Genomic DNA, 62,721 nt, shown 5'->3' with positions numbered 1-62,721 from the left:
TAGGCTCCAGCATTATTTTAATAAAATGTAGCAAATAAGGTCTTCAAATGGCTCTAGAATAAGATATGTGAAAGCTATAGAAGTTTAATTTTTTGTTTCTCTAATGACAAAGAGTGTACATGAGACACATTTTTTAAATCTTCATACATTTGTTATATATTGCTTAATGTGATGATCCACTAGTACTACATAATCAATCTGTAGTGATTGTTTGCTAACAGTGAAAAATCAAGGGCATCAGAAATGATAATTACGAATTCTAGCATTTCATAAATGCCAAAGATCATAACGACAACATTTGTGTGGTTTGCTTACTAAGGAATCCACGGAGAAATGCATTTGAGCACACATTTAGGTTTCAGTGTTCTCAATAGGGTAGTAGAATGAACTGCAGCTGTTTACATAATTGGGTGGAGTGTGAGCACCTGGCTCAGTGCTTTGCTGGTAAACCATTTCTAATGGAGATGGAGACCCTGGGTGAGAAACCCATCTCAAGAGCTTGTAGAAAATGACAGGAAAGTCTCGTTTGGTTTTCTTTGTTTTGTTTGTTGTTTTCTTTATTTTGAGTTAGATGTTAAGTCAATATGAATTAATTGCTTCGGTAACTGAAGCTAAGTAAAAACATTACGAAAAGAAATGTTTGTTTTGACATGCGTATCTATTTGGGTAAATTCTGGTAGTCTACTTAAAAAAAAAAATACACTTAAAAAAAATTATTTTACAAAAAATTCTTACTAGGTACAATTGTTTAAAAAGGACAGAGACCAAGAAGGTAAGTGTCAGCTTTCTCTAGAAGTTAAATATACACATTCTTTATGGCAATAGGTTAGTTTTATTTCTTATTTAGATATTCTGTTAAATGATGTTTTAAATTCCATTGCTGTGAATATTCATGCAGTAGATGAAATTATGCCAAAGTTTCAGTTTGTATCTTTGTGTGAATTTGTGTTGAAATTGCTGAAAATTTTCACTGCCTCAAGAATTTAGTAATACCATGTGATGAACAGAAAATGAGTGCTTTTTAAAGCTACTGTTTCTAGTTTGGGAGCAAACAGATAAAAAGAAAAACTATTTTGGTGCCAAAAGCTAAGTTATTTATCAATTACTGATTTTAAAAAGATACTTGCTTTAAAATACTTGTTACTTAATCAGGGAAATCTAAGTAAGCCTGGGACTGAGCAATTTGGTAGTTTATATTTGAAGTGGAACTTTTAAAAGATCACCATACAGCTTCAAGTTAAAGAAGTCTTAGAGTTGAGGAACAAAATTTGCATCAGGTGAACCAAAATGTGAAACAGCTGTTTTGTAGTTGCTTTCCAGAAGCAGCTATTGAATCAGTTCAAACAGTGCCATGGTGAGATGATGTCTTTGGTTTTACAGTTGATCTATTACATGCTTTTTTAAGCAATTAGAGCTTGATAATGCAATCATTTGTCAACCAATTGATTTTGAAAGCCTAGAAATACATGGATGAACTCTTTAACCTGTGGTTCATTTGACACCACTGATATCTAGATCAAATAAAAAAAATATGATTAGTATTGTGTAAGCTACATTATATGAACTCAATATCTTCATGTTCTGTGACTTGCAATTTAATTTTTAAAATATTTTTGATATTACTATAGGTAAACATATGGATAAAAAAAGTAACATGATTTTGTTTTGTATAGAATATGTAAGTTCATTACAATTAGAAACAATAACTGGAAAAAAAAAAATTTTGAACATGATTCTCTGGGGCCAGTTCTGTGCCCAGACATCAACAGAAACTTTATGAAGGGCATTAATGCATGCAGGCTTCTGCCCTATATTATCTTCACAGCTTTGAAAACCTTAATCACTGCAGCTGAAGTTCTTGTAAGACTAAGAGAAAGCTATGAGTATGCCAAAATAAACCAGTTTCTTTCCGTGCACATTTGCACACGTAACTTTCCGTGCTCAATACGAGCACGTGTACTTCAAATTATTTTCTTGCAAAATCGCGAGTGTATTTTCCTCCCATGCTTCCACGTAAGCACATCTAATATTCCGTGCACATTTGCACGTGTAAGTAAATTAACCCTCGCAGGATTGCGAGTGTATTATAAATTTACCCTTGCGGGGTCGCGAGTGTACACTTCCTGTACTCACTACAAGTACGTGTATCTCTTTAAAAATAATCCTGCACCGTATTTAGGCAAGTGTGTTCTTTCCGGGACTCAGGGCCGGCTCTAGCATTGTTTTGAGTGAAGCCATGTGCATGCACTCTGTGGACCGCCTGTTGTATTAGTTGCTGCCCCTTAATAATTTTCCTCAACTGATATCCGAACCTTTATTTAAGTCACTTTGGAGTGCTAAAACCCTGTTTCTCACCGGTTTAATAAAGGTTGGTTTTGGACTCTGTTGTCCCTTAAATTAACCTATAGGGTGCCTCCGTGACCCTTGCACTGCTCAAGGGTTCCCAAGCTTAAGTACCACATTAAAGAAAGACATTAAACACGTAACAAAGCAACACCAGGACAATGTCCAGGAGAAGGGACACCTCCAGTGCTGCTGCTTTCTCCCATATGGAGGCAAAAGTAGCAGCAGGTCCCAGCTCTGCTTGGGGCTGCATGTGGTGCTGAAAGAGACTGATAAGTACTCAGGCAATGCGTTTTTTGGACATAAATGGTGTTCCAGTTGTTTGTATGTGGCATTTGGAAGTAGTGTACATGTCTGGAGTAGGCACCGTTATGCAGAAACTCTGAGGGTGGTTATTAAACTCTGTTTACAAGGAAACTTGTTTCTGTCTTGTCCCTATACTGTTAGAATTGGACTTCTAAAATTGTTGGCTTGGATTTGAAAATGAGGGGAAACCTTGTAGAGCACTTGATAAATACTCTCTGAATTTTGTAGCTGTAACATCAACTTTCACATTTGAATCTTCTGTCTCTGGCTTTATTTCTTGGAGTACTGTTTTCACCAGCCTTGTAACCATCAAAATGAACACTGTGTGATTTGATCATGTTGTTGGTGATGTGGCATTTGTGAAAACTACTGAAAATAGTGATTTATTTATAGGACCTCCAATGACAAATAATTCAGGGGATTTGAAGGTTCATAAGCAGAAATAAGCTTTTCTTATGCTTTAACATAGTTCATACACTGATTGTGTGTAGCACTTTCAATTGCTTAAATATGTTTTTATTGTCATTCTCTAAGAACCATTAAAAACAGGAGACAAATATCTGTGAGTTGTAAACAAAAAAGTTCAAAGAACTGAACAGAACTGCTGAGAGATGCAGAGTCAATAAATATGATTTGCACTGTTGTCATCATTTAACATGTGTCAAATAACAGAATTATGCTGTCAGCCCCAGATGAGTACTGACTGTGTTGGAGCTTTCTGTGTCACAAATTATATTTAAATGAAAAATAAACATGCAAAAGAACCATTTTATGGGACTCATGTTCAGATCATAACTTTTTTTGGCCATGGTACAGACTGGAAGCTCACTAGCTTTGTCAGCAAAAGCTGAAAAATACCCTAGTTTTATCAGAATATTATGATAATTTTAGATGATAACATATTTTCTCTGTGTGGAAAATAATTGATTTTTAGTATAAGGCAGTTCAGGATTTGGATCACAAGTGGTAAGCAATGGTGTCTTCCCTGCAAAACAAATCTCTAAAATATCCGTTGAAAAATAGATCTAATTTCAGCCATCTGTGTACTTTTGATTACTAAATGCTATGCAAGTGTTACCAGAAAGGTTTTTAAATACGTGTTAAATCCTCTGAACAATTGAGGTAGTATCTAGTTCTAATGGCTGGTGAGTGGGAGGTCTGTCAGCAGGAGATGGCTGATGGCCATTGGGTGGAAATACTCAGCAAGGAATCTTGCCACACTGACCTCTGTGGCTCCTCCCTTTACCTGTTCATCACCATGGTCTTGAACTGCAGGTTGGCACCATGTGCCAGGAGCTATACATTTTCTGTCCTAGCTTGTCATTCTGATACACTGTAGATGTCCAAAAGAAACCAGTGACACAGATGAGGCAGCTGCAGTCAGGACGATCAGCCATTGCCTAGGGCAAGCACAGAGGGGAGAAAAACAGCATCTCAGGCAGCTAGGGAAAACAAGGTTTGAGCTGCATTGGTCTATCTGCTGGACATGACTTAAAAATAAACATATTCTAAAATCTGGAGCTATTGTGAAACCTTATTTTCTGTCAGTGAACCCAACTTTGATCTGGGTTGCCTTGAAATGAATTGCAAAGAAAAAAATTAATTATTCATCATACTCTTTTAAAAGCTTGGATAATAGAAGGCTTGTTAAAATGTGAAATAAAATTTCTTTTTGTGGAAAGCAGGAAAGGCGAAAGGTAGCAAGCTAAATGACTTGTCCTTTCTGATACTTTATAAATGTGGAATTTTCAGCTTCAAAAGTGAGTTCCTAGTACATCATATTATGTCTAGAACTATTTTGTGCTTCATTTTCACATATATTAATTTTTCAACCAACCTATTTTTCTATATAGAATTAATATTTAATATAGAGTTATCATAAATTGGTATATTATTTTGCTGTGGCTGTAAAGCCTTGTTGGAGACCTATTGAGTGAATAATGATGCAATGTTTGGTATTTTTCGTATTTATATGCTTGTTTTTTTAATTTTTTCCTCCCTCCTCCCCCACCCTGTTTTCCCCCCAGTACTGGAAAATTTATTGCAATATATATGTATGGGATGTTTCATCCAAAAGTATGAAAAAATAACAATTCATCCCACATTCTTCCCAAGATTAGAAGAAAATACAGGTGCAATTTGTATTTACTTGAAGTTACATATGGTTTGTGGGTGTGAATGTTCAACCAAGACACTTATGATGGGTTGATTTATAGTAGATGTTATAAGCAACTTGCAGTTGTGAAGTTCAGTTGTGGGAGATTTTTTTTTTCCTTCACATTTGACTGTGCTGTCTTGGCACCTGTTTTTATCTGGCCTCATGGAGAAATTTTCACCAGTGAGATGAGTGCGTATCTCTGTAAAGCATTTGCCTGTAAACATACTGCAGGCTATGTGAACTATGTCTTCTAGTTCTGTTATCTCCTGAATATAGCCCTGTAGAGAATAGTCCTTTATGTAGTAACAAAAGAAAACGTGTTACAGAGTTCATCAAATACATGGTGGATGCCCTCTAGCTAGATTGACATGGAACTAACACCTGATGGCAGACAAATTACAGAATAGTTGCTCCAAAATAAACTTTGTACTTTCAGAAGCTGGAGAGTCTGAAATTCTGATTGCATCAGTAACTTTGTGTGGCAGACAGGAAGATTCAGCCAGTGTAAAGAAATTCTACAGAGGAATTCTGTGAAAATTTTATATCTCAACAGACTCTAGGAATATATTACTTTTTTTTTTTTTTTTAAGGAATGCAATGATGTTATTAAAATATTATTATGTTACTTATATCTAGAAATCAAAAATCAAGGAAGCAGGACAGGAATGTTTGAAATTAAGTGTACTTTAAATTATTTTTAATCCTCTGTGCAAATACCTTCTGTAGAGTTCTCAATTTTTTTTATGTTTTCCTTTTTGGCATTAATGGTAAATAAATAGCCACTATGGAGAAGGGTCAGATGCCCAGGGAGAGACATCTGTAATTCAACATACTGAGCTGAGAAGCCTCTTAAGCCAGTAAATTGTAAATAAGGAGTTTAAGTCTCCTCAGAGAGTTACCATCCTGGGTCTTTTCCAAGAGTTAGGTACCCATCCTTTCTCCTAGCACAGAGAAAAAGATAGAATTACAATGCTGTTCTCCCTTTTCCTTAAAATCCAAGTAGTTGTACATTCTGAGGTTTTTTGAAACTCTGTTCCTTTTTCTTGCAGGGATTTAAATCTCAATTCCCACTCCTCAGGGAAAACAAATAATAAATGACCAAACTGTAGGCCATTATGGATAGGGGCTATGTTATACATTTTTGCTGAAATTATTCCCTTCTCCATTATACTGTTAAATATTCATCATGCCAGCAAGGAAAGAAAAAGTGTGAGGAGAGTGACTCCTGTGACAGCATTTTGATGTTTTTAATGAGCTAAAGACATAGGCAAGGTGTGAGGACAGAGGTAAGGTCTTTTGTTGGACCAGTTTGCATAACTGAGGATATATATATAAAATTGCACTTTCATGAACCCTAAGTTGCAGATTTATTTCTATTTTTTTCTCTTTATTTTGTCATCACATAGATAATATGTTATCAGATGGCAATTTTCATCTATGAACCAGAAAATTCTAAGGCCAAGCATTTTTTTCCACTTCTTGAAGACAAGGTGTTGATGGGTAAGTTTGAAAATCACAACTACAGTATTTATTGTAGAGGCATTCTTGCCTTTCACAGATGAACACCTATTGTACCAATAGGAACCTGAATCTGTGTTTAAAAGAAAACAGTAAGTGAGAAAATACTTCTATTACATCTGGATTTTCTACATCTTAAATAGGCTGCCTTGGTCTATAAAATGCCAGAGTAAACATCTAATCGTTAATGTTCAACTGCAAGTATTCATTTTGCAGTACATTAAAGGAGAGAAAAAAGAGTCAGAGATCTTACAAATTCAGAAAGAGTCTTCCAAACTCAGAGCATGTAGAATGGAAGAGGAACGTTCCAGAAAACTCTTGTAGCACTTGGGTGGGAAACTTCCAGCAGAGAACATGTAAAAATTAGTAAAGGAAATAAGTTTTTAAACTACCCCAGGTAGATTTACAATAAGACATCTGATGGTAGTCTGAGACGTTACTTCTTCAAGAGAATTTAATTGAACCAAAATGTATGCTGTCTTTGTCATGAAATGGGTATTAGGTTGAAGGATGTTAACCACAAGAAGTCCCTTGAATTCTGTAGTATCAGGAGGAAAGCATTACAAAGATGAACTTAATTCATCTTTGGATACTCCCTAGCCTGGTTTAAATGTACATTTTCTTCTCTTGCTTTGGCTTACATCACTTATTTGTGATCAAGACTTAGTCTTGTATCAGTTGGGATACACCAATACCTAGGGCAAGGGGTAGAGTGGGGGCGGGAATCTTCCATTCTCTTGCTGCTGTGAAGCTACAGGAAACAGGAGCAACGAAGAAGATTAAACAGTGGCTTAATTCATCTGAGCATTCTCCCATAAATGAGTGAGTTTCTGGTGACCAGCTGTGCTGGGTTTAGAGCTGTGTTGAGCCAATTCCAAGAGCAAAGTGGTCACAGCATGTTTCAGGATACAAACTGGCTTCATAGTTTCAACTCTGCAGTCTGCCACACAAGTATTACAAGGCTTTTTTCACTTGCTAGAAAAGATTGATCAGTATGTAATGAATTAATTGAATGTAGGTAAAACTAATTGCCCTGCTTGCTTCTTTTTAATATAAAATGCAATGCAGCAATGAATGACCTGACGCATTTTTATGGGAGAAAAAGCACAGAAACTTGCCTGGGGAGAGGGAAGATGATGAAGAAACAGGTGACAAAAGCAGTGATAGTGACACAAAGAGTACTAGCTGTTCAAATAGCAATGATGAAGAAAATGAAAAAGGTTCTGATCATGCCAAGGAAAATGAGTTTGAAGATTCTACAGTATTTCAGTTGATTGTTTTGATTCTCCATCAGACATGTTGAAGTATACTGATTAATCATATTTTTTCTTGCAAATTTTAGTAGTGTTTACGAACATTAATATAAGATCTTAGAATTTTTGTAGTCCTTCTAATATTTTCAGACATATACCTGCAAAAATTACCTTGTTCTGTAACTGGATGACACCTGCGAACTTGATGTAGACAGAAATAATTGATGAAGTATTTTCCCACTGGAGCAGCAAGTCACACGGAAACTGTGATATAGATTGTCAACTGAGCAAAACATAATAATTCAGGACTATTAGTCTTGTGGTATTCCTTTGCACCACTTGAACAGCAGAAAATTAATCTTCCAGCATGATTATGTGAAACTCCCTATTCTGCAAAATAATGATGTAGTTTTGATTGACAGAAATACTGCCTTAAAACAAACAAACAAAAACCACCTACTTGCTGAAAATGGTTGTGATTTTTATAGTCTTGACATTAATGAAATAGCTGTTAAGAGTATTTCAACCAAAAAACCTTACCTGAGGTCTCTGTAAAAATGTATAGCTTTAGCAAAAGTCTCTTGTCCAGATTTGGAGATAAACCACATAGCAATGTTGAATAAGTGCCAGTTACAAAAATGCTGAGAAAAAAATCTACATAACTGATAAGATTGTGGCTTGTACCAATTTGGTATTCATTTATTGTTATCATTTATAAAAGTCATGGACTGAGATGGCATGAATCGCAGTAGCAATGGCAGGTGTCACTGTGGTGTAAAATATTCATACTCAACTGGGGAAATTTGAATTCACACTCCTTGTGAGTTTGGATTGCATAAAGAGATTATAGGATTTGGAATCTTCAATAAATTCTCTGCAGCTATTCAGCTGTTTTCTGGCCACGGCTAGGCTGTAGAAAGAACAAAAGTCTAGTTTCTCGAAATGGATAGAAGATAAGTAAGCCAGCTGTTTTCCAGAGAGAAGTGGAGCACATCCTTTCTCACTTAAATTGAATGAAAATTATCAACTTCTTTGAGGCTGTGATTCCTGAATTACTAATATTAATTTTAGTGTCCACATCATTCAGCTTCTCTTGCTTTTTTTTTAACTTGGAGATTTTTCTAAGAGACAAGAACTTGCTCAAAACCTAAATGAATTCATATTCATGCTCTTAAAAGTGACAGGGAAAATCATAGACTTCCTATTTTATAAATATGATGATTTTTCTGGACTGGCATTAAAACTTTAAAATTATTCAGATATGCTCTTGAAAGTCAAATTCCCCTTTTAGTAGACTATCTCAAGAATAGATCATATACATAACTCGAGATGGTTTACATTTTGTGCTAATATCTTCTGCCATTTTAAATGGAGACATCTATGTGGGATGTCTGCCATATGTATTACCTCAAATCAGTTGGTGGCCACATGGTGACGGCTAAGTGAACTATGTTACAATGCTGAAAGAAATAGATAATAAGTGGTTTTAAAAGTTTTGATATAAATTGGCTGGCATGCCTGTAAAAAGGTATGTATCTAACTTGACAGATAGTGCAACCCTTTTGCTTTAAAATACTGAAAAAATACTTTGCTTAAGCTATGATACTGCAAGTAAGGCTTGTACCCAACTCCAACTGTATTTACAGTTTATTTTTTTTAAATAGTAACAATTTTATTGTACAAAACCTATAGTTGTATGGGGATAGAGAATTAAACTGAGTGTAATCACATTCAGTAAAGTAACTAATAAAAACCAAATATAGCTAGAACATTCTGTTCTGGGCTGGACAGAAGAAAAGATACAAAAAACATATTTTAATAAACACATGAGTACATTGAAGTTTAGTGTTGTTTTTCCCTACAGAAATTCTAAGGACTGATATTAATGTTTAAGACTACATATTAGCCATTTTGTGTTATAAATTTAAGGGTATATTTTCCTTTTACTTCAGTGTAAGAAAAAACTGTACCAATGATGTGTCTGAATGATATTGAATAAATGCTTTATGTGTTCTTTTTAATATGAAAAATAAATGCTCAAGTAGTGATGAGACTATTTATAAGTCTTGGGGAGATAATCAGTTAATATTCTCATGCTTATATAAATGTGAAATTTTTATACAAATATTAAATCTTCCATTGGTTTCTTATTGGCTTTATCTGCTGTGGTATCTTTGTATGGTGTTATTTTTCTTTCAGTAAATCCTGATGCAGATCTGTTCAGATAAATATGACAGGGAAGAAGCTTATCAAATGTTTGTGACTCTCAACAAGGCTTAGCTGTGCAATGTCTGTTTCTTTGTTTAACTCCACAGCCTAAAGGACATGAAACTCGAGCAGCACAAAGGACATGAAACCACAGATCTTTGAGATGAGATAATTTATTTTACTTGAAAAGATCTTCCTGTGTTGCAGAGGTGCCTTTGCAGCTCTCCAGTACTTCATCTTTTTACAAGGTACAATGTGTCTCAGTGGCATCTAAAGGTCATTCCTGGAGTCTCTGTCGTTACCAGCATATTCTTGTTTTTCATGTTTCTTATAGAGAATTGCTGCAAAGTGAAAGAGAAGGACAATGGTGGTGTTTTTTTCAAATTATTTTCAAAATGGGCATGTCATCTGCTTTCACAGTCCCATGCTTATTTAAAAAACAAAGTACATGTCACAGAACTCAGAAAGTGGCCCTCTGGCAATGTGGAGTGCTCAAAGTGCTGTAAAGTTTGAATGAGTGCTGTAGCTATTTTGTTATCTTCATATAGTGTCTATAAATGAGATTGGGAGAAGCTCACATACTGTTACTGGTGAATTGGACAGAAAAGCAGGAGTGAAGACAAAGGGACTAATATGGAGGGTCTCTGAAGGGCTCCAAAGTTTTACTGAAACTAATTCTATCTGGTTAATCAAAACTAGGAACCTGTAAAGAGGATCAGCCTAGTGACTCTGAAAATGATAGATATTATTCTGAGTAACTAAAACTGAATATGTAAAGCATAGTAAAGCGATTTTTACCTCTTCAACTGAAAGTGTTGAAGGCTTTTAATGATGCTTTTCAGGGCTTCTCAAGACTGTCTGGGAAGTGGACTTCTTCTAAAACTAGTTTGTCTTTACCTACCTTTTTAAGGAATTGAAGTATTTAATTAAATATCTTGGATCTTATCTTTTATGTCTAATGACAGAAGTTGTATTTATAACTGTAAAACATAAAACTAGTTTTCACCCTCTGCTGAATGTGGGTTTTTTAAACCCCATTACTAAACACTTGTTTCTTGATCTTTTGAGTGATTAAAACTGGTCGAATAGCTTCTTTGCATACTTTGCATCTTTTGCGGGGCTTTTTGGTTTAAAATTTGCACTTTCAAACTGGTTGTTTACCGACAAACATTTTAAAGTTGCAGGTCAATCTGTAATGCCTTTACTCGAACAAGAATTTCTTATACCTCTTGGCAGTTATCCTTCAGTAACCTGGATTCCATGCTGTATGGATCTTGAGGAAGAGCCTATTCACTTGGAAATAAATACAGTAATTTCTTTAACATGTTACCAAACAGTAACCAGAATGCAGTTATGCTGGTCTTTCTTACTGCAGACTGCAATCTGTTGCAGCTCTTTATGTAGCCTGCCTCTAGTAAGCATTAATGTAGCCTGCCTCTAGATGCATTAATCTCTGAAGGCGTTGAGGGCTGATTGACGCTAATACACAAGCCAAATTCCAGGTCTGACATTTCAGATACCAGAGGGGGAGATTCTAGACTCTTTTACAACCCAGAAGAGCTATGTGTTGGTCTTTTTGCAGTCTTTAGATCCCCAAAGCCTTTGTGTAGAATTTTCTCTGAAGGAAGAAGCCAGTGGAACTACATGTCTGACTTTAAACTTTTCTGTAAGGCACAAATAGCATGAACCTGGCTATCTGTCAAATCTTTCAGAATTGTTGTTAGCTCAGTTTAGCAGCAGCGTAGTTTAGTTTAGACTTCTGTTTAAAGAGATTATTAATCTTTGAAAAGATGACTGTTAGAAGAATGCTGAGGAGTGAAGTCCCAGGTTGGTGTTCTCTCATTGTAGTCAGAGAGGAATGCAGGTAGCCTTGTTACCTATCCTGTAGAGAACAGGCCTGTCAGAGACCATAGCACTATCCAGTGCTCTCTTGAATCCCTTTCCAGACATTTCCTTTAAACCCTGGCAAACATTAAGTGTCCCTTAAGATTATAAAGAGGGAGGTTATGCTTGATTCATTGTTCAGAGCAGTGCTGCTTTTTATCTGATGTGCATAAACTTCAAAAAACTTTTTCGTGGCTGAATATGACCTGTTAAAGATAGCATGACTACATTGTGTCTCTTTTTCTAGTGCTGAGTTGCTAACAACCCCCCAGATGACAGCAGCTTTGCATTTTCCTGTGGTCATCTTCTTCTGGTGCAGCTATCAAAATGCCAGCAAGACAAGTCAGGTGAATGTGGGCTTGCGGAGAATTTTTGAAGGGCCAAGGTAGAGAACAGGAATTTATTACGTAAGTAGATCTGAATATATGTCTGTAACATGAAAATTCTAATCTGACTTTTCTGCCTGGGAGCCAATGTCTTCAGTTTGAATCACCTCTTGATCAGTCTCTTCATCTGGGAGAAGTGTTTTTTCCTTAAAATTGCCCCTCTATGCTTTCATAATCTTCCATACTAATACTGAAAAGAAATGCAAGTGTAACAGCTGATGACTTCATTTAAAGCTCATGCACTCCTCCATTACATCAAAACAGGAATCTGTTTATTGTGAGAGTGCTAATGAAATCTGCTTAGGTTAGGGAATACGAACTAATCAGTCCACCAGAGATCAATCAGTTTTTTCTTACCTGCCCATCTGTATTCTCTGGTGGACAAACTTGGTGTCTGAGTTCTGAGAGTACAGTGTGCCAGCTGTCTATTTTTGTAGCTGTTCATATCATCCTGATTGTATTTGTGTGCTATGTTTGCACCTTGTTGCAAAATTTAGGTGTTGGTTGTCTGCTTAAACCACTTTAATTTCAATCAGGGCAAGTTTTTTATTTTGATTTCTGTAATATTGCAGCTAAAAACATACAAAAAGAGTGAAGGATTTCCAGTATGGTGCTGCAGAAGACCATCATTTCACTCTGATCAGTACTAGTGAAATAGTAGAACTTATCAAGGCAAAACCTGATTTACCCACCACAGAGAAAAGAGGGAAAGGAAAAAAAAATTTAAAAGCTGAGTTAAGCTCAGAGTTATAATGATCCCGAAAATTTCTGAGGCCTAGGAAAGCCTATACCTGAGACTAAGTTATTATTTGAAAAGTGTTTTCAAAAGTAGCAGAAAAGCCCATGTTTCTTGTTTTCTGAGGATTCTTTATGAAATATGCTTAATTTAAATAAATAATGTATTAAAAATTCCCAGAGTCCAGCTCTCCAAATTCATTCTGAGATTGGAGAGCCAAACTGCATTATCTCCTGCAGCAGCATTACTAAAATTACTGAATGTTCTCATTGTAAACTGATGCCCTCCTATGGGATAAAAAGATATAACTCAGTGAGACATAACAATTGTAACAACGTATCACAAGGGGAAAATCCAAGCATTAGCTGTCTTGGCTCTACAGGATTATTGGGGGAGGTAGGAAATAAAATTTATTTCAAACACAAGGTAAACAATTGCAATTCCCTAAAACTGAAAGAGACTAGATAGGTGCACTATCACTATTGTTATCATTTTTTGGTGCTAAAATCGCAGTTCTCCAACTTAAGTAGTTTTATTTGATCTGTCTAGATAAATAAGGTTTTGTGTTGGCTTTTATTGTGTTACAGTTTGGAAGTAAATGGGGTTCTTTGCTTACTTCCATGTTTACTTGGGGATATTGGGAGTTGGGATTTGCTGCTGCTGTTGTTTCAGGATGTGGGCTGTTCTTTGGGATATTTTTCAGATGAACCAGATAAAAATGGACAGCAACATGTGTCAGCATGGATCAGGAAGGGGACACCCTGAAACAAGAAGCCACAAAGTATGTAAAACAATGTGCTTTGGATTAAGTTTTTCTAAATGCCCTTCATCAAAGCAGTGCCAAATGTTCTAGCTGGCAGCTCATCTTGAGCTGTCTTTGAAATCTGAGTGGTGGACATGATCCTTAAATATGGGACAGTGGGGTACATCAGTGACTGATCATAAAACCCAAAGCAAACATAGTGCTTACCTTCATACATTTTTATCAAGAGCCATAAAACAGCAAAAGTTATCTGTAGAATAGGAGTATAAATCCATAGTCTTCACTAAATTTCCATTTGTAGAATTTTCTGGACAGGGCCAAATAATTAGAGTAAATGTTATTTTTTCTTGACACGTTCTTTTTTTTTCCCCAGCTATATAGTAGTTTATCTCTATATTTTTAGCACTGCAGATGATAGCCAGGAAAGTTCTGATATACTTAGTTTTGAACAGTTTTCCATTTTTTCTTTGTCAAGAGTTAAGGAAATTTGCCATTTAAATTATGCTGTTCTGTCAAAGATATAGGTAAATGAGACATAATTGTGTACCAGGAATGGTGGGACAAGAAACAGGTACCTGATACAATTAATATTTTGTAATAACATACTGGATTACAGATTATTATAACTGTGTGATTTAAAGGAAAAAAAAAAAGAAAAATAAGAAGAATCACAGGCTGCAAAGATAAAAATACAAAACCACAATTTCAGGAACATTACAGATGTACAGTATACATACTATTGTATACATTTTCAGGGAAAGAGTATGCCTGGGCCCAAACAACTAGAATATTCAAAAGCTGAACAAAATGCAAATTAAAAGGCAACAGAGAGATAACTCTCCTGGAGGTAAAAATGGCAATGATAATAATCACCAGAAGCCAAATTTACTTCCCCTCCTGCAGATAATTGCATGTATAACATGACTATAGTTCAGACTATGAAGCAACAAGAAAAAATATGGCACAGTGCCTTTCCCCTATTTGCTTTTCCATTTACTTGTAGTTACATTATGAACTTCTTACAGTGTAGGCAGAAGGTGCTCCTGTCTCTTAAAATGTTGTATGCAGCTCCTAGCACAATCTTTCTTTGCTCAACAGTCATTTTTATATGCCCACAGTTACAAATGCTGTATAACCATTGACTGGTCTTTGTTGCCAAAGATGTTTATTGTATCATTTTCGTTCCTGTGCCCACCTGGGGTACTCAAGATTCATATTTTAGCATGTCCAGTTAGTGGATGGAGGTGAACTTAAGATACCCCATGGTCTGTCTTCTTTAAGTGAGTTCTAACTGATGTGCTGGTTACAAGCTTCAGCTAAGGGAACTATACACCTGCATCCTGCTGCCTTGCTGATACTGTGGGTCAGTGTTTTTTCCTGCGTGTTTCACATTGGTAAACGTCTGGGTTCAAAGCAAAAGCCACATCTTATGGGGCTTCAGCCTGCGAAGAGATCCTCTAACCTGTGCTTACAGTGCACTCGAGCAATAGCCACAGAAAGTGGGCTGACCCACGGACAAAGAGAACAGCAAAGAGGCTGAGCAGAGAGCTCGGGCAGCACAGCTGGAGGGGAGGGCTTGGAACTCTCACTGAAACCGGTACCTCTCCGGGTGGCCCCGCCTGTGCACGTACAACTGGCAAGGCTGTTTCAAAGGTCTTGGTGTGGCGGATAGTGAATGAAGCCTCCAGAGCTGGAGTGGTTTGGGTTTAGGTCGGAGTTTTAAGGGTGTCTGTTGCAAACGAGTTATCAAGCGTGTCCTTGAGTGGTGCACAACCGCGCAGGGGGAGCGAGGCGGGGGGGACCCACGGAGCCGCAGGATTTTCTTCCTCCCGCTTCTCCTGTCGCTGCCAAGGCCAGGAGAAGGAGACCTCCGTCAGCAGAGGCTCCGAGCAGCCGCAACCGCTCCCAGGCGGGCTCTGTGCAAGCCGGGCTCTGTGCAAGCCGGGCTCTGTGCAAGCCGGGCTCTGTGCAAGCCGGGCTCTGTGCAAGCCGGGCTCTGTGCAAGCCGGCCTTGCGGAGGCTCTGGGCTGAGATACAGCGCCATCTGGAGGGCCGGGGGAGCGGTGCCGGGCTCGGTGGGGTCCGGCTTCGACATATTCCTGCCCGTCCAGGAGAGAGCGGGGTTGCACACCCGCCCGGGCTGGTGCGGGGCTGCTGCCCCTTCCTTCCCCCCCCGGGCCCTGCCGCTGACCTTGCCGGACAGCGTGCTCGCTGGGCCGCCGGGGCCGGGGCTGTGCGGAGCGGGAACTGTCCGCGGTGCTGAGCGGGGCCAGGGGCGTCGGAGTGCCGGAACGACTCTTATTTCCAGCGTGCCGCGGGAAGCCCGCTGGTCTTCATTTTCTGGCTCCTTCCCGTGCCGGGCCTCGGCTTCTCCGAGGGCATAAATATTTAGGTTAAAACATTTCTATTTACTCCAGACACAGGCATTTCTGGAAGGTCAAAAGGGAAAGAATGAGTGCACACTCAGTGTGTCTGTCAGGCACAGACCCAACCGGGTGGCACACTGCAGCGACTGATTGCTTAGATCTTTGCGTGATCTTTCGTTGACTCTTTGCACTTCAATCCTGTCACGATTTCATATGAATGTTTGTTTACGTTTAAAAATACAAATAGCTACAGTTATATTATTATTTCTCACGCTCTGCACTGGGCAAATATTTTGTCCGATTGGTTGAAAATACTTTTAAAAGGATAGCGGGAAATAGATGGGAAAAGGTCGTGTCAGCTAGGGCTGCTAATTCCTTTGGAGATCTGTTTAAAAGCTAGCTTTTGAGCTGTCGATGTTTTTGTTACGTGTCTGGTTCCTAGACAGTAGGCATGCCTGGCAAATCAATCGTCTTGGGTACTTAATGCTGTCAGTCGGCCGATCTCCTTTCCAAAATGGACTTGTAAGTTTTTGCTCTTCCCTTGAGTCCAAGGACATGTCCCTCCTATCGTTGTGCTGGCCGGCAGCCCCTGGCTCAATCGGTTTCCCCTCCTCCCGCCTCATTGCAGGTTCCTCCCAGGGCCTTTGTGAGAAGGGTTTGGTTTAGGCATCTGCGTAGCTACCACGACATGCCGAAATGTAACACCACGCTCACCACAGCAAAGTGTTTGCGATGTTTGGGGTGTGGGGTGAAGAAACACGGATGTGGGTTTATTGGTGGTACAAAAGAAAAAATCTTGTCTTAATATTTTTCGTTTTAGCAAAAGGATGTCTGATATGAACTCGTGATCTAACAGCAGTACTGAGGGCAAGTCACAGAAATCCAGGTGTTTCCCTGTGGCCGGGAAGACACAAAGCGCGGCGGTGCCTGTGCCTCTGCCACCCTCTGCCGGAGAGAGGGGTGGAGGGCGCTGCTGGTCCCAGCTGGTGGCGGGGACAGCGAACTGAGCCCGCCGGGCTCACCGAACCTCAGCACAGCGACCGGACGTGGTTTGGCTAAGCTACTTTTAACACGAACCCGGCTGGACCCACTCGTGGCCCGCAGCCTGCGTGGGGTAGTGCCGAGGTCGCAGGGACGGTGCGAGCGGGTGTTCGGCCCGGTCGGCTCTGCCCGCACGCTGCCGTGTGCGGTGCTCTGCCACGTGTTAGCGCAGCCGGCCACCTCGGGTCAGGCCAGCGTGATCTAGGGAAAGCCTCCAGCGTCGCCCGCACAAGGGACTCAACTAGCAAAGCAGAAACCCCTGTCTGTGTTGCCGGCCCCGCCGCTGCTGGGCAGCCCCAGCCGCCTCGGGAGCCAGCCCCGCCACCCCGGGGCGAAGCGCCCCGGCGGCGGCAACCGGGGCTGGGTGGGCCGGCCCTCCCCGCCCCAGCCGGCCGCCCCGGCGGTCCCCAGCCCCCGTGCGGAGCTGCGCGGAGGGGGTGGCGGCAGTCCTGTGACTCATGCCTGCGTCGAAGCAGATCAACCGGCGATTCACGCTTTTAAAAAAGCAAATCCGAGCACTTCTGGAAAAAAAGGTCATCTCGCATTAAATTCCGCGGCGCGATTGGTATTCCGACGTCGTTTCTGGCGGAGTTTATAAGCGGCAGGTCGCTCTCGGGCTGGAGTCGCCCTGCCTGCCTGGACTCCGGCAGCAAGAGTGGTCCACTCGCCCCATCGGTAAGTCTGCCCTAAACCGTATTTTATTTTTGAAACCTTTAGGAACCTCTTTCAGCATCTGAAGCTGCCTTTTTTTTTAATCCTAAAATCGATTTTGATCGCTGTCGTACCTATAGAGGGATAACGGGTATTTTGACACAGCCAGCGCCTTGGACATTGTGTTAACCTGTTACTTCACTTCCAGGCATTGTCTAGAGAATCTCTTCTGCTTTATGGTTGTTTTCTTTTCCCTCTTAAAAGCAGTGAAATACCTGTTTTCGAATGAAATCATTGATCCGTTGCTTTTACACGCGGGCGTAAATCCGCCCAGCAGTGCAAATGAATCGGTAGCTACCGATTTGAAAAAAGCCGCTAACAAAGAAAACGTTCGTTCGTTACCGTGACCTTCTTTTTCTTTACAAGTGAAATAAAATAAATCGCAGGTGACCGTGGGGACAAAGAGACAAGCAGGGCACTGACCCGGCAATTCTCGACCAGCAACCTTGTATCGGTTTTCGGAGCGCCGTGTCACCCAGGAAGGAGCTGAACATCTGGCAAGGAGCGATGGCTGGTCCAGCACCTTCCTTCCCCCAGACAGACATCCCTTCTCCTGCCATTTGTGCCGCTAAAGCGAGCGCAGGCACGAGAGAGTGCTGGAGCACGTACTGGTCCCGATTTGCTGAAACATGTGTGTGCAAATACACATGTATGTGGCGCCTGTCATTCGACCTGGGCAAAATGCACCTCTGTGATGGCGAGGGTTTGTCTTTCAGTCTTTCCTGAATGCGTAGCCTGGCGTGTGTTTGGGGATCGGATGATAACACACAGAAACGGGCTCTGTTTGGGATTGTAGGTCGGTTGGGCTGATAATTTCGAAGCCCGCTTTGCACGATGGTTTCCATTTAACGCGAACCACATAATTGCCCTGCTCAGCGGTCACCGATAGAATTGCGATAGACTTCATGCTCTGCTAAATCCATCATTCAGGCGCGGGGGGCAGCGCCTCGGCATCCAGCGAAGGGACGATTTCGCTCTTCAGCCTGTCGAGGCATTTTCCAGGCGCGCCGCTTGCGCCCAGCCCCGCGGCCCCGGCTCGGCCGGCCCCTGCCCGTCCTGTCGCCGCCCCGGGACCTGCGCGCCTCACGCCGGGCTGCAAACTGCCAGCCTCTTGACGGGACTCCCGTGCGGTTCTCCTGGAGACCAGACTACTAAAGCCGCCTTTTCTTCCTTCCAGCAAATTCCTTCCTGCCTACCACCAGAGGAATATCGGAAGAAACCCAGGCTCTGAGGACTGGGGCTTTACTAAAGGGATGGCTGCCTCCGCTCCCTCGTCCTCCAACGACGCTCCGGACCCCACCCCAACTAATTTACGACCCACAAGTAGGTTTTAATATTTTCCTCGTTGAAAGTATTTTGGAGGCTTTCTCCACCTAGGCTTGGAAAGATCAATTTCGAAACAAAACCATAAATCCGTGAAGCCCTGTTCGGCGCCGTTAAGCAAGGTGCGGAAAGTGCTCTACACAAAGAAACCATATTCTAGTGGGAGAGGGAGAGGTGGGTCTGTGGTGAATAAAACGCTGGGAGGAAAAGCCCACCTCAGCGGCCAGCGCTGCCTTTGTCTTACAGCCACATTTGAGTATTTAGACAATAAACTTAAAACCCCAGATGGCAAAAAAACCCCACGGGTTGTTGAAACGGGTGTAGAGAAAATGAATCGGTTAAAGGGCGAACTTATACCAGTGGCTTAAAGTGGGTGTTCCCCCCCGCTTACATTTTATAAATGCTAATGCTGCAGCTTCCTTTCAGCCTACGCTGAAGCCTGTAATCAAGGGAAATTTGGATGCTAATTGTAGCTTTTCAAAGCCTTGTATTCCTAATTGCTCGAAATTCGCCTTGAGTTATTGAGGTGTGAGTGGGAAGCTGAGGCTGCTGCAGGTGGATAGAGAATCAGTTTATAGCCCTGCCAGGCAATTCAGACTGTCGCCTACCGAAAATAAACAAAAAAGAGTCTCGATGCTATAAAGCACCAGAGACAAAGAGCGGGCAACAGTAAGAAATGAAAGGTTGTCAGGCACAGCAAAGTGGGGAATAGCTTTTATCCTGAAAGGGCTATGAGGCACGAGCATCGGAGTCATTATTGTCATTATTCTGCAACTGGAAGGAACAGGGGAGCGGGAAAAAGGTAGCACCGGGTCTTGTTCTAGGCAGGAGTGACAGACACTGCTGCCTTCGGCTGAGGTGTCACACGCAGAAATCGAATTAACTGGCAGCGCGGCTAAAATTGAGATAACCTCTGACAGCAGCAGCCCGCCCTGCCCGCCCGGGGCTCCCCGCCTGCAAACACAGGCAGCGTCCCCGCCGAGATAGCTCCTCCGCTCGGCTGGGAGCGCCGGGGCGCCTTCTCTGCTTCTCCTTCCCCGGGGCCGCGGACGAGGGGCCTCAGAGGCTCGGCTGTGCCCTGGGCAGAAGCCGACTCCCCCTCCATCTCAGTCTCGGCCTTTATTTCCCGCCGCCCCCAGGTTCAGTGGAGCCGACCGGGGCGTGGCAGAGCCGCGGCTCACCAGGACTGGGAAGGAGCCTGTCCCCTCCGTCGGTGCGGTCGCGCCTCCGGCTCTGCCCCTGCTTCGGAGTCTCTCGGAGATGTTTCCTCATGCGTGCAGGGTCAGAGGATGGAGGGCCGCTATGTAGGGGGCCGCGGCGGGGGCACAGGGGTGTTGCGGGGGTGGCCGGGCCGGGGGCGTCTCTAGTGCGACGGTCGGTGACTCGCCAGTCCGGCCGAGGCTTAGTCACGCAAGTCCGATCATCTAGTCAAATACTATTTTTCACCCAATTAATTCCTGATCTCTTATGTGACCCCATTTCATGCCACTTTATTTTAAGCTGCCACTTCCCTGGAGCCCCGCCAGTAAATTATTAGATGTTCGGGTCCCTGGTGCCTTTCCCCCTCCTCTCTACGGGCCAGCCTGTCACCTCGCTGTCACCTGAGCCTCAGCTGCCCCGCGCCCGGCACGCTGCGGCGCCACCCGCGGGGGGCTGTGCAGGAGACAGAGGGGGCGGCCGGGGAGATACGCCGCCCCAAGGGAACGACTCTGCCCTTTCTTCTAGCTTACGACTCGTGGTGCGGCGTGGCTCACGGGTGCACCAGGAAGATCGGGCTGAAGATATGCGGTAAGTCCCCCCGTTCCTCGCCGTACGACCCCAAACGCACCCACTCTTCGCGGCGCGCGTAACCTCCGCCGGGGCCCGGGGCAGTCCCGCGGCGGGTCCCACCACCTCCGGGGGCAGCGCCGACCGATCCCCTCGCTCCGGACAGCGGCCTTGGGCGCCCCCTGCCGGCCGTACGGCGTCTCCGCGCTCCGACTCGCCGCTGATACCGGCCGCGGTGCCCTCCCTTCGGTTTGCGTTGGCAGAGGCCTTGTCCGCCGCGGGAGGGACGGTTGCGGTCCATGCCGCCCCTCCTGACATAAACCGGGGTGTGCAGGCGCCGGCCGCCCCCCGTGCGGGGAGCGCAGCGCCCGCCGGGGAGGCTGGCGGCGAGGAACGAGCGGAGAGTTTGGCCATCTCTCGCTCTCTGAAATTTTTCAACCTTATCTGACTGGAAAATACGGATCTCCTGGGGGAAAAAGATTAACGAGAGTCTTATTAAAGAGCAATTCGTCAGCTTGCTGGGCTGGTAAGATAGCGCTGGCAGCCAGTCAGCGCGCAGGCACATGAAATGCAAGAAGGGAAACAAATGCACAATCAGATCACAACGTTATAGCAAGAGATTCATTTGCAGATAACAAGCTGTCTTCCTTCTCCAGGTTTCTCAATAGGGCCTTCGCTTTCGGAGACAAACAATCAAATCTTAATTTGCTGATGGCGAGAGTCGTTCTGCTTAGCCTGTGCCCCTTGTCAATTAAAATTATTTCCCATTTTCCCCAGCTACCTCTGTTTTTTTTTTTAGGGGATGGGAAATTATTTCGTGGGAGAAACGGGCCTTTTTTTCAAAACAATGATATATTTAAAATTCTTGCCCTACTTGCCTGGTTAAAGCTCATTAGCTAAGTATTTTGTTACCTGGAAGTTTGGACTGAAAAAGAATCAGGGTAAGAATGTTTAGCCCTGTGTCTATTAGAGGTTTCATTGGTACCCGCAGGCGACATTAACGAGTAGTCGCTTAGTTCTATAAATAGCTCCTGATCTGGATTTAATGGAGCGTTTCCCTACCAGCCCCTTCAGTGGCTGGAGAGATGGGCTTTTTCATCATCATTTTAATTTAGCCCGGCAAGCAGAACTGATAAAGTAACGCACCGTTAGGCTTGTTCCGTGTTGCTAGACTACCGGGGTTACAGAGGGACAGCGCTGCTTTTCTCAATGCGATCAAATGCACTGAGAATGCAATATCCCACCATTTTGGGTTTGAGAAGAGTATAGTAGAGGCTTTGTGAAGGGAGTTCAAAACAAGCAGAGCCGTTGTATTTTTGGCTCGGGTTTGGTGCTCGGATTTCCTTTTCTGGCTTTTTTTCTGTTTTACACGAAAAATATACCCCGAAAAGTGACAGTGATTCACAATAATCGGATTCGATCGCGACCACTGTTTTGGCTCGTATAAGCCCTCCCACTTGAATCTAACACCTTCACAAAGACAGAGGGGAAGGCTGCCTTTGTAAATATGTGAAGTATTAAGGTTGCCAAGAATCCTAATTAAACATGCTGAACAAGTTGACGTTTGGCTATTACAGATGATATCCGCTCCTCCTTACCCTTCATAAGACGTCATTCTGGACCCTAAATATCATGCAGTCACAAAACTATGTAGTAAAACAGGCGGCTCGGAATTGTTCTTTCCGTGTCTCCCACAGATATCGATTGATTTAGAATGAAAACTTTAAATAAGGGTGGAGCTCAGAGAGAAGGCAGATCTTGAACAATGAGTCGTTTCTTCCACCTGTGCAGTATATTATGTGTTTGACATTTTCAGTAATTAAGTATCGAATACGTATGTCATTTCTTCTCGAACAACTAACCGATTTAAGGATTAGTTTCTTTCCCCTCTGGTTGAAAGCCACCGCATGAAAAGAGCCCTGCCGCTGCCACACCCCCGTGCTCTTCGTCTCTATCCACATCCACAAAAAAAAAAAAAAAAAAAAAAGAAAAGAAAAAAAAATCTGTTTCATGAACTGTCACGGCGGGTGAAGTATGGGAAGATTTTCCCTTGTGTCTGGAGTGGCATGCTACACCTTTCACTCCCACCTCGGCACTTATATACGGCTGCTGGGAACGATCCTGCTAACATTTCCTTGGCACCAGTGGAAATACTCAACATGGTGAAACAGCTCAAGTGTGTCCCGGCCCCAGCCAGCTGATGATTCCCAGCCCAGCGAGCAACGCGGGAGACTGCGATTTCCACAGCAGACGTTTAAGTTAGAACTCAGCTGGTCTCCGGAGTCAGAGAGATTTATGTTGCCAAGTCACGCAGGCGGTGCTGAATCCTCCGGCCATGGAGGGAACCAGCATCTCCTGGAGCCGCCAGTGACGGGCACTGACCGACGGCACGGCGTGGGCTGGGACCCGGCCGGGATGTCTCTGCCTCGGAAGATGAGGTCCCTGCAGGGCGGCGAGGCCGAGGTACGTTCACACGACTGCCTTGTGCGTGGCCTGTTGTGAAATAACGATGGACTTGTAGTCACGTTGCGGACAAAGAGTCCTCTCCAGTCTGGTCTTATTCGGGTTTTAAAAACTCGGTCTTTTAAAGTGCATCAACGAAAACACCTGCCAGTGGAGCACCTGCGGGAAGGAGCTGCTGCTGGGAAAGGCTGCGCTCTCCGCTGCTACAGAAGAAGCAGCGCAGACGCTGTTTCATTCACCGCTACTTGCTGCATCTTTCCTACACCGACCTTACTTTTAAAGTAGGTACAGACGAAAGGTTTACTGTAATCATGCACTTTCCCCGGGCGTGGAAGCAGCCGTCGAAGCCAGGATGCTGCGCTTCCCGGCAGCCTGGAACGCAGGTCGGCGCTGAGGACTGTCCTGCTCCCTCCCGGGAGGAGAGCTCGAAGAGCTCTAAGAGCAAGAGGGTCCGGCTGCTCCAAAGCAGCGGGCTCCCCCGCGCACCGGATGCTCCAGGTCCGTGAGATGCTGTCATGACCTGGGCGAATTACACGTTGTGTACAGCCAGATGACCTGATGCCGGGCGGCAGCAAGTTCCTGCCGTTTTGGTTTTTTAATCTCCGCCCTCGAGCCGCCCGACGCGCGGCCGCGCAGCCCTGCGGGCACCTCGCTGACAGGCCCCGGGCGAAGCCGCTCCGAGCCCCAGCTGTTCCCCGCCGCCGTCTTCCAAACATAATAACGGGACCAGGGAACCCCCTCAGGGAAGAACCGTCGCGAACTCGTTTGGGCAAGGACTGAGCTTCGTGTCCCCGGTGTGCTCTCACTGCCGCCCTGGCTCGGCTCTGGTTAGGACAGACACTTCAGCGAAGCCTCGGCCTCTCTGAGCCCGATGCCAGCCGAACGGGAGGCAACTGCAGCCTTTCTTGGTTATTAATTCGCTGCCCCCTCTTTCCCACCGGAGCCTCCGAGGGACGTGTGTCTGCACGCGGAGAAGAGCGGCAGTTGTGCGGCGGGGAGCAAGGCTCCCGGCGAAGCGCTGCCGTTCTTACAGACGTTTCTTCTCACGTAACTCTTCCACTGAGCATCACCACCGAGAGCCTAGAAGAAAGACGAGTGGAAAAATAAAGCAAATCGAAGCCACAGGACCTGGGGAAAGAGGACCGCTGCGGGGTTCAGTCTAGACTGTCCCTACTTTGGTATCCGCTGCTGCACCTACTGAGCAGGCGAATAGCACCTAGCTGTTGGAGGAGCTGGTGATGGCTGCAAGGACAGTTAAAAGCAGGAAAAAAATCAGTTATCGATCCTGGACAGCTACTCTTGACTTGTGCACAAAGAGGATTTCCCTTAAGTAGGTTTTTTTTTTTTTCTTTCTCGTATAACTTGTATTCCTAAAAGCATCATAGAAAGAAAACAATGAGTAGAAGATCAGTATTAAAAGGCAAAACGTGAGGTGTTCGCTGAAAGTATGGGCTTGACAAACCTGCCTGCCAACAGCCCTCTTGGAGGCTCGTTTGGGTGTCCGACTGATGCAGAAGGGGCTGCAGGACAGGGACTGCAGCCCCCTGGTCCTGCTCATGCTGCGGGGGGCCCGGCAGGAGGAACCCGTCGCCCCGGTTCGCCGGCGGGGCTCCAGAGAGCGTGGAGGCGTGGACGGAAAGCTGAGGGCACTGAAGGGAAGCGACGTCGAGGGACGTGGGTGAGCAAGTTACAGCATTGGTGTTCCTCCCTGCAAAGTCCTCCTCTCTGGCGGATATCTCCAGCCGCGACGAGCCTTTGTTTCAATTGTTACTTGTTTTAAAAGGAAAGAAAGAAAGGAAAAAGGAGGCTGGCGCTGCCGTACCATCTCCTCGCTGCAGCCTGGGAGGTCAAAATCCGATGTTTTTGTTAATAACAACAAACCCAACACTTCGCTTGTTTTAGCGGGCGTGGATTTAATGGATAAAATCCTGGAAATTAATTGTTTCTCCAGCCTTGTTAAAGTAGATGGGTCTCATTACTCGCCACGGGCCCTGCGTGACGCCCACTGCCGTTAATTCTTGGGGGTAGGGGATTTATTAATGCCGTTGCAGGTAACAACAGCAGTTGTGAGCGGGTCCTGGGCGCCAGGGCAGCGTCTCTGGTGAGAGCGGTGTTCCTGGAGACCCCGGAGGTGATTAGTATTAGTAGCAAAGCATCTTTTCAGGTGGAAAATCCGCAACTCCTAGACACGTGCCGGTACGTACTGATAACAGGAAAGTGGGGTTGATGAGTGCTACCGGAGTCTTTAGAGCTCTGGTGCTCTCAGGACAGCTATTCCAGAATGTCTGCTTGTTCTCATGCCTTTTGTGCGTGAGAGCACCAGGAGGAGAACTAAAAGTGGCCCTGATTTTAATCATACATCATTGCCCCTGTCTGCTGGGTCCATAAACTTCGCCTGCAGGCTGAAATAGCATTGACTCATGCTGAACTCTCTTCCAGTGGCTGATTACTGAAGTGGAATCTGTCTGATCGACTTAATAAGAATTTACCACTGCACTAAATGACGAAAATTTAGTTTTTGCATGACTGGGTTTTTGCAGTTGATGGCATTTTGAGCTCTCCCTCCTGGAGGCAAATAATCCCCATAAATACTCTTGTTCCTGACCCCATTAGTCAGATCCAGAGCCAACACCACTTTGAACTGTTGTGTAGAGAGCTGCTTTAGATATTTCTAAACATGTTGGCAAGTGAGAAAACTCTGACCTGTGCACCTTGCAATAACAATGTAGGGTTCCTGCAAAGGACCAACAGCTTGGAAGACAAGGGCCGGATCGTCAGCTCCCTGAAGGAACGACAGTCCTCCAAGAACCTGCTGGCATGCGAGAACAGCGAGAAGGAATCCAGGTTCCGGCGCACCGAGACAGACTTCTCCAATTTGTATGCCAGAGGTAAATGCTCTTTATAGCTTCTGCTTGCTCCAGCTCGGGCACGTCCTTTACTAGTCTGACCTCGCCTCCCGTGGAAGTGCAGCCACATTCAGACCGTGCTTTTGCTTGGTTGTTTTTGAAGGCCGTTCTGTGTGTGTGTTTGCTGAGAACAGCAATGGCAATGTGTACAAGTTTCCCGAAATGCAATTTTACTTACTTAGGGTTGATCCTCTGCAGCTCAGCTCCAGCGGTACTTCGGGGATGACTCCAGATCCAGCCTCCGGGAGGAGAGCAATTTATTTTTTTATTTCCTCCTCAGTAAAACAGCAATGAAACGGTTCGTGGTTGTTGGTACAGGGCCATTGACAATGAGACTGGGAAGGGGAAATCAATCCCGTCACGGGATGGGGGCACGGAAGATTTGCAGAAAGGCAGGTGCGGGTTTGGGGTGCTCTTGGTCCCCGGGAGGTGAGTGCGCCCCACGGCGTTAGAGGTGGGTGCTCTTGGCCGGGGTGCCTCGGAGGTGCCGTCTCTGTTTCCGTGGGCGACCTGGGCTCGCCCTTCCTCACCGAGCGAGAGGGGCCGGCACCCCCGAGGGTAGCGGCGAGTAGCACTCGCCGGGGAGCAAAGGGAGCGAGCGGGGCGGCTCGGGGCTGGGCGCCTGCCCCGCCACAGCAAGGCTGCGCCGGGACCACGGCTTCTGGGTCCTGGGGGTTGCTGCAGGTGGCCGGGGCTGATTCATCTCCGCCTCTAGCTCCTAAAGCAGGCGCTGACGGCTGGTTTGCCCCACAGATTTGCTGCCCGCCAAGAATGGCGAGGAGCAGACCATGCAGTTCCTGCTGGAGGTCGTGGACATCCTTCTCAACTACGTGAAGAAAACGTTTGACAGATCTACTAAAGTGCTGGACTTCCACCACCCACACCAGCTCTTGGAGGGCATGGAGGGCTTTAACCTGGAGCTCTCAGACAACCCCGAGTCTCTGGAGCAGATCCTGGTGGACTGCCGGGACACGCTGAAATACGGAGTGAGGACAGGTAGGTACTCGCACACTACTTGAAGAGTCCCTCCTGGGGCTTTTTTTCTGGTCCACGGTGAGGTGAGCAGGCTTGAGCCCACAGAGGTAAGTCCACACCCTCGACTCTGCCTCCCAGGAGGCTCTGCTCCAGGGCTGTCTGTGGGCGCTGGAAATGTCTCTGCTCAGAGACTTCAGTTATTGATGCTTCATATGTCCCTGGCGGGCAGGTTCGATGCTGTTTGTGGAGCCCAGAAACAAGTTTTTAAGACGTAATCTCTTTCACTTGATGAAATGCGAGCTGTCTGTATCTCCAGGGAGCAATATCATTAGGTAAATGAGGGCATAAATGACACTGAATTTGCAGTTTTTCTTCTTTATGTTCACCAGACGTTTAATGAAAAAGAGACTGAAATCCTAGGAATCATCAATAAAGGAACCCTGTGGATTTCAGCCCATTACCCAGAAGCCCTGCCTGTCCAGGTCCTTCTGAATCGGATAGAAATGCCCGTTTATAATCACTTTTACTGGGTGAACCGTACTCAGGCTCTAGAGGAGACACTGTGCTCATTTGGACTGTTTGGCCTGAAGTGTTGTGCATCTGTATCAGCAGAAAGCTCGGCTGGAGATAAGCCCTTATTGCTGTCCGTACCCAAGCAGGTCAGGAACTAGAGCGATAAGGGAGCGTGCCTGCTCTCCCCAGTCCTGCACCAGCGCTGCAGAGTGCTGCCCGGCGAGCAGCCGGCTTCGGCTAGGCTCTTCATCCGACAGCCCCTGGCTGGGCAGCTGCGGGCAGTGGCTCCTGAAGGACGGGGCGCTGCTTTTTCCTCTGTTTAGTTGTGCAGCTGTGAAAACCCAGCGCAGCACATTCAAGGAACAAAATCTTGACAACAAATGTGGTGGCTAGCTTCCTGTCTTTTCCCATTTACCTGGTGGTTTGATTTATTCAAGAATACCAGAGGAATATTTTGATTTTGTGCCTTTATTCAAAGCGTATTTCAAGCCCAGACCCGTGAGTTGTTGAACAGGTGGTCAACAGCAAAGCAGGAGTCACTGTGGTGATGTGCTTACACTGTTATTCCGCTTTTGATTGCTCCGGGATTTCGAGCACCCTCTTCCGCTCACCCCAGCCTCCCTTGGAGCTTTTGCGGGACCGGCAGTACCTTTCCCCGAGAGCTGAGATACTGATCTCCGATCAGACACAAGCTCAGTTCAAAGCAGTACTTGGTGCAGCTTTAAAGAAGAGCTGCTCGGGCTGTGTGACGCTCCAGGACACCCACCCTGGCTTCCCGGGCTCCAAGGGCTCACGCTCTCACTCCAGGTGACTCTCCCTTTTAAGCCAGAGTGGCTGAATCTGCAGCTCAGCCTGAGGAGTCAAAGGCTTGCTAATAGCTTTAGGAGGCCAGTGAAATGTCTCTTAAATTAACTTCCCAAACTGCGTGGTATGACAAGGGAGAGAAATGCCCATTTGCAAAGCAAATAGCTAAGCCATGGTGATAGCTTTGGGCTACAGCCCTGAGCCGCTTCCCCTCCCTATTTCGCCGATTTCCGCGGCAGCCTCCTCTTCAGGGCGTGTGCGCATCACTCCAAAAAGGTTCCCGTTGACATTGCTCGGAGCAGAATTACATTTATTTCTTTATGTCATAAGATGCTGATGTTCCCTGTGTTGAGCTAAATGCGACATGACAGAGTCCCTCCGGGCGTCGAGCTCTGGCCCCCACTCTCGGGCTGGGCTGTCCCCAGCGTGTTCTCTGCGCGTCCTTTCCCAAGAGAGCAGAGATAAGGGCTAAATCATGACACCTTGACCTCAAAGTCCGTCATCGTTTGTTAGGAATTTAATCTCTTCATGCTGGAAAAGTAGATCCCCAATAGCGGGGCTTATTGCTTATAAACGTTGGGCTGAAACACAGGATTATGATCGACTTCGGTTTGATAGCAAAGCCTATGCTTGTGAGGTGAACCCCGGCTTTTAAACCATATGGGGAAAATGCCCGTGACGACGGGCTCTTGGGGGGCTCTCAGCCGCGAGGGGACGTTTCCCACCGAAACCCCGCAACACGACGCTCTGTGGCCGCGCAGGCTCCCCCGTACCCCTCCCTTCTGCCCGCAGCCTCCTGACCAGCGGGTGAGCCTTCCTTTCTTTCTCCATTCAAATACAAATGACCCCAGCACCTGCAAGTTGTTGCTGCCAAGTATCGCCCCTGCCCACGGCCCCCGACCTCCACGGTGCTGTCAAGGAGGGTGCGGGGGGAAGCGGTGGGAACCGCCTCGGGAGATGGGCCGCTCTGAGTCCTTGCACAGGCTCCGGAGGTGTTGCACAGGCTCAGCTGGCTCTGAGGTTCTCTTTTTTTAATATAAACTTTAATGATTCTGCAGAGGAGCTCTCTCCAAAGCTATTTTCCCAGTTTCTAACAAGACATTTGCGAATGTTGGTTGACGGTCTCCACATGAACTTGCTTTGAAAACTTGGCTGCAAGTGTGTTGTGAGTGTAAAACTGTGGTTTTGTCAGGATAGTTGAACAGTTTAAAACTGAAACCTGAAAGACACCGGTGGAGTTGTTTTAAGTTGCTCTCAATTCTCTTTCCAGGTCACCCTCGCTTTTTCAATCAGCTGTCTACAGGACTGGACATCATTGGCTTGGCTGGGGAGTGGCTGACGTCAACTGCTAACACAAACATGTAAGCAGTGTCTTGTCAGCATTTGTGACTGGTGCTCAGAGGAGCTACCATCTATCATGGTACACATGTGTTGTCATAGACGTGTATAATATTCTCCTTTAAAGACCAATTGCTGCATCTTCAATAACAGTGTCTCATATTTTTCCTAATGTGGCAGTAATACAACAAAAATAGTTACATAAAGCTGAACAGTTTTACATTTCTGTTTAATAGAAATGCAAATATCCCAGAGCACATGATAAATAAAACATGCTGATTCTAATATAATAGCATGAAATGATTTTTCTTCTCTTGGACCCATCTTCTTTATTTTTTCCAATTTTCTTTTTTAAGCTTTGTCTCTAGATTGAATAATTGTGCAGCTACCTATATATTAACAGAAAATACAAAATATATGTAAAACTTCATTGTCTTTTCTCCTATTGACTTCAGAGGTAGCAGGCTTGGGGTACTTCATGTGCTGGTAAAGAAGTGGGTTTTGAGTGATTTCAAAATGTTTGAAAATGTGACAATTAAAATTAATTTGATAATGAAGGAATTAGTCTAAGATTTATTAAAGTTGTGTGTAAATAAACAAATGGAAACATTAAAAAAGTAAAACTTTACATCTAGAACGTATTAATGAGGAAATTGTTCCTGATTTTTCTTGACCTCAAATTTAATGAAAACTAGATGTAAATGTGAGGTACTATGTTGAATTCTTGCAACAGAGTGTAATTAATGAAAAAAGCCCCACCAAACCAAAAAAACCTTCTAGCTAGTTTTTTATTTATATATTGATTTGTATTTGCTCAAAAATGTGAAGGTAGTCCAAATATATACATACATACATATATATATATACACACACACGCACACACACATACACATATATACAAATGTATACGTTTCAGTCCTGAATTGGGTGTGTTTTAACTCTAAAGTTACCTGTTTTGGGTAGTTTGTTGCTAATTGGCAGAACACAGAAAATGTATCTGTTGATTGGAAAATGAACAATATTTTCACTGGCTTATCCATGAGTAAATGGTTCATTAAGTATAGCTGATTACTAGCAGCTCTATGTAGATTATGACCTGTACCTGTTTTGTGACGTTAGCAATAAAGAAAAATACGTAAGACGCTCCAGCCAAAACCAGTCTGCTCTTCATAATCATCATCTTCTCAATTAGTTCTGTCTCTGCTAAAATGGTATGAGACTTTCAGATTTAAAAGCTGATTGGGAGGAAAACCCAGCAACATGCATTTTAATCATAAAACAAGTATTGAAAAGTGCTTTGAAGTGCCTTCATTTTTTTTTTTCCCACACCAAAATTAAAAGTGAAAAGAAACCTGATTACATTTCTAAAATAAAACTTTGCTTAAATATTATTTTTCTGTGACAAAAGGTATTTCAGAGAGTGTCAGTTTTGCAAGCACCTTTTCCTTTGACTTAGTTATCCTTTTGTAATCAGTGAAATTGCACAACTCTGACAGGACATGCTAGAATTGAGCTCTGTGGCAGTATTATGAAATACTGGCATAATTATTGAGAGCATCACACTCATTCAGTTCTGAAAGAGTAACTTTTTTTTTTTTTTAATGAGATTGCTTTTGCCTTTGTTTTTTAAAGTAAATTGTTAAATAGCTAGTTCTATACAACTAGTTTCTGATCCATTTATACTTTAAGCAACAATGTATCCTGAAAATACTTCTCTGCAAGCGTGTACATTGAGTATCTATTTGCTCATATGAGGTTTAGCAAATGCAAAATAATATATTGCTCTCTTTTTTTTTTTTTTTTTTTTCCAGAGAATGAAGGTCAATATGATATGCTTTCAAATAACACAGTAATTGCAAGTAAAGTTAAAGCAAGGTGTTTGTAGAATATGATTCAAAGAACTGGCAGAAAAGTTTATAAAAAATAGCCAAATCATCTCTGGGCTCTGGAGAGCATATCACTTGTTTTGAGCAGTGTTCCAGCACAGAAGAGCAGGTTCTGACCTTTAGCAGATACTGTTATAACCTATTTCAGCTACACAAACATGTAACACACAAGCAACAGTAACACTGAATTATGGCTGGGAATGTTTTCTTCTGCCATTTTTCCTTTTCCAATTATAAACAATACTTAAAGGCTTTATGAAGAGTTAAAAATACATGTTTTCTTTCACAAATGAGTTTTGAGTAATCAAAACATCTGTACTCTTAAAATTTTAAGTTGTCATCAGGGAATGTTACTTAAATGTCACTGTGAAGATAACTTATTAAATTAAACTTAATAAGCTTCCCACATTGACTACGAAATAACGTCTCCATGTGCTATTCATAGCTCAATCACTAATCATAAGACTTTTCAGAACGGAAATTTCAGAAGTTGGCATTACTTGTCCAGCTCTAGGGATCTGCAGTGGGGGACTTTTGCTTACCATGCAGCAGGCAGCTGAGGTTAGAAAGCAGTTTTATTATCTGGAAATTATCTTTATGCCTGCTGTTAGCCAAAATGAGAGAGTTATATTGATATTGTCAGTATTACACATTTATGTTTATGAAAATGGAACATGGAAAATGACGTAACATGCTTTATATTTATTTTCGGAATGCTTTTTACATACTGGCAAAAGGGGAAACAGATAGGTAGAATGATTTGACCTGATAAAATTATTTGGCATTTAGGTGAGAGCAGAATTAAGCCAGCACTGGTCACTATCAAAAAACCTGTTAATTTATTCTGTTAGTAAAGAGCTGAGACTCACGACTGAGTGAACTTTGGCAATATGTGATTTAAAAAAAAAAAATCATAGTCATCATCTAACATATCTGCATTTGCCTTATTGTTTATAATAATCTGCAGTCTTATTTGTCAATCTTTAGAGACTCAGAAATTAAACACATAATAAATAAATGCTATTTTACTTTTGGTTTTACTTTGTGAACACTTGATATTTTATATACAAAAAACTTTCTTAATATTTTGGGTTTTTTTCTGTACAAGCCTTTAAGTCTTCTGGGTAGCATGTAGAGATCAATGTGCAAGGTCTTAAGACAAAATTCAAAAGGTGCTTAAAGTGATGGAAAAAAAATCACTTTGACTTAAACATGCCTTGTAGTAGACTACAGTGATTTATACACTGCTGAGTTCCTGTTGAATTCAGTTTGTCATTCTACCTAAATAAAGAATGGAATATATCCTAGACAAAAAAAAACACCCCAACACTGTTAGCAGACACCAAGTGGTTTGTTAGTTTTGTCTCTCTGTAAATATTGGCAGGACCTAAACTTCAGATCAATGGTCAGCTGTCTGTCTCTGACAGTTCTAGTGATAAGGAAAGCAAAATAAGCAGTATTTTGGCTTCTGAAAACAGCAATTACAACAGTTAAATTACAAATGCGGTTTAAAGGGATGTTTTAAAAACAGTTGTGGTGTTTCTTCGATAGACTAAGGACACATAAAGATTGTATAAAAAAAATTAATATTTTAACTAACCAGTGTAGCTGTAAATAAAAGACAAGCTTTTCCGACACACGTTCCCTTCCTCATACTGCACGTCTCCTTAAAGTTTGCCATACGTACTCTCAAAATATCATTTTAATATTAGAGAGACAACACACATTTTGGCAAAATTATTCAAGTGGAAGACATCAGATCCAAAGTGTCAGGGTGTCATTCTTATAGATTCATTTGGAAATCATAGGCTGATTGTTTAGTTTCTCTCTGCCTTTTTTTTTTTTTTTTTACTTGACATACACAGCAAGCAGTTTGTTTACAGCAGTAGCAATTTATCCATGTACCTGGATCACCAAAAATGGTTGAATGGCTGTCACTTCTTATCCATATACTTGACTATGACATCAGGGCATTCCAGACTATGCAATGGTTTTGCTTTCTTTAACTGGATACAATAGTTGACTGCTGACTTGTTTTTTGTAATTGGTAATTAGAAAATCATCATTTATAATTACTCTTGACAGTTATTGATCTCATGGTATTGTAGAATAAGTTGTCCTTGGAGATCATCAACAGAATAAATCCACATAATTAATTGCATTTAGACTTTGAAGCCTTTGCTCAATACTTCCAATTATGGTTGTGTTTAGGTCAGTGAAGTTCACTGTTTTCATAAGGATTTGGCAATATATTATTTCACAAGTGTGAAATTGGCACTTCAGGAAAAAAATGTTTTACAGTACAATCCTGTACAGCAGTCAGCAGCATTATGCTGGTGGGCATTGGATCTTATGGTGGGTGCAAAAGAGCTAATACTGCAGTTTTTATTGACCAATATTTCCAGTATTGTCTTCCTGAGGATTTTTGCTTGGGTAAAGTTTGCAATATCAGAACCTCAATTTATAGCAAAAGTTTTAGGATTATTAAGCATTTTTGCAAATAATCATAGACTTGGAATTTACTGTGTTTTTAGGATCTGTATTTGATCTTGGTTGGTTGGTTTTGTTTGCTTTATCCATGCAGGTTTACCTATGAAATTGCCCCTGTTTTTGTCCTCATGGAACAAATAACACTTCGAAAGATGAGAGAGATTATTGGATGGTCAAATAAAGATGGTGATGGAATATTCTCACCTGGTGAGTCAGTCTTCTCTGTTTTGATGGTTTGACGGAAACTTCAAAAGTTAAAATAAACATAAGCTGCATCTGAATTTCCACAATATCTGCAACACAATGCATCAGATATTTAGAAGAAGGAATTTCCCACGTGAAGTACATGCTTTGTTTAAGCATCCCACAGAGAATTTGGGGAAAAAATATCTTTGAGTATCATGGATGACTAACATTTAAAACCTGAGCTCCGCGACATAGCTGGGGACACTTTCTGCACTTTATTTCTGGGGGTGCTGAGCAAGCACAACTCCTGTTGACTGATAGCTCTTGAGAATCATACACTGACTTTTTTGATCAGTGGAGATTTGAGCTCACAGTCAGAAAAAGGCAGTTGCCTGTCACTTTCTGGGACTTATTATTCGGGACATAATCTGACTGGATTCACCAGTGTGATTCTGAAGATGAAGTGTCATCCCACTAAGGTGATATAAAGTCTGTCAGCAGTGACAGAACAAGACTGGTAAACCATGTGGAAGACCTGGGCTCATGTGTAGACAACATGGGGGTCCAGCAAAACTCCAGATTTCTGGGTTTGGGGTGTGGGGAACACCATATTGTTTTGGAGGGTGAAGGACAATTTCACCTCCTTCTGGAGCAGCCCATATACAATCCAGGAATGCACACTTTGCTTGGTCTCCAGGTCCATCTAGAAATATATAGATCATTCTCAGTGTTCTTGTTGATGAAGAAGTATTAGAGGAATAAGTTATCCTAGACTTTGCGGATGAAATGCAGATTACTAAATTTTGAGGTCTGCGTTGTAGAAGTGAGCTAACTGTCCTGGGCTCTTTTTAGCAGTAAACCAAGAGAAAAAGGAGCTTTCCCTCAATTCACATTCTACCAAAGTAAGTGTCAGAACAGATTAGCTGAATCATAGCCTGCAAAGTGCCTCTTTCCATTAATTGACTATAAGGAAACTTAGAATAACCAGCTCTGCAGTAGAAATCTACCTTTCAGGCATCTACTTCTATACCTACAATGAGATGGGATAAATCCATCCAGTATGCGATCTTTCTTCAGTTTCACAATTTGATACGTTCCTGTTATTCTTTCTAACAAAAAGTTGTCATCCAAAAGCAGCACAAGAAAAGCCGAATTTTTTAGGAATGTGTTACAAATGTTAGCAATTGAAAGAGATGATGGATAGAAATTCTAACCATCAGTGTGACTTTCTAGAGGATCTGTCCCTATGCTGTTTATACAGATGACCATGCATTTCAGAGATATATTTTTTTCACTACTAATTTCCCTGGCATACTAGAAATGAGACTTGTATGTCTAATAAGCATTTTTTCCTCATTGTTGCTATTTTATTATTCATTCATTTATTCATTCACAGGAGGAGCTATCTCCAACATGTATAGCATAATGGCTGCACGCTACAAGTATTTCCCTGAAGTCAAAACCAAAGGCATGGCTGCAGTTCCTAAACTGGTTCTCTTTACCTCAGAACATGTGAGCTTAATATGCTGCCAATTCTTATTTTATTGATGTATGTTGTGAAGATGTTTCATCATGAAACAACCACTCCACTAAATGTGTATATGTTTTGCTGCAGAGTCACTACTCAATAAAGAAAGCTGGAGCTGCACTTGGATTTGGAACAGACAACGTGATTTTGATAAAATGCAATGAAAGGTAGGATGAATGCTAAGGTTTTGATATATTAAAAGCGTTCAGCTGTTAAATTTGTTGTATTGTGCTTAAGAACTGGTCTGGTACAGTGTGTCAAGTTGCTAATGGCCTGTTGAGAAAATCCTATTAGATTATTTCAACTGTAGCTACTATTTTCATGTGCACTCTTTAATTTTCTCTGTCTTTCTATTTCTACAATAATTGCAGAGGCAAAATAATACCGGCTGATTTGGAGGCAAAAATTCTGGAAGCAAAACAAAAGGTATGTGTTTTTAAAAATTAGTGCTTAAATGCTTGGCTTAGTAAAATTAGCTCTTCCTTTGAAAGCTGAAGGTTAACATTAAAAGATAACATTATAAACTTTTTAAATAATATTTTCAGCTGCTTAATTTTACATTCGTATGTTGTTTAGGGAATGATCTATATGCCTTGCTAAGTTTTCCATTTACTGTTTAAAAAAAATATTTTTACTCTTGAACTATATGTGTATTTTAAGACTTAAAGATAACTTTCTGTTTGGAAATATGTGGAAAAAATATGAAAAAATGAAACTAAATGTACTTTTATCCCAACCAAAGTTTAGCCAAAACCGTCAAAAATTCTGTTGAAGTTTAGTCCTAAAAATTCCCATAGATTTCAAGGCTTAAACATCAGTAAATACAGCCAGTAAGTTTAATTTTTTGAGTCATTCATTATTATTTCTTGAATCAATGCCATGAAAAATTCATTAATTTTGTATAAAACCACTAGAGTTAGAGCAATGAAGATTATTATTCTAAACATTTCTTAACTTCATTGCATATGGCCACTTTATGAAATTGTGCTTCACATTTATTTAATGTAATTCAAAAATGTCTCATTTTGATCTGATAGTTCCACATTTATTGCTTTTGTTTTGTATTGCTTTGTTCTGTTTATCAGTAGGTAAAGACTAAAGGAACAACTTCGAGCCTTCAAATCACAAACCGCGTTTAATTAAATTTCCTTTATACTGAAGTAAACATCTCAACGTTACTTGACTATTGCCAGTCTTATACAAGGACGTTTGAATTTCCTCACTGAAAGAGATTAGACAAAATAATATTCTTTACCTTTGAGTAGTAGATCTTGTGAAGTTAGACTACAATAAAAACAGAGTTATGTCATATTACATGTACAATTTGTTAGTTTCTGTTCTTGCTTTTATGGACCTTTCGCATGAGAAGAAAAACATGTTTAGTCTGGAAAATGGGATAGCAATGTTTCTAAAATGTTTTTCACATTTTGTATTTAATATTTCTATTTTTATTGTAGGGATACATTCCTCTCTTTGTAAATGCAACTGCAGGAACAACAGTATATGGAGCCTTTGATCCAATACAGGAGATTGCAGATATATGTGAAAAATACAACCTCTGGCTCCACGTAGATGTGAGTAACTAAATGAATACTACTCAGGCAAAAGAGCATTTCTGTTTACACATTTTGTCTTGTATTATAAGATTTATTACTAGATCCTGAGTGAATTAAAATATGCTAAGGTTTTCTAAAACAATGAGTCTTCTCCTTTTTCTGTCTCTTTCAGGCTGCCTGGGGAGGTGGACTCTTAATGTCCCGAAAGCATCGTCATAAGTTGAATGGAATAGAAAGGTACTACAGAGTGCTTGTTTGTAATACTGTTATTACAGTACTTTCATAAGGTACACAAGACTTCACAAAATCATGAAAAGATGAATTTTCTGCATTACAGAAGAAGAAAACAGTGATGTACAGCTGAGTGAAATGAAAGTTTTCAGCAGATTTGAAGCAGACAAGGATATTGCTTGGCAAAAAGGGAGGGAAATTATTCTGTGCATAGATTCGAAGGGACTATAAGTCGGGGAATGGGTAAAGGAGAATTTGAGGAAAAAACAAAGTGTGAGAGCTAGACAGTCTCTGAAATGTAGGGCTTTGAGAACAGCAGTGAGAGAAAAAAGGAATCCAGAGAAGGTGTTTGAGCATGAATACCTGTGATGGGAAGCCATGACATAGTGGGAATTTGTAGAGATTCCCTCCTGAAAGATGTGTGCAATTATTTCCAGAAAAGGAGGAGTATATGTGCTGCCTGAAAATGAGTGTTCTGTAAATGAAAGTTTATAAATACATATAGATATGTTTACTTTCATATAGCTTATATGTACACACACATATAAATACATATGTGTTTACAATAAAGAGAGGAACACATGGTAGAGATTGAATTACCAGCAATTTTTAGGGGCAAATTTCAGTATCTATAAGGCTGGAAAGGACTATGATAGCACAGGGCTGGTACAGTTCTGTAATGCCAGATGAGACTGAGGGAACTTACAGGGAGGGCAGAAAAGAATCAGTTACTTCCTCTCAGGATAAAGGGGCATATGAGCTGGTGCCATGGGGGGATTGTATGAAACAAGCAGTAAGCTCTTCTGGAGGAGGCCAGAGTGGAGTCCAAAGCATGTGTCTACCTCCAAGCACATAACCCAGGTTACCAGGATGCCCATTGAGAACAGAAGCCAGCCTGTATTAAACAATTAATTGAACCAAGTTTAAAAAGGCAAAGCATTTGTGTTGGAAGTGATAGCAGAGTGAGAGCATGACTGTCCCCCAGCCATTAGGATTCAGACTCAGGAGTAGTCCCATGTGTAGTCTTCGGCATAGATGTTCCTATATCCAGTGATGACAAGGCTGTAGTCTGTAGAAGATGCAATGTTTATAACCCCATAGGTGTGTTTGTCTCTAGATTTCCTCTGAAACTGCTCTGTCATAAAAGGCTGCACATCTGTATAGAAATCAGAAAAGCAATGAAAACCCAGAAACACAGGATCTTTCCCACCACTGCAGATATCAGCCACCAGGGAAGGAAAAAAGATTTGAAACAAACTCTACCCATGAACTCTCAAATTAGCACCAAATTGCTTCCTTGAGTCAACTGTGCTGAAAGTGGGCACTATGTAAAGGCGTAAAATAAGAACAGTGAGCAATGCCCTTCCTTAGGGAATGCAAACTTTCCTGGTGGTGGGCATCTCATACAGTAAATGAAAAACATGTACAAGGTAAAGAATACAGAAGGACTGGTAGGGAAACCATGTGGAGCCTTCTGTTGCAGGGACAGCAGTGTGTGGTATGACAGGAGTACTCTGAAGTGATAGAATCACAGCAACCTCTGCCCAATTCAATTTGCAAGTCACTCATGTTACAGCAGCGTATCTGAGGTCAGCATTGTAAAATAATTCCCTTAAGCTACACAGGTTTGGTCACAGTAGTTTGTTCCATGCCTCTTGACCTGTGGTCAACCTAGAGGTGCTAATTAAGACCATAATCTTAAGCAAATACAGAAAGCAGCAGGCCACAAAGCATGATATTATTTATTTTCTAGTCAGCTATATGGATCTTCAAACATGGGAGGGAGCCCATGTGTGCTGCGTGATTGCCTGTCACCGGCCCCAGCTGGGGTCTGGTGTGAACGTTGGGGCCAGGCCAGGCCTGCCCGGGGATGTGGGGGTGTGTGGGGACTGGCAGCTGCCGTGGGGCTGAGCTGGCATCGCCTGGGGTGGAAGAGCCTCTGTCTGGCTGTGCAGGGTGGAGAGCAATGTCTTCATGTTGAAACAAAACAAATGCTCCTTGTGGAAACTACTTTAAATTATCATTATTTGGAACCCTGAAAGTTAAATAAATGTGCTAAACTGAAACTATAACACTCTCAAAAGGAAATGAGCTGTTATATAATTCTTGTTTCTTGACTACTCCATCTGAGCTACCAGTGATTTTATTTTAGAAGATAATTGCCTCCTAGGCCTGAGCTATATACCTGCTGGTTTGCACTGCCTAAGCGGGAGATTTTAGAGGGATGGTGAGCTGCCCAGGAACAGCACAGGCTGCACTGTTCCTTTGGCTGAGCAGTGCTATGGTCTACTTAGTGCAGACAGAGGTTGGAATCATAAATGGAATCTTTATGAAATTAGTGGTTCCTCAGACTGGAGTGGAGAAGTCCACAGAGGAGCTGTGGTTGTGTGTCTGTCCTCTGAGAGCAGGGTGCAAAAGAGGAGGAAATACCTTTGAATTTTCTTTCAGCCACATTGTAAGAACATGTGCATAGTCTGTGAAATATGATTATACAATTTCCTTCTCTGGAACACACAGTGAATCAAGGAGACACTTGGTAAGTAATTACTTAGGGTGAAGAGATCAACGGATGTGCAAGGTTGGCACATTTATTTTAACATTGTCTTTAACTTGTCTAGGATAGTATGTTAAAAACCTGAAACATCTCATTTGTTAACTAGTAAATTAGGTGATCTTGTGCAGCTACCTGTGCTTACACATAAAAAGTTTTAAGCTCACTTACAAAACAGCAGGATTATGATGTGAAGTTTTATAGCCTTTTAACAGTCCATGGGCTTAGCAAGCTTGTCCAGAAAAGGCCTCTTGTGGCTCTAACTGGAAAGGCAGGTAAGCGTAAAGAGTGTCTTTTCCAGCAGCTGCTCAATAAAGAACTGTATTGCCCCAGAATTCATATTATTCCTTTAATTCTCTGACACCTCGCCCCAGTCAGTAACTTGAGTTGGTATAACCTGTCAAACTGCTTTTGTTAGTTTTGTTAGGGCTACTTCTAGAAGTGGAGTCTTCTGGGGATGAAGTTACTGTTTCAGCTAATCAGCATAGTCTGACACTAGTGAGCTGGTATTAGTAATAATATAAACTAATCAAAAGTCTGACATTGCAATATTAACACACAAAAAAATAATTTCCTGGACAATACAGCTGGGAAAGAAGACACTTTTGAGACAGTATTAATCTCCAGAGAAATCATCATGGTCAAAACTCTGTGCATTTCCAGCTGAAAGCAGAAAACAAGGGTGGCTGCTTCAGATTAAGTTTCTATTTTGCAGATCTATGTGAATGTGTAATTTTTTTGCAGAGCCAACTCCGTCACCTGGAATCCACACAAGATGATGGGAGTGTTGTTACAGTGTTCTGCTATTCTTGTCCGGGAGAAGGTCTGCCTTATATTTCATAATTAAGCAGTTAAAAAAATATATAAATATCAAGCCCTACTTTTTAAGATGGTAGTGCAAAATCCATTCAATTTCAATACTTCTTTTGGAAGGAATAATTGTGTAGATCTACAAGGAAGTTGTTTTCTTGTTTTGTTTGTTTGTTTGGGGTTTTTTTTTTTTGGAAAGCTGTAGACTTACTACAGGTTGGATCTTTAGTTGTTGAATCTTTGCATATTCTAATAACAACACTAGTGTCATGCTAATTCACTTCAACTGAGCATCTGCCCCTTTGTTTCTATGATATACTGAACATACACCCTTGGTCTTATTAATTGGTCGCAGTCTGAACTGCTTAAATATAAAGCAAGTTCTTACCTTACATGGTGGTTTAAAAGTTTCTCAGTTCTGTTGAAAGGAAGCCATGCTGCTTTTATTATGACTCCGTATGTATTTTAGGCTTTCTTCTAGAGTCTTCATTATTATCAATAAAAGCAAGACCAGCATCTTAATTCTTTTAAGTGATGTGAATTTTCCTTACATGATTTAAAAAAATGTCATGTTATCTGTGGATAGGACTGATTCTATTGTTTACTAATTTCTGACATGTCAATTGCTACTAGAAGAGGTTGGTTGAAGAGGCTAGTTGTGGTCCCTGCGCATAGAACTGGGATGTAGGAGTTGTGGGTGCCAGCCCTAGGTCTGCCATTGCTTTTCCAGGTGACCCATCTCAAAACTGAAGACAGCAACATTTATTTCCCTTTATAAAACACTTTGACTTCTATTGGAAGGAAGCAGTAGCCATTATTTAGTGGCATGCATACTTATCATGCTAACTAGTGCAGGATTTTGGCAGCATTTTTTATTCTCTATATGAGAACTTTGATAACATTTTTGTATTTGTCAGATATTTCAGTGTCTTTGAGCATCTTCAGAGGACCACTAATAAACTCTAAAGAAGATGCAAAGCACTTGAGAAATGTCGCATGTGTAAGACTTCTGTGTAACATACAGAAATTTGCTCCTCTGTGTTTTCCTCAAAGATGTTTACCAGTGATCTGTAGGTTTCTGTTGGTCTGTAAGCAAAAATGTCTGGTTTAGATCATTTGTACTTACACTTATCTCTCATGTTAACTGTCAAAAAGCTGGATGATATATAGAGTTGAAACCTTCAATTACATTTTTTTTCCTCAATTTCTGTTTCTACCTGCTGCACTGAGAGACCACAGTGTGTAATTCTAGTGTGTAATTTAACACATCAAACATTTAAGTCTTAAGAACATAGCCTTACAAGGTGAAGTGGACAAAGTTAGTATCAAAACTAAGAAGCCAAATTAATCTGATAATGTTTTTTTCAGGTATGGGTACGTGGGTTTGTAGGACCATATGACTACCAAGAAACTCTTAAGAGAACCACCTTAGCATTTGAAATTATTTTTCTGGTCCCAGTTTATAAAACAAGGTCAATATTTTATAATTTGGCCCATTAAAGAACAATTCTTCTGTATATATTTGAAATAAGTTTTTTAATATGTTATTAATGCATAGAGTTTCATATGTATATATGCCATATAAGTCAAATAAGTACATTTTTTCATTACAGGGTATACTTCAAGGCTGCAATCAAATGTGTGCAGGCTATCTCTTCCAACAAGACAAACAGTATGATGTGTCCTACGACACTGGAGATAAGGCAATACAGTGTGGTCGACATGTGGACATTTTCAAATTCTGGTTGATGTGGAAGGCAAAGGTAAATAATGAAAGGTCACCTCAAAAAAACAGATATGTATTTATTTAATTTATAAGTCTCATGTCATGGAACACTTTTTTTAAACATAAATGTTTGTGTAATTACAATCTCTAAACACAAAAGTATCTGAGTATTAAGTCAGAAAAGAATCATTTTAGGTGTAGAACAATGTTAGCATCAATAAATTCAGATGGAAATTAAAAGAAAGGTTTAAGTCACAGGATGAGTCCAGTGAGGGCAAGACATCAAAATGGTGGTTTTTTGTGATTCTATGCACTTACGTATGTATTTTATGACAGATTACTTGCAGTAGCAGCAGAATAGACTTGATAACTTATAAGGGTCCTTTGAACATCATGTTTCAATGCATAAATTATATAAGCAACTTTGAAAATAAAGCCTTTTTCTTAAAAAGCTTTGCCCAACTGATGATTTAACAGTCGATTCCCTGGCACCACTGTGGTATGCCTGGATGGCTGAATTTAAGCATGGGCTTACGTACAGGCTTACGTATTCACAAGATGAGGATCCACGTAGTCAAGAAAACACATTTCATTTGTATTTCTTTATCTGGAGTCATCTTATTACTATTCTTCTTGCTCCTCTGCTGACAAAGTGGCAATTCAGTTGGGTAACCTGTCCACAGTTTACTATTTTTTTAATAGAACTGAGATGAAGTCTAATGGCAAAATGTAAAATCATAAAACAGTATTCAGTTTGTGTGAGAGTTAAACAGCAGTAGTAAATAACATGCAATGATAAAAGATGTTTTCTTGTAGATTTCCTCAATATTGAGGTTTGAGGGAAGAAAGTAACAGAACTTCAGATATAGAGTTACTTTTAAACAGACTGCAGAGTTGTCATTGTTAATTTTAAAGAGTACTTCAGAAAAGAAACACAATACAAAATGCTTATAACAATTACTTTAGTTAAGATCATAGGTTTGATTACCAGTACATTTCAGTTCAGATTCAGTTCTTCCTCCAAAATAAATAATTTTGGTACCATAACCCAGTAGCATGAAACTGCTTGTGACACATTAGAATTGGACTGTGACTAAGAACTTTGTAATGTGTTTTTTCTGATTCTAATTACCAAGTACTGACTGCAGACACCATTAAAGTATGGACCAAAAGTTTTCCTAAATACCAGCCAGATGCATTTTATTAAAACTAGCATGCCGATTCTACCTCTGCTGTTATATTCACCTGTTAAACTGACTCACTGAAGAAGCAGAGCATTTCACAATAAAGAAAAAAAATGCAGTGGGAACCAAAATGGATACAGGTCATATTTAAAATTCAAAAGTAGGATATTTTTGGAGGTAATTCCTTAAAAATAATATAGATTAAAATTGCTAGGTTGATCTGTATATCTGGAATTTAAATTTATCCAGGTATTAGTTAGTTTGGATTTTTCTTTGGTCTTGAGATAGATTCCTATTTCTTGGACCTGAGTTCTCTGAGGTATTGGGTAGAACCTGTTTCTAGCAAATTGCATTATTATATTACAAAAAACATTAAGAAAATAAAATATTAGGAGCTGTGGAAATATTTCCTTCAGCATTAGCCACCATGAGTCATCATACTCTTGTCCTCATAATAGAAATATACGGTCTACGTCCAGAAGTATCCTTGTGACTTCACCTTCAGTTGTTTTATTCAGTACAAAGAACGTATCCCAAATATGCAATAAGTTAAGAATGTACTTGTCTTTCTTCTTCATCCATGTACAAAATGTACTTAAAAAAAACCCCCAAAAAACAACAAAAACCAACCAACAAAACCAAACCAAACCAACAAACAAACAAAACCCCACAACTTATTTTTCTTATTTATGATTAACATTCATCTATTTTTCTGGGATTATGATTTTTCAAAACAAATCAGATCTGACAAAAGATCAGTGGGTAGGCAAATGACTTTTCACTAACATATTGCAAGCTTTTGTTTGCTGACTTTTTTAAATGCAAATTTCTAGCCAACTGTTCAGAGAAAATAAATTACTTCCCAAACCTTACCCTTTGAACTGAGCTCACATTCCATGTTCCCAGCCTTTCAGCAAGAGCTGGGAAGCCTAGACTTAATAATATTTTTGGAAACTGATTTTAAAGAAGACCTAAAAATTATCTATTAAAAATATCAAAAGTCCTTGTTATTATCATGATAAATTATCTCAAAAAAAGACCAAAAGCAAGTGGTGATTACAGTTAGGCCACATTTAGCCACTTTTTGTAGTGTTGATTTACTTTACTTTTAAATTACTGCTAAATGTTTTCTGACTGAAAATATTTAAGAGTGAAGCCCATATGAAAACATGATTGCATCAGAGGAAGAAAAATGACCATATAATTAATACTTACTTTCTTTTTAAAACAGGGTACAGTAGGTTTTGAAAATCAGATCAACAAATGCCTGGAGCTGGCAGAATATCTCTACACTAAAATAAAAAATAGAGAAGAATTTGAGATGGTTTTTGAAGGGGAGGTAAGTTTTCTTTCATTTGACCTGTGTGAAGGAACCAAATCTGTGTGGAATTTCAAAGACAGTCTTCACACTTCTCCCAGTTCTTCAAGCGAGCCATGCAAAACTGCTCCTGTTTTCTGAAGAACTACATGGTTGTTGGCTTCTGGGTAGTGTTTTGGCCAAGTGCACATTGTTTTATGCCATAAGTGTCCGATATCTCTTGTCTTCTGCAGAGGACTTCAGTTTAGGGCATGAAGACTACCTTAATACAATCTACTCATGCTGAGATTCCACATTATAACATACAAAACTAATAATATGCTATTTTTGCTGTATGTTCTGTTGCTAGTGTCACGGCATAAGCTCTTGGTTGATAGAATAACAAATACGCTTAGTTTCTTCATTTACTAAGAAGAAGAAAATTGCCCTTGCTGTGATCCTGGAAAAAAGTTCCTCGTACATCTGCATGGAGGTGAAAAGTATTTGCACTTCATTAGCACCCTAAAACATTGCAAGTGGGACAGTGAGTAGGGAATCTAAGACAGCAGATTGAGCCAACAATACTGTAATCCATTTATTTTGTTTTAACATGCAGAACAACAAAAGTTGATACTATATTTTGTCTTCCATGTCTGTGCTAAAATATGCTACTTACTAGCCATTAGTGTGTGATTGATCTATATTATTTTGTTTATTGATGCATGTGTCTGGTTCTTTTTGCAGCCAGAGCATACAAATGTCTGTTTTTGGTATATTCCGCCAAGTCTCAGGGGTATGCCAGACTGTGATGAGAGAAGAGAAAAGTTACACAGGGTACGTGGCTTATGTTAAATGCAAAAATATAGTCTACTCTTTCAAACCAAAATATTCTGTTCATTAAAAATCTCTGTGTGTTGACACACGTTGCAAATTCTAGGACATCAGCTCTCCAGTTTCTTATTATGACCTTGACATTAATAGTTGTTCACCTTTGTCTCCTATTTATGCTGAGGTTGAAGTTATGTTTCCCCCATGGAATCAGATACAGAGCATATTCAGTTACTCTTTGTTTGGTACCACTTCGATTCTCCAGAAAGTGTTATGAATCTTTAAAAAGCAGCTGGACACAAAGATGTCCCAGTCCTGTTTGAACAGGACAGCATATCAGCAAGAGAAACAGAAGGGTAGTTATTTGAAAATGATGGGAGAGATATAGGACATGAAAACGTGTAAGACCTCAGGTCTTCATTTTGGTTTTAAATGTGCTTGGTTAGCCATGCATTAATGCATTTCAGTGAAAATGAATACCTTTTGGAGGACTTCAGGATATATCTATTTGAAGAAATGGTAGAGGGAAGTGAAGACATCATAGAGGTACCATCAGGAAAAGTATTGCTCAACTTCGGACTTGAGGGAAGTGAAATACATTAATTTTGTAGTAGCACTTTAGACGGACAGAAGTAGAATGAAATACATCCAGGAGACAAAAGATTTTGTAGTTGTCAAAATGAATAACAATTTTTTCAGTTTGGGAAGGGAGAAGAATGGGCAGATTTGGAGTTTTTGTAGAGGGTTTTGTCTGCACCACTGAGGAAAGAGAAAAGAAAAGAATAGAAATTCCTGGGTCAACCCAGTGGCATGTTAGATAAAGAAATTGCCCAAAAAAAGAAAAAAAAAAAAAAGAAAAAAAAAAAGGAGGAAGATAGATAAGACTGGGAAGAAAGATGAAATGTTTGATTTGACCGTATTAAATGTCAGAGAACATTATAAAGCATCCTACAAAACAGTAAGAGAGCCAGATATCTGACCTTGGCTAGCAGAGACTAGAGCAGGAAAAAAAAAGGTCTGGATGGCAAAACTGTGCTCAGTCGATACCAAATATAAAGTTTGTCAGGACATTACTCCTTGTAAATTAAAGTGGGGAAGTGAGATAGAAGCAAATGCACAGTACTGCAAAACTAATGGAAGGTTTCCATGGCTTATGTTAACAGAAAATATTCTTTATGACATAGATCTTGTTGAAAAATTTCCATCGTTCCCCCTTCGCTCCCCCCAAAAATTACTTTGACAATAGATAATATTCTCCTCGAAAACAACCATTACCCTCCAAAAGGTGGTTCAGGAGTAGGTTTTCATAAAAAGACAGAAAACATTTATTTGAGACAAAAATCTTCAGCACAGAGAAATGACATGTACATTTAAATATAAAATTATTACATAGTGAATACTCTAGGATGCTATCAGCCTCTTAATAAAAAAGATGCATGTTATTGTCAATTTTCCTTTGAGGATCCAATCCTACATATTTAGTTTTTCAAACCTTTTTTCTTGCTGATCTTTTTTATAAAAAATAGTGCCTTTCTGATCTGTCCCTTTATTTTTGCCAGGTTAAGAAATGTTGAGACTTATAAAGAAAGGATAAATTTTTTAATTACTTTTCTCTCTGTCTTTTTTTTTTTTAATGATAAAGGTGGCACCGAAAATCAAAGCACTGATGATGGAATCAGGTACTACCATGGTTGGGTATCAGCCTCAGGGCGATAAAGTCAACTTCTTCCGAATGGTCATCTCAAACCCAGCAGCAACTAAGTCTGACATTGACTTCCTCATTGAGGAGATAGAGAGGTTGGGGCAGGAGCTGTAGTACAGTGGTTGAATTATTTATTTCTCTAATTCACTGTTTCCCAGCACTGGCTATTTTTTAAACCCAGTTCTGCAGAACATGTTTTAAGGAAATTCTCTTTCTATAAGTTCTGGTCTCCTAAGGCATCCTGAAAATAAACAGCTATAGGCTACTGAAACATATATGTGTTGGTAGGTCATATTACCGAGGGAAAATGTATTATCTTGAAGTTGAAGTACTATTGACCCTTACATTGGTCTTGTTTATTGTAGTCAGCAGGAAATTAATAAGTACTAAAATAGCAAATTAAGAACTCTGCACAGTATATATGTACAGTATAAATAAATATATATATATAATTATATATATATATATACATACATATATATATATATAAAGTGGTTATAAACTTAGATCTAAGCCACAGCATGTTTTCCACTTTAAGAGAATTAACTTTTCCTTCAACAACTAATGATGTGGATAATGTGCTACAGATTTTTCTGCCAGGTAAAAACAGACGTATAGAAACATTTTAATATGTAGATTCTTAGGAGCTAAAGAAAATGTATAACAGTATTAAATCTTATTGTTGGTGCTTCTCTCACGTACAGAACAGCAATCCCTAACAGCACCTTCAAGTAAAACAGTTGTATTTCCCCTTTAGTGTCACATCAGGGGATAATAGTAGCCAAGTCATTGTAACAGGTATATTATTGCTGTATTTTTAGAGGTTAATTTGTGTAGATTGTGTATATTATTGTTAAATGACTTTGTGTAAAAGGATTTAAATGTAATAGTTTTACAGTAAGATAACTGTTGAACTGTAGGTTTATGAAATATTTGCTTATTTATATGCAGAGATTTACCATGCTGAAGAATTGTCTTGTATTTTCTTCCATTTGTAATGTATCCTATTTATATATTATTGAAGTTCTATATAATGTTAATGGTATTTTAGTGTCTTTGTGAGCCAAAGAAAAAAATAGAAAAAATATTAGTTGACACTTTCATTTAAATCCCAGTGCCCTTAAAATAATAACTTACAGATAACTTTACTGAATATAAGGAATTCTAACATTGTGTATAAACTGTCAAATTATGAGATCCCTTTAGTCTATTAGAATTTTCAGTTGTATTTATTGTAGTGTCAGACTGTCTGTTCAGTGTTCTGAATGCTTTTCTAGTGAATATTGGTTGCTAACTGAGGCCCCTGTTTTTGGGTTTTACTTCAGAACTAATCTCTAGGATCATTATAACTAAATTCTGTGGGAAGATTCCTGGAGGTCTATAGCATTTCTATGGGAGTTTTAACCAGCATAATTATTTTAGTGAAATGTGTTTGGAGCTTACAAAATAAAATCAAAAGTAATCTCAGAATCTTTAAATACATCTGGCTTGTCACAACAATTTAAACTGGCTAGACTTTTCAAAGTATAGACACTGGAGTCATCTGCAGCTTGTTCAGTTTTAATCATTAGATAATCAATACTACCGAGTGGAAAACTCCATACTAGAAGCAGAATAGTGGAACAAAATGAAGATTCAATAATCCTGTATCTGCTGAGCTACTGTCATGGTGATAAATGGAACATGCTAATTTCAAATCTATTAATACATGATTCTGTGACTGTCTTCTATGAAAGTCAGTAATTAACTGGGGGTTTTTTTCATTGTTTTTTTTCTCCCCCAAATTAGTAATAAATTATTTTAGAAACATTCTGTGAAATGCAGCAATGTTATGTAGTTTTTGCAGCCTCTCTGGCCCCTTCAGTCCTGTGGAAGGACAGGTACAGCCAGGAAAGATTTCCATGCTGCAGGTCCCACTCTTTGTCTTCTGAGGATGCGGTCTCACATCTTTGGCTGGGTCAGGACAGACAGAAGGAAGAAGCTGTCATGGTAAATGCCATATCATACAGCACAACTTTTCACAGGACTGTTGCTTATCTCTTTTCTGTAGCCTTCTGTAAAACTTTTTCTTGAACTTATTTGAGTTGAATCTAAAAATTATTATAAATTTGTCACTGTCCTTTAGATTAATGACTATGACTGTCAAAATATTATCTACATCGTTACTTTTATGTCATAAAACCCCCCAGTGATCTAACCAGTACAGTATTTCTTTCCTTAGCTTATTTTACTCGAGACGGTGTAGTTGGTTTCTTGCCTTCTTGGTCTTGAACCTCAGTTTTCCTTAATTATAAGCCTGATATCTTACCGTGTCTTCAATACTTAACATTTCTTGATATAAACATCCATACTGTGTGACCTGAGGCCTGCCATACAGTAGTAGTCAGCATGAACATTGACTTTAGTACAGCTTCCATAATATTAAATGCCATTCTTTGTAGATAACTGCCATTCATCAAAACTAGAGGGCCTCTCATTGCAAGCTGGTTTTGGAGTACAGAAAGAGGTTTGTCTTGAAGAGGAAGTACATGTCACATTTCGGTTCATATGCTCCTGCCTGAAATCTGTTCTCTGTCACAGTTTTACTTTGTTCAAAGGGCAGCTACAGAAGATTGAAAGATTTCCTTCAGTCCTTGTTCTTTATGAGAAACAATATGAACTTTTATAATCAATGCAAAGATGTGTAACTGCTGACCTAGCTTCAGAAGGCGTTTTTATGTCTTCCACACAAGCAGCACCATGCTCCTTGTCACTTCTTCAACTAGTTCTTAGATGGGACTTTGATTTCCTCCATCTCCCTAGTCAAGATATTTCAGCACCAGTTTACCTGTAATCCTCTACCTTAATATTTTAACCTCATGCATCTTATATTTAGATCATAATTCAATACTCTAATCATAATTTATTGTATTTGAAATATTATGTCTCCTAGAAACATCTAACTCGTTAAAAAGAATCATCCTGATGTGACTGATCATGAAACTATAGGAAAGACCATCATATGGCTTTACTGGCCTTCATACAACCAGTCTTGGACAGTCTTGTGATGTAGTCAGAAATAGATCTAGATCTCTTCAGCACATATGCAATGTTTTGCTCACTAAAATTTCTGCTTCTTCATTTAATAGATTATCTGTGTTTTGGAGGTCAGAAGCATCAGAGGTTCTATCGCAATTGATGGTTTGCAGCTAGATGGGAATAACGGAGCTCCTCCTGCCTGTTTCAGAAGTGAGGCAATTATCACAGAGGTGTTTGCTCTAAAGACAGGGCTTTTAAATTTATCTTCCTATCTTCTGCATTTTATCTTGCCTTTCTGCAGTGTTGTGTCTTGACACAGGTGATACCACAATTGGATTTTTGCAAAGCTTTTAATTCTAATATCAGGCTCTGCAGTGTTTCCCTATTACATGTACCTGCTTCCACAGGCACAGGGTTCATTAGTTTATTACTTGGTTAGCTGATTTTAACAGAGTAGTTACAGTCATCAGTTAGAAAACTCATCTGTGTTTTCTTCTCAGTAGGTAATTTTCATCTAAGTAATATGTTACAACTTCTCAGACAAAAGCTTACCTGGAATTTTCCTGTTTTTTAATCCATATGCTATTGACTGTGAGAGATCAGGAAGTATGGATATACAGAAGTGTTGTCTAATTAAAAGCATTTCAATTCCAGGTAAGTAACTTTGTCATTCTGAGGTTTAAAATATACTCGAAGGTAGCAATTTTAACTTTAAAAATCACACTGACAATCGCTGTAATTTTGTGTGGGTGAATTCAGATCAAATTAAGAATAGGTAAGATATTAGCTGAACATGTAGCTGCAGTGCTTATTAACTGATGTCATGTATTTGGAAAAGACTGACCATTGGATAAAAATCAACAGCAGCTGTTGATTTTGAATTATAAAAATTCTGATTGTATTATTAAAGGTACTTTTTAGGTAAAATAGATTATACCATTCATGACAGACAGATGAAACCAGGGGCCTTGGGAATAACCTAGGATTTTAAAATAATCATTGAATAAGTGCATAATCTGTTTTTTGAATGGTTACAAATATGAAGAGATTTTTTAAACAGAATCTCTGTTTTGTGGTTTAAGAAATGTTGAAGTTATAAAGAAGATATGCAATGCAGTTTTAATTTTTCAATAAAAGTCGGTCTTAAAACTGTTTAATTTGTCTCATATAATTTTTATGAGCTCTCTTGTTTCCTTAAGAATATGAGACACAAGCCATACAATGTCATCCCTCACATTAAAAACAGTAGGGTAAATGCTAAGACTACTGTTTAGTTTTATTTGTGAATTGGTAGTGAGCTTGTACCAACACAGGCTGTGGAAGAACCCCAAGCTCTGAACCTTGATCAGTTTGAATAGGGTAGGCAGGGCTTTGGTACTGTGTGGAAATGCTAAAAAATAGAGAATCTAAAAGTCTTTCTGTGTGGTGTTTTGTGTGATTTCTGAAATCCTCGTGCAACTTACACAAAGGACCCAAGAAAATAAACAGGAACTCTGGAATGGGTAAGAAGAGTAAGATCAAGCCTTTCTGGTAGAAGCCCTGCCATTTAATGAGTGGATTTATTTATAAATCTTATTTCTTGTAATGCAGATCCTGCTCCCAGGAAGACTTTAATACATGCTTAACTTCGTACACTTTGCAGTGTTGCTAGTTAATCTCAGTGTTTGTTTATTAAGCACAATTAAATCTGTACGCCATCAGAACTAGGATATTTTATGCAATAAAAAAATCTACCTGACTGAAAAAAAAGGTACTTTTCCATGTAGAAGAACGTGTGACAGGACCAAGCCTAAAGGTGTTTTGAATAGTGTTATGTTTCAGCACTTCTGTGCTTGTCTGGCAAGAAATGATACATCTCTGGCAAGAGGAGCCCTCAGAGATATACGACATTACACTGTGGAATTGGTTCTACAGGACACAGGGTGCCTGATTGCCAAATCATTTGAAGTTTGCATAGCAGAAAATCTGTGAGTATTCTTATCACAGTCAGTCAGAGACTGCAGTTAGAGCTGACTTTCTTTGAATGAGCGTTCAGCCACTTTTGTATTAAGCATTATAATGTGGAGTCTTTTATATTAAAAAATGTTTTCTTTGAAACACAAATAAGTGAGATTGGCAACTTTATTTTGTGAGTAAATATGTTTTATGAGAATAATTTTGTAAAGGTGTACAAGAGAAGTCTAATCTTGACATCACTGAAGTCAATGGGAGAATAGTTGCTGATTGCACGAACCTATCTTTCCCTTTCTCAGAAATGAAAGACTATTTCCTAATAAAACAACAGAATGAAACCTTAAGTCTGATGTAGGCAAAAAATATTGAAATTCTTAAATTATTTAAAAGATGGCTATACATAATGCAGTAACATTAAAAAATCCATGTATTTCATATAGAATCATAGACATTTTAAAATACACCAGAAACTGAGTGTGAGCATGCAATAATTGAAATGTAAAATTTATAAGAATGTCATGATTTCAGGGAAAGATTTTTTTTTCTTCCTAATTGGACTTGAGTGTAGCATAACAATTACAACATACAAGTCTTTCCATGTGTAATTATAGTATGAATTAAAGCTTTTGTGAGAAAGCTTTTGGCACATGATATGTCTTTATCTATCCATGCATGATATATATTAGATATATACAATGTATAACATGAAAAAGGTGATTGAAATTTTGGATTCTAGACCATATTTTGAGGCAACCTGCTATTCTATTATGGGAATTTTATTTTTTTTTTTTTTTAATACAAAATATATTGAAAAATAAGAGTGTGTTTTGAATTAATAAAAGTGTAAATTATTTCTTTCATTATATAGGCAAATTCTGATTAATTACTGTTTTAGGCATTATCCATAGAAGTGTCATTGATTTTAACAGTATGTAACAAATTTGCTTGCTTTGGGGTAGGATGAGCATCCTTCAAGCAGGATGAGTTTTCTTAAGTTTTTTTTCTGGGTTAGAGAATTTTATGCAGCAAACTAGGCATGAGGAGAATATATGCTGCAGAGAAACATATTAAGTCCATAAGTGTAACATGCAAATACCATAGTGTAAAGCACTAACAATTGCAGAAGATTATTTTCTCGTGTGTGAATATTAAGGAATGTTCTCACGTGTGAGTATTAAGGAATGTGTGAGTATTAAGGAATGTGGCAAAACCAGAAGAAGCCAAGAAATAATTTGATAACAGAATGTACACTGAGTGATACTCATTGCATATGGTTTGAAATAAATACTAACTTACAATATGTTGTTTTGTAGAAATACATTTGACATTGAAATGTATGTGAATATCTACCTGTTCCTAACTGCTTACTTATGTAACTTTAAATGCACAGGATTTTTCTAGCAGTAATGTTTTTTCATTACATCCATAGGCACTAGAAGCACTTTTTACCATCAACATCACTCAGCAAAGGGTGCAAAGAGGAATTGTTTATAGAGGTAAAGCTTTCCTCAATCCACTTTGTTCTCTTATGTTTAGCTATCTTAAACCAGGTTACTTTTCTAACAGTGTGGATGTCTATCAAACTATGTTGGTTTCCTAGGCTAAATAACACAAGTTTCATTACTAAAATGATTTGAAATGGTAAAGGGCAAAGCAAAACAGTGGAAAATACACTGTGTAGAAAACTGTTGGAGTGACTTGTAGAAGCAAGTAATGAGCACCAATTATCCTGTCTCTACTTGCTTTGAGTCTAATGTGCTCTCTGAAATGCAGATTCAACAGTCTGGGCAGCTGTTCAGCAGTTAAACCAAACAATAGCAAGAATTTAGAAAAATGGAGGGCTGTTTCCCTATTACATTACATAATAAGGCTTTTATGTCTAGTTGTGAATAGGAGATGAGATCTGGTAGCTTCTTGTGCACCAAACTCAAGTCATACTCACAATTCCACTTTTTTTTTTTTAATATATCAATATCAATTACTGTTTGAACACCTTTTATATAGCAAGTTATGCAGAATCTTCCCATGGGGGATTGTGTGTGTATATATATGTCTCTGCACAAGACCCAGTATCTTGATCAGTTATTCTATAAGCAGCAAAGAAAACAATATAAAATAATAGATCTAAAACATATACATATAAAATGATATAAAATGTTAGAAAGATTTTTGGCAGTCATTTGGTTTTGCTTTCTTTTGTTACACACTACAAATAACTTCTTAATGACTTTATAAATTGAAGTTATATCTCATGCAATTCATAATTATCCATGCTCTGTAAGCCACATCGTAATTGTATAACAGATAGTATTATGAGTCTGTATTATTTGGAGGTGTCTGGACTCAGTAACATTTTAGAAGATGCAGCTGCTGAATTGCTTTTAGCTGGTTCAGTAATGATCGCAATTGTTTTGCAGTTGACTGTAATTCCTGGGATTTAGTGGGATTGCTAGTTAAAAAAAAGAAAAACAACAGAACAGGAAACCACCAACAAATTACATTCCTAATTTATGCAGTTAGGTTGTAATCTGTTGGTGGCTCTCTTTAACAGATTAAGATGTAACAGTGTAAATACGGAAGTTTAGAACCTAACATTAAAAAAAAAAATAAAAGAAGTGACTTCACCTTGAGGGAATTCAATCGAATTTTAGTGAAATCACACGAAGGAAAATAAGGGCCAAATTTAATGGACTAGAACCAGGTGCACTGCTCTGATTGTACAAGGGATGTGGCTACAGTAGAAGAAGTAGTTTGGTTTGAGGGAGAACGGGGGCAGGGTGACCACAGGAGATGCTCTACATCCTTTATGTCAGCCTGCACCTGGGTTTCCAGCTAATGCTTCAGGTTCATACTTCATGGCTGAACATCCAACAACTTTAACTTGTTCAGCTATGCTGCTGTGGTACTGCTGTATATAATGGTATGAGAGTGGTGGGCACTGTACTTCTGTAAATGAACTGGTTGTCTTGTCCAAGTCCCATGCTCAAACAGGGCCATCCAGAGCAGGTTGTCCAGGACAATGTCCAGATTGCTTTTAAATATCTCCAAGGATTAAAAATTATACAAAATGGAGATCTGTAATAGAAATAGTCTCCCTGCCTTTAATATTTTAATATGAACCAAATACAATATCAAGATTTGCTTACAGCCCCCAGTCAGTAGGCTTTGTGTTTTCTACTGGGCTTTCAGTAGTCGCTGAAGAGAAGCAGTAGGTGGAGAGAAAGCAGCTGGAGCAAAGGCCAGGGCAGGAATATAGTGCACACAGTGTCCAGGTGAGGACAGAGCTTACACTGAGACCTGGATCTGAGGATTGCTCCCAGGTAGACCTGTGACTGCACACCTGTGCCTGTAATTTCTGACTCTTGCAGCACTGTTTGTTCCTTTTCTAAGCAGTTCTGTGGCTTCCATCAAAACCAGTGGGTAAACTGCCTTTCCCCTGCTCATTTCCTGGCCACAGCAATTTCCTTTGTGCTTCTGCTTCTTAAACTCTTTATTGTGACCACACTTTTTCCCCTTCATGCTGACTTAAGTAGGAAAAGTCTCAAATTTTCTCCAATTATCATCTGCACTCAATTTTCTCAGCCATTTAACTGTTCCCATCATTGATGTTGCTTCGCCATGTCTTTCTTAGCAGCCTCTCAGTCAGGTTCTGACTCTGATGCCCAGAACAGAAAGAGGACAGCCAGTGACAGCAGGAATAAAGGGGCAGCTACAGAAACATTACACTAAATCATCAGTCCCGTTGATTGCATTGACATCTGTAAATCGCATCTCAAAATAAATAAAAATTACAACACATCCTAGTGGGACCCAGCTGGGCTCACCAGCTCCTGTCTCCCAAACTTTGTGCTTGCTGAGGAAACCATTTGAGCAGGTGGCATTAGCGAGGATTATTGAATCATTCTTGTCAGTAGCATGGAAAAGCATAATTGTTCTGTGTCATCTGGCTTTCAGTGCGGTGATTTCAGATGGCAAACTGCTCATTTGATTCTTAAGCTCAACACATGGTTGACATCCTCTGCCACTGCCTTGAAGACACTGCAGAAAGTAGAGAGAGCTCCATCTGGGTGCAGTGGAATGGAAAACCATGTGAAATAGATGCCTATCCATAGACATTGCATCTTGTCATAAGATACACTTTAATTCAGTTTAACATATCTCAGTAGCTGTGGAAGTAATTTCTGACATGTTTTCTCTTTCTAAAGCTCTTTGGTTTTGCTAATGTAGCCAGGAAGTCCTGCAGCATCTCCTCTTTAGGAATGGTGCCAAAAGCACTCAGCCAGCAAAGGAAGGATTATCTTCAGCTCCAGCCTCTAGCTGTTCTCATTAGTACATGTGAGAGGGCACAAAGTCAAGTTTTTGGAGAGAAAGATGAGGTACTGCATTGGGATGGCTCTGCTTTATGGCTAAGGCTCATAGGATCTGATTATATCCCAGGCTTTCTCTCTCTTCTTAATAAATTTTGTTTGTTCCTTCCAGTGACAACTGGTTAAGAGAAAGGTTCTCTGGCTTTAGCAAACTCTACCTACAGCATAATGCTATCAAGTGGCTGTTCTGGGCTTGCGTGGCCAAGATTTGGGAGCAGGGTGCTACAGAGGTGACTTCAGTGAAAAGCTGATGAAAGCTTCCCCTGACAGAGCCAATGCCAGCTGGCTCCAAGAGACACCCACCACTGGCCTAGACCGAGCCCATCAGCAATGGTCGTATTGCCTCTGTGATAACATAATTAAGAAGGTGGGGAAAAAACCCCTTTGCAACAGCAATTGCAGCCAGAGAGGGAGGAGTGAGAATATGTGAGGGAAACAACCCTGAAAACACCAGGGTCATTGAAGGAGAGGGAGGAGATGCACCAGAGCAGAGGTTCCCCTGTAGCCCGTGGTGCAGCCCATGGTGAGGTTGGCTGTGCCCCTGCAGCCCATGGAGGTCCACAGTGGAGCAGATACCCACCTGCAGCCCATGGAGGACTCCACGCTGGGACAGGTGGATGCCCAAAGGAGGCTGTGACCCCATGGGAAGCCCACACTGGAGCAGGTTTGCTGGCAGGACTTGTGACCCTGTAGGGGACCCACACTCGAGCAGTCTGTTCCTGAAGGACTGCACCCTATGGAAGTGACCCGTGCTGGAGCAGTTAATGAAAAACTGCAGCCCATGGGAAGGACCCACATTGGAGAAGTTTGTGGAGGATTGTCTCCTGTGGGAGGGACCCCATGCTGGATCAGGAGAAAAGTGTGAGGAGTCCTCCCCGTGAGGAGGAAGGAGCAGCAGAGACAATGCATGATGAACTGACAAGAACCCCCATTCCCCATCCCCCTGCACCTCTGGTGCAGAGGAGATAGAGAATTTGAGAGTAAAGTTAAGCCTAGGAAGAAGGGACAGCTTGGGGGGAGGTGGTTTAAGATTTAGTTTTTATTTCTTACCATCCTGCTCTGATTTGCATGGTAATAAATTAATTTTCTCCAAGCTGAGATTGTTTTGCCCATGGTGGTAATTGCTGAGTGATCTCTCTGTCCTTACCTTGACCCACAAGCCTTTCGTTATATTTTTCTCTGTCCAGCTGAGGACAGCTGAATGACAGAGTGGCCTTGGTGGGCACCTGCCATCCAGCCAGGGTCAGCTCACCACAGTGGCTTCTTACTAGGATTTCAAGGCGGTTATTTGAGAACTGCCTGAATAGAGAATTGCCACACCCATGGCATATACCATGTTATGTTAGCAGTTTGTTTGATTGCATTCAAACTTCCAAATCTAATCTCAAAATAAATAAAGTATGATCACAAGGCCCTAGCTGAAGTATCCTGCTATCTCAGTGATGTGACAAGTAACAGCAAAAGCCTAGATCTTACTCTTGCTCAAAAAAATATACTTCATTCTCCCTGAGGGAAAAGAAGTTATCAGCTACTGGGGCAGAAGAAAATAAATAATAAAAGGCTTCTCAGGGAAAGAAAATATGAAGGACAGAGAGTTGAGTGGTGGTGGTGTCATTTGTTTAGGTTTTGTGGGTTTTTTGGGGTTTGTTTGTTTGTTTTCTTTCCTGAAATGGGGGATTAAAAATAGCTTAAGAAATACACAGTTGTGAAGCCTTCAAAGAATACGTCAGGGATGAAAACAACTCAAAGTATAACAAAGACTAAAAAGATCCTTTCTGGAGGCTAAAGCAGATTGCTTTCTCTCAGCTAGCAGTGTATAGTTTCAAGCATGGCTGGAAAGAGGCTAATGGTGTTTAGTTTGTAGCTGTCCAGAAGATGGAGGAACATGCCCTTCTGTGACTAATGAGCACACATAGGAGAGCTGTCAGAGAGCTGGAGCTCCTTGAGCAGGGAAGAGGAGTATTGTGAACAATGTGTGTAGCCTATGGGGTCAAATCATTCCTGTGTCGGGATCTGAGTGCAGTATTTGTCCTGTTTATCTCAAATTACTCATGATAACATGTATTTTGTTCCTTCTTTCTGTAAAGAGACACCACCTAAGACCTTTATACATGTTCTTCTCTCACCCTGTTCACCTGTCACAGGCAAGACAAACTGGTAGAAGCCCAGTAATAGCACATCTGTAGCATACAACAGCATTTAGAGACTGGCCAATTTCAGGTCACTGTTCCGTATTTAGGAATACAGAAGAAAGCATCAGGGTTTCCAGGAGAGGCAGCTGTCTGATATTTGTGCTTTGGTACATGTGCAGTTCCAGTTTCTTACGGATTTTAGAACTGCTCCTGTATTCTGATATTCAAATCTACAAAGGCCAAAGCTATAAAATGAAATATTGGGGATGAAACCATAACAAGCATTTCCTTTATCCCTGATACTCAATAATTGTACTTGGCATTACTGGTCTGGTCAAGTCAGTAAAGCCAAGTGCAATTTCTTAATATTTGGCGTGTTTGCAATAACTCTGTAAGGTCTATAGAAAAGGTCTGGACTTTCTGTCAAAAAAGGGCCAGGTTTTTAACCTTTGTGGCAGGTACAGGTACAATAAATGGAGCATTATTCAGGATGGGATACTAAAGAATTCAATATATGATCCATTTTTAAATACAGATCATTTTTAGCATAAGCCTTTTTTCCAGTATTGCTTTCTGCCAGGATAGTCTTCATCAACAGCCGTTCTAAACATCCCTCAGCAGAACCTGGCAGTTTGATAATCCAGTCAAGGTATTTGATTTTCTGTCTTACTGTTGTTTTATCTTAAAGCATAAAATCTGACTTGGGAAACTCAGAAGTAGGCCCATTTGTTTTGGGTGGGTTTTTTTGTTCATGTATACTGTCATATGTCACATATGTTTTAGTCTGAACTCTAGATAAGGGGTTCTAGAAAAACTCTAGGTAAAGCAAAGTGTAGGTGACTTCTTAATTTAAGATAAAGAATAACAGAATTTAAAGCACTTTACAGAACTATAACTGAGATAGTACATATCACTGTACAAAGTACTGAACACTCAAGATACACTGCAAAAGGGATTCTGTGAGCAAAACATTTCTCTTTTTTGTTTATTATGAAGTCATTATTTATTATTAAGAAAACAACATTTTATATGTACTTGGTAAATAAATAGGATTGCAGCAGCGAATCCTTGATTATCACCTTGATTATCTCTTACTGTAAGCAATTTCTAAAACTACAGATTTTAGGCTAACAGCTTGGGTCAAAAATGACTGACAATGCATACAAATATCATGTAATGAAGTGGTTGAAAATTACTTAATTTATGCTCCATTATGAATCCTTTTTCTGCAGCATCCCTAGCTGCAGTACTCCCAAAGCCAGCTGCTATCTACAGCTGAATAGTAGCAGGCCTATTAAGCCTCTTAAATACTTGCATTCTAATTCCTAAATTGGGTGGCCAGAACCTTAGTCTGTGCAATTGCTTCTATAATTAAGATTCTATCAGTGTTTCTATTATGAATCCTGTTTTCAGCCTAGTATAATTTAAAGGGGCTTCTTTTATATTTTTAACAGCGAAGTGAATCTGTTGTTTGTGATTTCATGTATATTGTGTTATTTCCTAGTTAATAGTCAAGTGAATCTTCGAAACATTCTGATATTTTTCATTAACTGCACTAACTCAACCATTCACCAATGCATCTTTTATTGTGAATACATGTATTTAAAGGCTATTCTCCTCTATTATGTCTGCTTTTAGTCATACACTCTGTAAAAATGCTTAACACTATCCTTCAGCCAAGAAATCGGGGTTCTGATGGCTATCTGAAATGGGACAACAAGCCAGAGTAAGGATTGTAAGTTCAGAGTAATAACTTCTGGAGGCAGAGGAGTGAGGACATTGATTTCCCTTAGCCCATTCCAATATTCGGGCACATGTTTTCAAAGCTTTGTAGGAGCAGAAGATGTCTATTTTGGAGTTCCATCTACAATCTTAAGTCTCGGGTGAAACCACTGTGCCCATAGGAAGCAAGTAAAGATCATACGAAAAGCCATTCTGTCAGAAGCCTACTAGTGTAATACCTTTAATTGTCAAACTTGTGCCCCTTACAGATTTGTCTGAAAACTACTTACTAGTGTCTAATTCAAACAGAACTGGATTGTCAGCAGCTTTGGGAAGACAGGCAGAGTTAACCCATCCTACAGCCAAGTCAATCACTTCCACAAGTAAAGTAATGAAAGCTTGAGTTAATTTCCTGAGTTCTATTAATAGCACCTTCACAAATTAGTTTTGCTGAGTTTCTGGTTTCTGTAATAAAAGCCTTGATTGTGGTCTCAGGTCAGTTGGGGAAGAGGGCTGTAGATTACCTCCACAATCCCTCTCCCTCTGGTCTGTTGATGGCGTCTGCAGTTCTTGATGCAAATTACAGGAGCCAGAGGAACTGTTCCTGATAATAACCAGAGCATGACAACACTGACTACATCTCTGATACGTGTGCACGCCAGGAGCTCTGGGGGGAAAGCAGAGAGCAATTCTGCCAACTATCTGCCGCTTGAGCGTTCCCCTTATGGATATGCCATGTGCTGGGTCTGATCCTGCTGACATTGTGGCCCTTCCCACTGACATAAGGAAGCTGCTGCATGTTGCAATATTATGAAGTTAAAGTTTTCAGCTGGAGGCTTATTAGCTCCAGGTCTTTGCTTGATACAAGTCACTCCGAATTATCTTACTGAAACTGCTTCCCCTCCCCTGTGCATTAGTGTAAATCAGTGACAATGCAACGAAAATTGATGGATTTTTATACTGGTAAAAAACATTTAGTCAAGACTAGGATTTCTGAGGTCAGAGTGGTCTTTCTGTGCCTTGTGGAGCACAAGGGGAGAACCAGTCCTGCAGCTTTCCACTGGGAAGATTGTGTCTGAGAGCAACCTGTCCAGCTAGTGCATTCCTGCCTTGCATTTCATTCCGTTTTCAGCTGCATAGACACTAATAGCCACAAAAACAGCTTTACAAAAGCCCCACTTTACTCCTGTAATTGATTATCTTTTAGAGCGTCAGACTGTAGTATCTAATCACAGCCTGCCTAGTTTCAGGGGGTTGTTTGGTCTGAGGCTCACTAATGTGTGGCTTACATTCAAAGTGCTTCACTGTTAACTTCTCTTTACATTTCAGACACGGTTTGGTCTTTTAACAGCCGTTCCCAGCAGCAGGTCAAGAACAGGTTCAGTCTCGGACCTCTCACATTTTTACATGTGCTGACCATCACTACTGTACTTTTTTATTATATAAGCTCGGTTCCAAAATACCTATTGCTCCTAAATGGAGACTGTGGGGAGTGTATGTGAATATTTCTGCAGCTTAACAGATGGATGTAAGGCTTCTCTGTGTTCACAGGTTTTTACCAGCAATTTGTGCAAGCTAGAGCCACATATGTTTTTTTGTAGAGCTGAAGGATCTGTGCTTTATACCTTCTACTGATGTGAAGTCTAAGTATTGGGGGTGCACAGCCAGGTGAATGCTTTCCAAGTAGCCATAGTTTGTTCCCTATATGCTTGCAAAGGAGATAAAGATCTCCTTGGGCACTGCTAACAGATGAGTTGTTCCTAGACATACATCAGATTACAGCTCCTTCCAG

The 62,721-nt window shown here is 40.5% G+C and overlaps 1 protein-coding gene across 1 annotated transcript; it reads left to right on the top strand.

The window, feature by feature from the left end:
- Window positions 1-18,926: 18,926 nt before the first annotated feature.
- Window positions 18,927-47,864, top strand: GAD1 (glutamate decarboxylase 1; the record flags this gene model as incomplete). The annotated part of the gene is made up of 16 exons (XM_080347064.1): window positions 18,927-18,996; window positions 20,722-20,784; window positions 25,956-26,114; window positions 26,886-27,128; window positions 29,695-29,785; window positions 34,233-34,345; window positions 35,721-35,836; window positions 35,940-36,019; window positions 36,224-36,278; window positions 37,310-37,426; window positions 37,581-37,645; window positions 40,935-41,013; window positions 42,614-42,763; window positions 45,142-45,249; window positions 45,952-46,041; window positions 47,678-47,864. The coding sequence occupies 16 exons, from the start codon at window positions 18,927-18,929 to the stop codon at window positions 47,849-47,851; spliced, it is 1,773 nt and encodes a 590-aa protein (XP_080203190.1). The 3' UTR covers window positions 47,852-47,864.
- Window positions 47,865-62,721: the final 14,857 nt, after the last annotated feature.

This window comes from Nesoenas mayeri, assembly GCF_963082525.1.
Source record: "Nesoenas mayeri genome assembly, chromosome: 6".
NCBI classification, from domain to species: Eukaryota; Metazoa; Chordata; class Aves; order Columbiformes; family Columbidae; genus Nesoenas; species Nesoenas mayeri.
The sequence above is the reverse complement of the archived record's forward strand: the minus strand, read 5'-3'. Positions and strand labels throughout refer to the sequence as shown.